Source organism: Lethenteron reissneri, chromosome 3 (assembly GCF_015708825.2).
Source record: "Lethenteron reissneri isolate LAM-NWPU_2019-01 chromosome 3, ASM1570882v1, whole genome shotgun sequence".
NCBI lineage: Eukaryota > Metazoa > Chordata > Hyperoartia > Petromyzontiformes > Petromyzontidae > Lethenteron > Lethenteron reissneri.
In genome coordinates, this window is record NC_083781.1 from 11,108,096 (window position 1) to 11,180,184 (window position 72,089).

Here is a 72,089-nt window from a genome sequence, read left to right on the forward strand (position 1 = left end):
TAAGGTTAGTGGTTTGTCATATTATCTGGCTGTATAGCAAATGAAAAAATACAATTACTTTTCTATGCAAGTAACTTTTTTTATGTGTTTTAATATGTATTTTAGGGCCCTTTTATAACATATGCTACAGGCCCCGTACTAGCTTAATCCGGCACTGTATACAGTATATTAAAAATAAGGCAACATGGATGAAGCGTGCCACAATAATTCGTTCTGGATTGTTCTGGCTGAAATTAAGTACTGTACTGAGTGTACAACAGTGTTACAGTATTGACTAAAGTGTTTTTTTTTTGGGGGGTGTGATTTGTGCTTCAAACCGACCCAGTATCACCAAATAATGGGGGGTTGGTTGGCGTTTTAACACTGCCCTCTGGCGTCCGAAACGACACCGTCCCACCAGAAGAGGAAGCCACTTGCCAAACCACAGCCGATCTAATCTCTCAATGCCCCCTAGTGAAGGCGATGGGGGAATGAGTAAAGGGCCGTCCATAAATGACGTCACGTGATTTTGGACGATTTTTGACCTCCCCCTCCCCCCTTCGTCACACGGCGTCACAAAAAGTCAGACTCCCCCCCTCAAATATGACGTCACAAAGCTTTGCCCCCCCCCCAAAAAAAACATGCTTCAAATCGCTTTAAACTATTGTCATTGTAGTGCGTATTTAATGTGGCGCTGCACTCTGATGTTGTAGGAGAAACATTTATTAAAAAGTCTATTTAGTTAAGTAGAACGTGTTGTCTATATTTATTTAAAGTTGCGCATTTTGATGTGACGTCACATTTCTCAAACCCCCCCCCCCCCCTCGTCACACATCGTCACAAATGTCTGACCCCCCCTCCACCCTAGGTGCGTGACGTCATTTATGGACGGACCCTAAGGCTATAAGGCGGATCTTTGTCGTTTGGGTGAGTGAGTGGGTCGGTCAATGAGTGGATGAGAGTAGGTGAGTGGGTGGGTGAGAGTGGATGGGTGAGTGAGTGGGTGTGGAGTACAATTCACCAATTCTCAGACAAAAAAAGCTAACGAACGGCTAAATCACTTCCAACTGAATCTCTAATAGTTATATTCTTCGTTCTTTCGGTAAAGTTACGTAGAAGGGAAATAAAAATAAAACAATAAAATTATCATGACGTTTCTATTGCAACACAAGCAATCATAATCAGGTGTGAAAACCACAGCAAGAACATTAAAAAAAAAACGTCGTGAGAATTTTATTGTTTGATTTTATTATTGTATTATTTCCCTTCTACGTGACTTTATCGAAAGAACCAAGAATATGAATCCCTGCAGTCACGAAAGCTTTAAATCGAAATCTCTAATTGTTGCCCATCATTGGCCGTATGAAATCATCATAAGCAGCGTTGCCAACTCCTTAAAGCAGATAGTCGCCAAACGAACCTCAACACGTCACTAATCAAAATAGCACATGTCGTCAAGCACTACACACAGCAAACTGATACAGGGCACTTAATACACAACCCAGCATTATGTCACTGGGCAATTTCCCAAGTACCGTTCAATATTACGCAGAAATATCGGATACAGCATGGTCAATGTCCACCACTTTAATGATCGACACTTGAATCCGCTTCTTACACCTTCTTTTCGCAGTGCACAATATCTCGTCGCTTTTCGCACATTTATCCAGAAATCCAACTAAAGATATCTACGTAACGATGTGCAGTATTAATAATAATAATAGTTCAATTTGTAACGCGCGCAAATTTGCAGACGTAGTGGCCGCAACTCAGAGGCGCGGAGCCAAGCTCAAAGTCGCTCGAAAGCACGTGGTTGTAGAGGTGAGTTTTTAAGTGTCTCTTGAAGGAGGCGATTGAGGTGATGCTGCGAATGTGCAGAGGGATATCGAAATCACCAGTTGGGCATGGAAAGGTGGCATCATAAAATGACGATATTTCCAGGTTAACGGGTGTCGGTGTGCATCTCACGCGAGCAAGTTTCGACGGGCGACATCGGCTGGGGTTTGGGAGGCTGGTTGAATGAAATATAAAATATAATCTGCTTAAAGAACGTAGGTGCTGCTGGTATTAGGGAGCGGTGGTGCAGCGGTTAGCGCGCTTGCGCTACGAACCCGGCAACCCGAGTTCGATTCCCGCTCACGGCCACCAACGTGACGAGTATCTGAAGCGGTTATGGGCCTCCGCTAGGTCGACTCAGCCTAAAATGAGTACCTTGTGCAGTGTGTAGACATCACCACTGGGGAGACAAAGGCGGCCGGGCGTGGTATTGGCCACATGCAACATGAATTATTTTCAGGCTTAAACCTGCTTAGCTTGTAGTGACAACATGCATTCATTTCTGTGCACAGTCAGTGTATATAGCTGGTACAGGCAAATTGACAAGGTGTTATTACTTACAATTGTTTGATTGTATACACACACGTGCAGATTGAGATTGGCACATGTACAATGCTGGACATATTTAGTATTCATGACCACAATTTACCTTACCACTCACTCCAGCCCCACGAAGCCCCATGTAACCCGCCTCCCCCGACAGACTGATGAGTGTGCTGAATAATATATATTGTTGTTCACATGCAAATGTAATTTGTGTAATGGGTCCCAGTAAAGAGAAAATGTGAATGATTCGTGTATGAAATAGTGCGAGTTAAAAAAAAAGCACGAAGAGACTGCATTTATGTTCATTACTGTCGCGTGTTTATGGGTAACATTAATGTTGCATATATGTACGAGACCGTGTGCATTATTACTTAGGCGAATTAAACGCATGGCTGGCGTTTATGTCTGATATACTCCATACGTGTGCGGTTATACTTTTTGCATTGCAGTTAAACGTAAGTCATACGACTATTAAAATATTCGATGCCCCCAATATCCTGTCTGCTGGATGGGCTGCTCTCCACCCCAATAAAAATTACGATTTAATTCGTGGCTGCCGCGGTGCAGAACGACACGAAAACTAGCTGGGTAACTGGCTACAAAGGGATTTTTCCGTGAAACAAACAAACAAACATCGTGACGGAAAAAAAGGCCGAAAAATAAGTTCGGAAGACATTTAATAAAAAAATTAAATAATCTACAGCGACGCCGAATAGGTTGGAGTAACGAACACAAATAAAGACTCACATGGTTAATTTAAAATTGCTCAAACTATTCAACGTACGCTGCTATTAATATACTTATTTTACCAGAATATTCTTTAAATGCTTGAGAATATATGTATTAAAAACAACAACCTCAAAATACGTATTGGGTATCTTATTTCTCGTTTGAGAGTAACGTGGTATCTACTAATAATATCACGAATAATGGACAGCCCTTGATCGATCCACTATGGAATGAGGGTCTCGCCATGCCTACCCAACGTTGGTCTAACGTCAACAGCCAACGTTGGTTCAACGTTGCATCACTGGCTAGTGGCTCATAGGGGTTGTTTGACCATACTTCGCCAAGCTGGTCAATGGGAGTTGGTGAAGTCAGGGGATCGATACGGTATTGGGGTATGATGCTAACCACCCTACACCACTTGTGTAACACCTTACTGCTTCTTCTTGGTTCTTTCGGTAAAGTCACGTAGAAGGGAAGTAATCAAATAATAAAAATAAAACATAATAAAATAATTCTCACGACGTTTCGGCCACAACGCAAGCAGCCGTCCTCAGGTGAAGACCAGGTCTGTCGGGGAGACAGCGTCTGAATGAACACCATCACGCTTGGAGCGTATATTTAAGCTGGGTTGGAAGGGGGGAAGGGCGCCTTGACAAAATAATTTGCATATCAAGATGAATTTAGCATATTTATGGGAAATGCAGGTATGTGATTAGTACTACTTGTGAAATGCGTAGGAGGTGGGCGGGGGGTTTTCAAAGTCATATTATGCCCGTGCAGGATTTGCAGCATCAAAGGGAGGGATAGGGGTAGTGTGGGGGGGGGGAGTGTGGGGTGGGGGAGGTGTGGGGGGGGGGGGGTGTGGGGGGGGAGTGTGGGGGGGAGTGTGGGGGGTGTGGGGGGAGTGTGGGGGGTGTGGGGGGGGGGAGTGTGGGGGGGGAGTGTGGAGGGGGGGATGTGGGGGAGTGTGGGGGGGAGTGTGGGGGGGGGAGTGTGGGGGAGTGGGGGGGAGTGTGGGGGGGGGGGAGAGTGGGAGGGAGAGTAGGGGGGAGTGTTGGGGCGGGAGTGTGGGGGGGGGAGTGTTGGGGGGGAGTGTGGGGGGGGGAGTGTGGGGGGTGTGGAGGGGGAGTGTGGGGGGGAGTGGGGGGGGAGTGTGGGGAGGGGGAGTGTGGGGGGGGGAGTGTGGGGGGGGGAGTGTGGGGGGGGAGTGTAGAAGGGGGAGTGTGGGGGGAGTGGGGGGAGTGGGGGGGAGTGTGGGGGGGAGTGGGGGGGGAGTGTGGGGGGGGAGTGTGGGGGGGAGAGTGGGGGGGAGTGTAGGGGGGGGAGTGGGGGTGGGGGGGGAGTGTGGGGGTGTGTGTAGGAGGGGGGAGTGGGGGGAGTGTGGGGGGGGGGGAGTGTGGGGGGGGGGAGAGTGGGGGGAGTGTGGAGGGGGAGTGTGGGGGGGAGTGTGGGGGTGGTGTGGGGGGGGGAGAGTGGGGGGGAGTGTGGAGGGGAGTGTGGGGGGAGTGTGGGGGTGAGTGTGGGGGGGGGGAGAGTGGGGGGGAGTATGGGGGGGAGTGTGGGGGGGGGAGTGTGGGGGTGAGTGTAGGGGGGGGGAGTGTGGGGGGTGTGGGGGGGGGAGTGTGGGGGGGGGGAGAGATGGGGGGGAGTGTAGGGGGGGGAGTGGGGGGGGGGAGAGTGGGAGGGGAGAGTAGGGGGGAGTGTTGGGGCGGGAGTGTGGGGGGGGGGAGTGTTGGGGGGGGAGTGTGGGGGGGAGTGTGGGGGGTGTGGGAGGGGGAGGGTGGGGGGGGGAGTGTGGGGGGGAGGGTGGGGGGGGGAGTGTGGGGAGGGGGAGTGTGGGGGGGGGAGTGTAGAAGGGGGAGTGTGGGGGGGAGTGGGGGGGAGTGTGGGGGGGAGTGTTGGGGGGAGTGTGGGGGGGGAGTGGGGGGGTGTGGGGGGGGAGTGTGGGGGGGAGTGTGGGGGGGGGGAGTGTAGAAGGGGGAGGTGGGGGGGAGTGGGGGGGAGTGTGGGGGGGGAGTGGGAGGGAGAGTGGGGGGGAGTGTAGGGGGGGGTGGGGGGAGTGGGGGGGGAGTGTGGGGGGGGAGAGTGGGGGGGAGTGTGGAGGGGCAGTGTGGGGGGAGTGTGGGGGTGAGTGTGGGGGGGGAGAGTGGGGGGGGAGTATGGGGGGAGTGTGGGGGGGGGAGTGTTGGGGGTGAGTGTAGGGGGGGGAGTGTGGGGGGTGTGGGGGGGGGGTGGGGGGGGGGGGGGGGAGAGATGGGGGGGAGGGTGGGGTGGGGGGATGTGGGGGAGGTTGGGGGGAGTGTGGGGGGGGTGGGATGTGTGGGAGTGTGGGGGGGGAGAGTGGGGGGAGTGGGGGGGAGGGGGGAGGTGGGGGGGGGGGGAGTTGGTCAGTGGGGGGGGGAGTGTGGGGGAGGGAATGGGGGGTGTGGGGGGAGCTTAGCCCGTGTGGATTTGCAGCATGGGAAGGGAAGGGATAGGGGAGTGTGGGGGGGGGAGTGTGGGGTGGGTGGAGGGTCGGGAGTGTGGGGAGGGGGGGAGGTGACGTGGAGGGGGGATGGTGGGGGGGTGTGGGTAGTGTGGGGGGGAGTGTGGGGGGAGTGGGGGGGGATGGTGGTGAGTGTGGGGGGGGGGGGTGGTGGGGGGGGAGTGTGGGGGGGGAGTGTGGAGGGGGGGATGTGGGGGAGTGTGGGGGGGAGTGTGGGGGGGGAGTGTGGGGGAGTGGGGGGGAGTGTGGGGGGGGGGGAGAGTGGGAGGGAGAGTAGGGGGGAGTGTTGGGGCGGGAGTGTGGGGGGGGGAGTGTTGGGGGGGAGTGTGGGGGGGGGAGTGTGGGGGGTGTGGAGGGGGAGTGTGGGGGGGAGTGTGGGGGGGAGTGTGGGGAGGGGGAGTGTGGGGGGGGAGTGTGGGGGGGGGGAGTGTGGGGGGGGGAGTGTAGAAGGGGGAGTGTGGGGGGAGTGGGGGGAGTGGGGGGGAGTGTGGGGGGGAGTGGGGGGGGGAGTGTGGGGGGGAGAGTGGGGGGGAGTGTAGGGGGGGGAGTGTGGGGTGGGGGGGGGAGTGTGGGGGTGTGTGTAGGAGGGGGGAGTGTGGGGGAGTGTGGGGGGGGGGGAGTGTGGGGGGGGGAGAGTGGGGGGGAGTGTGGAGGGGAGTGTGGGGGGAGTGTGGGGGTGAGTGTGGGGGGGGGAGAGTGGGGGGGAGTGTGGAGGGGGAGTGTGGGGGGAGTGTGGGGGTGAGTGTGGGGGGGGGGAGAGTGGGGGGGAGTATGGGGGGGAGTGTGGTGGGGGGAGTGTTGGGGGTGAGTGTAGGGGGGGGGAGTGTGGGGGGTGTGGGGGTGGGAGTGTGGGGGGGGGGGAGAGATGGGGGGAGTGTAGGGGGGGGAGTGTGGGGGGGGAGAGTGGGAGGGAGAGTAGGGGGGAGTGTTGGGGCGGGAGTGTGGGGGGGGGGAGTGTTGGGGGGGGAGTGTGGGGGGGGAGTGTGGGGGGTGTGGAGGGGGAGTGTGGGGGGGGAGTGTGGGGGGGAGTGTGGGGGGGGAGTGTGGGGAGGGGGAGTGTGGGGGGGGGGAGTGTAGAAGGGGGAGTGTGGGGGGGAGTGGGGGGGAGTGTGGGGGGGAGTGGGGGGGGGGAGTGTGGGGGGGGGAGTGTGGGGGGGAGAGTGGGGGGGAGTGTAGGGGGGGGAGTGTGGGGTGGGGGGGGGAGTGTGGGGGTGTGTGTAGGAGGGGGGAGTGTGGGGGAGTGTGGGGGGGGGAGTGTGGGGGGGGAGAGTGGGGGGGAGTGTGGAGGGGGAGTGTGGGGGGAGTGTGGGGGTGAGTGTGGGGGGGGGAGTGTTGGGAGTGAGTGTAGGGGGGGGAGTGTGGGGGGTGTGGGGGGGGGAGTGTGGGGGGGGAGAGATGGGGGGGAGTGTAGGGGGGGGAGTGTGGGGGGGGGGAGAGTGGGAGGGAGAGTAGGGGGGAGTGTTGGGGCGGGAGTGTGGGGGGGGGGGAGTGTTGGGGGGGGAGTGTGGGGGGGAGTGTGGGGGGTGTGGAGGGGGAGTGTGGGGGGGGAGTGTGGGGGGGAGTGTGGGGAGGGGGAGTGTGGGGGGGGGAGTGTGGGGGGGGGGAGTGTGGGGGGGGAGTGTAGAAGGGGGAGTGTGGGGGGGAGTGGGGGGGAGTGTGGGGGGGAGAGTGGGGGGGAGTGTAGGGGGGGAGTGTGGGGTGGGGGGGGGAGTGTGGGGGTGTGTGTAGGAGGGGGGAGTGTGGGGGAGTGTGGGGGGGGAGTGTGGGGGGGGAGTGTGGGGGGAGAGATGGGGGGGAGTGTAGGGGGGGGAGTGTGGGGGGGGGGGGAGAGTGGGAGGGAGAGTAGGGGGGAGTGTTGGGGCGGGAGTGTGGGGGGGGGAGTGTTGGGGGGGGAGTGTGGGGGGGGAGTGTGGGGGGTGTGGAGGGGGAGTGTGGGGGGGGAGTGTGGGGGGGAGTGTGGGGAGGGGGAGTGTGGGGGGGGGAGTGTGGGGGGGGGAGTGTAGAAGGGGGAGTGTGGGGGGGAGTGGGGGGGAGTGTGGGGGGGAGAGTGGGGGGGAGTGTAGGGGGGGGAGTGTGGGGGAGTGTGGGGGGGGGAGTGTGGGGGGGGAGAGTGGGGGGGAGTGTGGAGGGGGAGTGTGGGGGGAGTGTGGGGGTGAGTGTGGGGGGGGGGAGAGTGGGGGGGAGTATGGGGGGGAGTGTGGGGGGGGGGAGTGTTGGGGGTGAGTGTAGGGGGGGGGAGTGTGGGGGGTGTGGGGGGGAGTGTAGGGGGGAATGTGGGGGGGGGGAGTGTAGAAGGGGGAGTGTGGGGGGGAGTGGGGGGGAGTGTGGGGGGGAGAGTGGGGGGGAGTGTAGGGGGGGAGTGTGGGGGAGTGTGGGGGGGGGAGTGTGGGGGGGGAGAGTGGGGGGGAGTGTGGAGGGGCAGTGTGGGGGGAGTGTGGGGGTGAGTGTGGGGGGGGGAGAGTGGGGGGGAGTATGGGGGGGAGTGTGGGGGGGGGAGTGTTGGGGGTGAGTGTAGGGGGGGGAGTGTGGGGGGTGTGGGGGGGGGAGTGTGGGGGGGGGAGAGATGGGGGGGAGGGTGGGGTGGGGGGATGTGGGGGAGTGTTGGGGGGAGTGTGGGGTGGGGTGGGATGTGTGGGAGTGTGGGGGGGAGAGTGGGGGGGAGTGTAGGGGGGGGAGTGTGGGGGAGTGTGGGGGGGGGGGGGAGTGTGGGGGGAGTGTGGGGGGGAGTGTGGGGGGGAGTGTGGGGGGGGAATGTGGGGGGTGTGGGGGGGAGTGTAGGGGGGGAGTATAGGGGGGGAGTGTAGGGGGGGAGTGTGGGGGGTGTGGGGGGGAGTGTGGGGGTGGGAGAGATGGGGGGGAGTGTGGGGGGGGAGTGTTGGGGGGGAGTGTGGAGTGGGGGGAGAGTGTAGGGGGGGGAGTGTGGGGGGTGGGGGGCAGTGTGGGGGGGGGGGGGTGTGGAGGAAGGGGCGGGGTGGAGGAGGGAGGGGTAGGGAGGGGCGTGCTGGGGGGGTGGGGGGCGTGTCACGTGACCTAACCGCCATATTGTTTCGTCGTCAAGCGCCATTTTGTGGCAGTAAGCGGCGCAGTTCGGAGGCTCCACAGATGCGCTCCGCACAGAGACGGGGACATTGAAATCACAAGTTCGCCTTTAAAGTAAAAAACTTAACTCGTTTATCCTCGGCAAGAGTCATCAGTCAAGAGCCGACCATGAGCTACGGACGCCCACCGCCGGATGTGGACGGCATGCACACGCTTAAGGTGCGGCGCAATAGCGGCCTACTAATCAGGCCTAAGCCTATCCTCGTGTTGAAGTTAAGGATTGTGTAACGTTACCGCGTTTGCTTTAAATGTTATCCGCCGAAATGTTATATTGTGAGGGCGCAGTGGTCGTTCGTAAGTTCTTACGCCGTCGTGTGTTTTAATTGTGATGTTCAGGAGTCGAAGAACGCGTCCGAATCGGTTCATTATTTTAACGGCGTCGCATGGACAAAGATGACCGAGGAGGTTAAATGTATTTAAATTTTTCTAATTATTCAAGTTTAATTTGTATTAGCTTCATCGCCGGTTCGTAAGATGTTGGTGGCGATTTAGAGAGGCCTAGAACCAGCATTGTATTTATAATATTTGATGATGAGTTTGCGATTATAAATGTCGAATTGCTTCTTCTTGGCTGGAATCTTCCACGGGTAAGTGTCGCGTAACAACTGGAGCACGTGGTGTGTGCAGTCGTGATATTTATACTTGTAGATTTGAAGCTTTCGTGACTGCAATTATTCATACTCTTTGATTTTTTCGGTAAAGTCACGTAGGTAAAAATAAATAATAAGAATAAGTAATAGGATTAATTTTGCTGTTATTTACTTATTTTTACCGACGTAATATATACCTTAATGTGAATTAAAATCTGATTTGTTTGAAGTTTTTTTTTTTTATAATTTGCTTTAAATGTGTTATTGTTACGGAATCAAGTTGTGTAATATTCTAGATTTGAAGCTTTCGTGACTGCAAGGATTCATACTCGTTTTTTCCGGTAAAGTCACGTAGGTAAAACAAGAAAATAAATGAGAACTAAATTAAATCACATACTCTTTGGTTTTTTTCGGTAAAGTCACGTAGGTAAAAATAAATAATAAAAATAAGTAATAGGATAAATGTTATTTATTTTTACCTACCTAATATATACCTTAATGTGAATTTAAATCTGATTTGTTTTAAGTATTTTAAAAATAATTTGCTTTAAATGTGTAATTGTTACGGAATCAAGTTGTGTAATATTCTAGATTTGAAGCTTTCGTGACTGCAAGGATTCATACTCTTTTTTTGGGTAAAGTCACGTAGGTAAAACAAAATAAATGAAAACAACTAAATAAAATCACATACTCTTTGGATTTTTCGGTAAAGTCATGTAGGTAAAACAATCAATAAAATAAATGTAAACAACTAAATGAAATCACAATACTTTGTTTTTATCGGTAAAGTCACCTAGGTAAAACAATCGAAAAAAACAGTATTGTGTAATATTGGCCCGTGTTCTGCAGTGTTGGACCGTCGCTTAATATTTGTCATGCTGGACTTGCGTGTATACACTGTCGAACATTTCCTTTGAATGTATACCGTGGCAGTCTCTTGCCTTGTATTTCATTGTTTGGGAAGTCGTTGTTGGGCTCTTCTAATCACGTGTTGCGTTTCTGTTGCCATGAGGTACGTTCACGATCGATGGTGTCCCTTAAATAACACACTTGAGTTATTCCTCCGCACCTCCGATTGGCACGGTCGGCGACTTATGGTGCAAAAGTAGTTGAACATAGTACACACTTTTAGAAATGCTTATTTGTGTTGTCTCCTTGTAAGTGGATTCGCAGTAAATGCGTTGATATAGAAAGTGGCCAAATCGTAGGACGCTCTATACATAGGTGAATATGGCTACTTTTTGTAGTTTATATTTAAAAGGTGAGGTAGTATCAGGCTATGCGATCAGGGAAAAAGATTCAGCGGGTGATTGAGGCGCAAAGTTTCAAGCATGGAGTCTTGGAAGTGAGCACAAGCAGGATGGGGTGCTGCGGTTGCCAGGAGATGTTAACTACCTCGCCTGGTATACAGGGGGAGGTCGGGGGTTCAATCCCGACCCTTGACGCCTGCTGTATATTTGTAGTTTTCGTGTTCTCCCCGTGGTGGTGTGGAGTTTTCTATGGATTCTCAGGGTTTCCCCACCATTTATAAACATGCGTTTAGACTACGTATTTAGCTGCTATAAATTTCCACAAGCCACTTAGTTGAGCTATTGTTTGTGGCCAAATCGCTTCTGAAAAGTTACATCTCCGCAGGCCTTACCTGCTAAGATAAAACACAGTTTTTAGATAAAGCCGCCACCTATTGAGGATGTATTTGCTGGAGCAGAAGCGTGTGCAGGGAGGTAGAGCGAGATGAGATCTAAAAGTTGCTGAGCGCGTAATTCAGGTTTCTTGTAGTTTATATTTTACGAAAGGCGAAAATAGAATTGGCGTGCTTCGTACGATCCCCACGTGGCCACGTCTACCCCCCCACACCCCCCTTGTCTCAAAATGTATCTTTGGTTTAGCTCTTTTACCTCATTTAATATTTAACACGTTTTGTTAGTGCTGTAAAAGCAAAACGGACCCTCGATACATTCGTCAATAACACTGCCTTAGGAAAGATATCATTGGCGAATTCATATCACCTTAATTATTTTATTGACGGTGTTCATTTTTTTTTTCTTTTTTATCGCCTACATCCCTTTAATCTTGGAACGGCTCTCGGCAAGCCACAACATGAACATTTGCACGTCACGTTTGGCCCGCAGCCTGCGAGTTGATGAACCCTCTCTCGTCGTTGATCCTTGAATGATGAGAGGTTTTGAGTTTTCTCATTTATGGGTGGAGGATGTGGAAGGCAGGCAAGTCACATTGTGAATCGGTTTGTAGGTGCGGACGGGAATATAATAAGTGGTGAGCCTTACGAACTCTAATCCGAATCGCGGCAGTTGATGAAACCCGATTTAAAAGCTTCTTAGCTCACAAGGCAATTCTAAATAAACTTCTTGGTTCTTTCGGTAAAGTCACGTAGAAGGGAAGTAATAAAATAATAAAAATAAAACATAATAAAATAATTATGTGAGAATTATTTTATGTTTTATTTTGTGAGAATTATTTTATTATGTTTTATTTTGTGAGAATTATTTTATTACTTCCCTTCTACGTGACTTTACCGAAAGAACCAAGAAGATGAATCCCTGCAGTCATGAAAGCTTTAAATCGAGATCTAAATAAACTGTGAAAAAAACCTGTCTTTTGCTTTATGGTGACGTTCGAGCCACATTAACATCTGCGCGCGCGGTGCCATTCTCACGTCCCTCCCGCGCATTGCAGGTGGACAACCTGACGTACCGCACGTCACCCGAGATGCTGCGGCGCTCCTTTGAGAAGTACGGCGACGTTGGCGACGTGTACATCCCTCGCGACCGCTTCACGCGCGAGAGCCGCGGCTTCGCCTTTGTGCGCTTCTACGATAAGCGCGACGCCGAGGACGCCATGGACGCCATGGATGGGAAAATGCTTGACGGGCGCGAGCTGCGCGTGCAGGTGGCGCGGTACAGCCGGCCCGCTGACCCCTACTTCCAGCGCCGTGCCGCACCGCGGCGGACGCACGGCAGGTTAGTTTGTGTCGTGCTGGCTGGGTATCGTGGCAGTGTGGAATGGGGGAGAGGCAAAGCTTTTAGGTAGAGCAGTGGATCTCAACTTTTTGGTTATTGTGGGCCCCAATCAAAACCTTGGTCCTCCTGTCCCAAAAACACAGCCGGGGGGGGGACACACCCTTCGCTGTAGCGTGTGGCACCGATATCCCTGCCGCAGTCTGCGCCCCGAGGGGGTTGATTGGCTGCTGGTCAGTGCGAGTTGATAAAAGCAGGGAGTGTAGATGTGTTAGCATAGTGACAAGGATGCATTTTTTTACAGCGCTGTATTTTGGCAATTCGTCATTAGCAGCAAATTGTTCAACGCCTTTGGTGTGCACGCCCATTTTCGTCTGTGCCATGGTGGAGCAGCAGCAGCAGCGGACGACGTCGTAAAAGCTATTCGCGCAGCTCGAGTCGATCTCGCTCGCACTCCCGCTCGCGCTCTCGCGACCGTAAGGACCGCAGGCGGCGACGCTCCAAGAGCCGCTCCAGGTGGGGACGCGCACGCACGTTGAGACTAAAACTAAACTTGACTTGAAGCTTTCGTGACTGCTGGAGTTCATGTTGTTTGGGTCTTTCGGTAAAGTCGCGTGGATAGGTTCAAATTAATAAAAAAATAAAACTACGACGTTTCGATCGCAACACAAGCGGTCGTCATCAGGCGGAGATAAAAGGGGGGTAAGCCTCGAATGCAGCTGTTTATAAAGGTTTAAAAGTGGGTGTAACCCAAGTGTTAGGGCAGGGCACACGAGTCTAGGTCAGCAGTGGATAGAGCTTCCTGTAGAGATGGAGCCTAGGCTATGATGTAGCAAAAACTATAGATGGAGCCTAGGCCAGCAGTGGATAGCGCATGCAATAGGCATGGTCTACTAGAGGTATTCTTGGCCAGCAGTGGATAGAGCAAACTATAGCCAGTAGTCTAGGCCTGCAGTGGATAGAGCCGGGCTCCTCACCTCGGCTCTCCCCAGCGGTTGCAGGTGGAATGAGTGGAGAAGTTTGAGGGGTTAAACAAACTGATGAGCATCGGAGATTGTTATAAATGGAGAGATGATGTACTCGAGAAATTGTAGCCGCTTGTGTTGCGTACTCCTAGGTTGTTTTGGTAAAATCCTTGCAGTCACGAAAGCTTAAAATCTAGCTTGTGTTGCGATCGAAACGTCGTAGTTTTTTGTTTCTCTCATTTTTATTAATTTGAACCTATTTATGTGACTTTACCAAAAGACCCAAGGAATATAAAACTAAACTCTTTTTTTTTTATTTTACCGCCTGAGAAGGCGCACTGAGTTGGATGCAATAGCTCTTTTTCAGAAGTGACCTGGCCAAGAGTGATAGCTCAACGAAGTGGCTCATGTGGAAATGTATAGCAGCCAAACACTCTAAAACGCATGTCGATTCTAAATGTTGAGGGAAAAGCTGGAGGACCCGGAGAAAATCCACGTGACCATTGGGAAAACATGCAAACTGCAAATATTACAAGTGTCAGGTTTGGGATCGAATCGACGACCTCACAGGCGAGCAGTGTGCGATATGTATTCCCTGTGGCTTGTCTTCGTTTGGGCCACGACTACAATGAGGCCCACCATTTCAAAATGTCCCTCTAATTGTAGTTATTTCGTACTTAAAGCATTTTTGCCATGCTTATAACTTGGCACGCTCTGTTTAGAGTATTTGGCTCCCAAAATTTTCACTTCGTTGATCTATTACTTGTTGCCAGGTCACTTCTTAAAAAAATCTATAGCTCGGTGGGCCTTTCCTGTTCAAATCGTTTTTTAGTTCACTTTGGTACAGCTTTGCCCTCTGTTTTTAACGGCGCTGCCCCTACAGGTCGCGGTCCAAGTCGGACTCGAAGAGCCGCTCCCGGAGCCCCGCCAAGCAGCACCGCAAGCGTACATCCAAATCACCCTCCAAGTCTCGCTCCAAGTCTAAGTCCAAGACCCGCTCGCGCTCCAAGTCTAAGCAGCGTTCGCGATCGGGATCCAAATCCCCACGCAGGTCTGCATCACCACGCAATCACGGGGAGAACGGCAACAAGTGAGTGGGGGGTGGCGGGGGTGAGCACGTTCGTGGTTAGCTGGGTCCGTCGCAAGACATTGTATATTATTCAAAGTGCGGGTTAATTTATATAACGGGTTGCTTAATGCGCGTTAACGGAAGACGCAATCTAAAAGGAAAATTGGCACCGGAATCTGTAACTCCGATTCGTAGCCATTGGGGGGGCATGTTTACTCTGCTGCAGTAATATGCTGGCGATATTTGTAGTCTAGTCCGAGTATAGCCATCACGAGTTTGAAAGTGCTGGTTGCACACTGGCATCTGTTGACTTGACAGGAATGTCGTCGTTCACCGAGGTCCCTGGATGGATGAATTGTTACTTATAAAAATGTAAATTATTATTGTCAACTGCACAATGACAGCCCTTACCGCCATTGCTATCTTCTCTCACGTCTCGTGATATTACAGTCTTCATTCATTCCTGCACATCAGCTAATCTCATCACTCCATGTCCATGGTGGACGTACTTTGTGGCATTGTTCCCTACTTTGGCTTCCATTCCTCACAGATCTTTATAATCGCTTCCCGCCATGTGTCCTGCACAAACCTTCACCAAAAGCCAGTATGAAGTGTTTACTTTTTCGTGGTCCTCAATTTCATCTTTATTGATTTCCCAGCGTGCATCTCTCCATGTGGCTTTGTGTAATTGGTCAGCTTTTCTATTTTCTTCATCAATGTCTGTTCAGATTCGAGTATCGGAACAGGTAATATGCACTCGTTGGAAACCTAATTTCTTAATTGTGTTTAGAGACGTTGCATGGATATGTATGGCTGTCATGATGTAGTGACATCACAGGAATACCTTAAAAGGTTTCCTGAAAACTACTCTCATTTAGTTTCCTCACCGATGAGGATTCAATCTCGTGTTGGACAGCCCAGTTGACACACAACTCAAGTGCTTTTTAGGTTTGCGTCTTTTAAGAATTTACAAAAGTATTGCCTTGTGTTACTGTTAATGTTGATTGTTTTGCATTGATCATTTGCCCTGAAATGCATGACTTAATGCTGATGACCTGTTTTATTCTTAGATGTAGCTCTTTATGACATACCGTGCTATAAAGTACATATAAATGTCCATTATTTTAAACAAATTGGCCAACTAAATTATTCTTCATTTCGTTTTAACTTTATTTGCAACATTTTTATCGCTCCTAAATTTAAATGTTCTCTTAAAATGTGTGCTTTGTTGAAATCCCATTTTGACTACATTTATGCCAACAAACATGCAAACGACAAATTTGGCCCCCCTTTTTTCTGCGGGTATATTCGTATGCGTCATTTAAACGGGCCCACCCTTGAAATGTTTGCGTCATTTTGGTAATCCCATTGACTGGCTCAAACCGCAAAAAAAAAACCAAATTAAATCCAGAGAAGAGATATGTCATCGACCCATTCGAACGCAGACTCTGGTGTGTAACGCGACGTAGTAGTTGATGACAGGCGTGCCTTTTGACGGTACACGAATGCGATGTTGGTGTGTGCCAATCTCTATAGCGGAGGCGGTTGTGGCGCAGGGGGTGGGGGAGAGCGGGGTTGGTGTTTGGCGCGCCCGACGCTGACCTGTGCTGCTGCATTTTGAAGCGTGCGGCTAGACGCCGGAGAGCGGCCCTGCTGATGAGAGCCGGCGTTACTGTTGGGGGTCGGAGTAGCTGGGTGGTGTGGCGCTGTAGCTGCCGGCTGGCGGTTGAGGTGGTGTGGCGTTGTTGTGGCTGTTGGTGGTGCTGGAGCGCATTAGGGAGGAAAAAAAGGCAAAGTGATTATCGGTGGTAAAGTGGTAAGGGCCAAAGGATAAATCTGTTGCCGCTGCCCCCGCGGTAAGTTGCTACGGAGTCGGCGGGTGACAAGGACGGTGCGAAATGCACGTCTGCAAAATGAGGCTCCTCCCCATGGCCATCCTTTAACACAAGCAGAGACTGCTGAAACGCTGTGGCCGTTCTTATGAGCCACCTATTCTATACATTCGTGTGCAACAAATGTACACGTAGTACGTGCAAAGCAACGTTAACTGCCAGTGATAGAATAATTTGCATGCAATCATTGAGGTAACTTGCTCGCATGACAGGTTGTCAGAACACATCACTCGGAGCTTTAACTGAATCCCACCACAGTTAACGTTTAGAAAAACCCCAAGTTCTTCACTTGCAGCTTGTACAGAAGTGACTGATAATTGTTTAATTATCGTAACATTGCAAATGCAAAAACAGACCTGTCAGTTTGGGATGGAATTCAGTTTTATCCGGTGACACTACGCATTAAGCACACACTCTACACTAGCAGATTATTTAATACAGTCGCGTTTGTGAATGCCGGCTCTTCGTGTGTGTAATTGTTGTGTGTGCTGTTTGTTTTCACCCTGCAGATCCGACATGGGGAAAGAAGACGAAAGCTAAAAAAAATTTGTTGGAAATCTACGACTCCATTGGAAATCATCGCCAGTCTGGCTGTTTCTTACGACTGCTGAAATGGCATAGGTGGTCTGCGAGGGTGAAATTCACGAAGTATAGTTGTGGATTTTAAGAAAGTTGTTTTTCTAATTAGTTTTTTTGTTTTTGCATTTAATCGTCAGTGAGAATTTTGACGCAAACAATAGCAGTGTCCGGGGCCCCCTTTTGAACAACTTCCATGCTATACATACAAATTTGAGACGATGCCAATGAGCAGCCAAACACTGCTATAGTTTTGGCGTGGTGCTTGTGTACACGTGTTGTATATATATGAAAGAAAACAGATTTTTTGCTTTGTAGACTTGCGCAGAAATATTTAGGTTGTGTTTTTTTTATTTGCAACGTTTGTGTCGACTGTGTGCAGTTTTGTGTTTTTGCAAATGAAGACTAACCACATTGTGTTGTATTTTCTGTGCATCAGGCGGTGAGTACACTAGCGGTTGTGTAGTGGTGGTGGTTGGTGGTTAGGGTTACATGATGCGGGCGGAGAGCAGAGCTGTGTTGCTGTGCAGGAGTGTTCAGCTGCGGGAGTTCCTCAGCTCTCCAGCCCCCAGCCAATGCCAGATGCAAATGTAATGACACAACTCATTTTAGAAGGTGCATTCAAAATTAAACTATCATTTCACTTTTATTTTCTTTATTTTTTTTGTTTGACGTCGTCCAAGCGGCCAATGCAGTGGTGGGAAATTTCCGAGTTCAGAAAATACCATTTCAAGACTTTTATTTGGAATGACTTGTTACTACATTTTTTGTTTGGCCGAGTGGGGGCACAATGTTTTAAGTTGTAAGCTCATGGTCGAGGCGTGGCTTGACCCCAACATCCTTTTTTACGGTTGATAAAATCTAAACTTGAACCAGATGAGCCAATTGACATCTCTTTTGGAAGGTGAGAACTGGAAAATAAAAAAATGCCACTGCAAATTTATGTCGGTGCAAAAAAAAAGAAACGTTTAATCCATAGTTATGTGGAGATTAACTTCCCTATGCTCATTTGAGCAGGGGGAACATTTGTACCACTGCTATAATTAGTCTCTAGGATAAAAAAAATTCGTACTTACACACCTGCCTACACAACATTTTTGTAATAAAGACGTGTACATTTGTTATTGTTAATTCTACAACTGGAAATGCCTCCTATTAATTTAATCTGGCAATGACTGCAGTTGGCCTTTTACATTCATTGCATCTACTGAAACCCCGCGGAGGCATTTCTTCCAGTTGTAGACCATATGACTCGCGTAGTATTGGATATTATGCTTACAATTTGAAATTGCTGTGCGTTTCTATTAATAAAAAACCCCAAAAGTTAATTGTGTTGCTTCATGCTGTCGCTTGCAGTGGAGTAGTCGGCACACTAGATGGCAGTGTTTGGACCATAGACCGCCCTTGAAATTAAATGTTTTTTTCTCCTGTATAGCCTAAACAGACTCGGCAAGTCCATACGAGGGTTATTTTATTGCGTGACTATAAACGTCGTTAAACCCGCCACCTGCCCATTAATAAGGTTTGTCAAAGTAAACATGCTTATTTAGTTACTAGTCCGGCACGCCGGTGTTTTGAGGAAACCCGCAACCTTTACAGTTCCAATACATCTGTGTGCTGAACTCGTAACCATTTGCCAAATTTTGTTTATGTGACAAACCTAATTGGTTGTTTTGGGTGGTGGCAGGTTTAACGGCATTTACACAATCTAACCCAAAAAAAAAACCCTTATGGATAATATTGATCATGAACTCTCATGTGTTAAGCAGACTTGGCAAGTGCTGTTAGTGAGCACTTAACGAACGCTGACACGGCACAAGGTGGAGGGTGACCAGCACCATGCCCTGCCATCTTTGTCGCAACTCGTGGTGATGTTTGCACATTTCACGAAGGACGTAATTAAGGCGGAGTCGACACAGGACCGGTTCAGATAATTGTCACTTGCTACTGGCCGTGAATGGGAAGCTAACTCGGGTAGACGGCCTAATAGTGCAGCTTGCTAACTGCTGCACTGCCACTCCCCACTAGTTTAATCCCTTTGTGATATCCTTTAGTGTAAGCTGGGTTACTGATGGATGCTTGAACCCAGAGTTTACATATCCCATTCCCATCGTTGCTATCAACTGCATAGAAAAGGAGTTCACTGATCAAAAGGATTGGGGTTGTGCTAGGTCACCCGTCGCCAACGTCAATTGTTCCAATTGGACTTTCAGCCAATACCATTCTATTTTCTACCTACGTGACTTTACCGAAAAAAACAGAGTATGGATTCCTGCAGTCACGAAAGCTTCTAATCAAGATTCAATACCAGATGTTTCACTTCGGCAGTAAGACCTAATGTGGCTTAACTTTAGCGGGTGCCATTTTCTTGCTTTGGTTGATAAGAGTGAATTAAGTGCTTATCGTTATGAAATGAGTGCGGTTATCGTAATTTAGACTTTATTAAGCCTTATAAATACAGTGACGAAAATGTGCTTGGCTTATGCGGTGTCAATTTCCGCTCTGGCTTGTCTATTTCGATGCTATCTCCAGTTTCGAAATTTTAATTCTCAATGGAGTCCACACACAACAGTCCAAATCAAAGCGGTGGACAGAGTACTGTACTTACCCAGGAATTTTGCCTGTCGTGGATTATGAAGTCAGTTGCGAGTGATTTTATGGAAGAGTTTCAGGCCTCCTCTGTCGTTGAGGGTAGACTGTGACTTGCACTGCACTTTAGGGTGTAGCGGTGGTGCGATGTTAACCGTCTAGCCTCGTATGCAGGAGTTTGTGGGTTCGATCCCAACCCTGACGCCTGTATATTTGGAGTTTTGCATGTTCTCCCTGTGGGCCGCGTGGATTTTTCTCCTTGTCCGGTTTAATCCTCCACATTCAAAAACACCCGTTTTCGTTCGACTATTTGGCTGCTGTACGTTTTTCCACACGATAACACCGTTTCATCGTAGCTATCCATTTGTGAGAGCCAGGTCACTTGAGGAAGATCGATATTACTCTGTGCCTTTCCTGGTTAAATAAAAAGTTTGGTCTATGCTGTTGTGATGATACTCTTAGGTTTTTCGGTAAAGTCACGTAGGTAAAAAAATTAATAAGAAATAATATATCTTAAAGATAAAATAATATTATTTTATCTTTATACGTGACTTTACCGAAAGAACCAAAGAGAAATATAATTGAAAAAATAGAAATAAAATAATAAATCACGGCGTTTTGGAGGCAACACAAGTCTCCATCATCAGGTGGGACCGTCACAGCTCGATTTACTGTCTCTGTTGTGATGATGTCATGGTTGGCACACTGGAACTTGCAATTCAGATGTCTGCTTTAATCTCGTCTCTCCACCGCAGGGGAAGGGGGGGGGATCTCAGCCTCTGCCCTTTTGTAAGTGATTCTGCGCGGGAGGGGAGGGGGGTATTGACTCAGGCTGTCATCCCTCCGGTATCGATACAATAAGCACCACTCTGTGAGCAAGTCAACGACACAAGTGGGTTCTCACGGATAGGCTCGCTCGCCTTCGACAGGAATTGACACCACTGGCATCTCCAATTAGCCACGGTTGGCCATGTACGATGCGAAAGAAATTCCAACATCCCTCCAGGAGGTAACTACCAAATTCCTTGATGATCTTGACTATGTGCAGCGCCTCTTAACCTGAAGATTGAGTAAAGGACGTTGATCGATACCGATACGGGATCTTGCTGGCAGTGTGTGGCACACAGTTTTTCGGCGGGCTTTGTGTAAAAAAATAATAAGGGAGTACCAATACACATGCGTCCAAAAGATATAAATACTTTATTCAATATTCCTGCATGTTTAAATAACTTAAGTGTGTATATGCGTGGTGGTGATGAATCCGAGAGCCGTTTCGCAACTAACAAAAACATCACCGCGGCAGTTTTACATTTGTGAACGCCGTCGAACGCGTGCATGCGTGTCGCGCGTGTCGAGTTTATACCGCAGATAATAACGTAAAGCATTGCCGCCTCCTATGGCACCCACGTTCACGCTCAATCGGAACGAACACACGAACGGTGAACTCGTGCCATGCATGAACCAGGGCCGCCCAGAGTTTCCCTTAGACCACCCAGGGGGGCACAATGGCCATGTTGGAAGGGCCCCCCACTATTCCCTCCGGACACTACCCTTATACCTCGCATCCCGATTACTTCAGACGAAATTCGATGCCATTTATTGATCAGAATTCGCCGTGGCTCGGCGAGGTCGTGAGTTCAAATCCTGGCCAGGGACGGATGGACGGTGGTCTCGGCCGATCATCCCTGCAGTGGGAGGGGGTCGATAAAATAGATACCACTTTTTAAATCCTTTATATTAAGTTCGCTTGCTTGCTTGCGTGCTTGCTTGCGCGCTTACGACCGTGTAAATCTTTCGGTCGTTTTTTAACCCACTTCCCATGATCCAATCGAGTTGACATTTTCCACACAGACTCGTTGTGCGAGACAATTAATGTTCGTGAAAAATTTTTTCCAAAATTTTACACTTTATAGGACAAAAATATTATATTTAATTACCAATTGTTTAATACTGCAGACAATCATCTGACCCATAGGTGGCAGCCATCTCAAGCTAGAGGACGAGAGGACTCAAGCCGCCACGCATATAAAGGATTTAGAGTGAAAAACTTTGTTTTTACGGGTTTACTTATTTGTGGTGAAGTTGACAGCGGAGTGTTGTCCTCCGGATAGACTCGCCACCCCCCCACCCCCCGCCATGGCAATGTGGAATTTCCACCAAGTGGACCTGCAGGGCTGGACAAAAACTGGGAGTTGAGCACCAATGCCTCGCGTTGTCGATGAGCTGGAAAGTCACTGAAGGTTTGTTGAGCGACGTTTTTTTACTTTACGATCACCACTGGTTTGTGGGGTCACCGTTCTTGTGCGAGGTCACACAGATGGAGGGCATCGGGGGAATTTTGGGCTTCATTTCCCCTTTACTCTGGGCGGCCTTTGCATGGACTCGCGCGTGTGCGTGTGTGTGTGTCATTTATGAGGCTATATTAATTTAAATGTGGCATCTTGAAGCAGAATACCTTGGCGTGTTTGTGTTTAAAAGCAAGAAAGAAAGAAAACAGACGGATGAAACAAACGAGAGTAAAATAACACATTTGCGCGCTTAATTTAAGCTTTTTTCTCGTTACCTGAGTTATGTACATTGCGTCAAAAATATTTCTTTGGTAAAAAAAAAAGAATGCACCTCCAAATATCTTCGCCGATCTTAAATAGAAACCGGTTGCTCATGCTCATCGGGGGTTTGCCGCGATGCGGTATAATTTTTGTCTCGATAACTTTTGGTTATTTGTAGCCTTTAAAATAATATCTCCATTGTGCTGTTTGCTGCGTTTGGCAAAATCGCATAACAAAGTTCTGCAAGTGCAGTTTGCTCGGCACGAGCCCTCCCTCCCCTACGCACGCACGGTCCAACGTCCGTGACCTTACGACGCAATAGCGTTCGTAACGCGCTCCGACAGCTGTCGGATAAGACGGCGCGTGACCGTGTAATCGATCGCTCCGGAAAAATATAGATCTCGTGCAAGAGGCACTAATTTACAATGGGCAACGCTCTCCTTCGTTAAATTTGCATCGTTGAAGCGTCGCCTTTGCGCACTGAAAAATAAGTTTTTTTTTCCCTTTCTGGCATTAAAACATGAGGTGTTCAGATGTTCAACACCACACAGATACATTTCGCAAGGATTCAAGTCGGCAAAAACCACGCGTGCTTGTAGCGAACATGCACACAAGCACGCTCTTGACAATAAATGGGCATTGTCTTTGAAACTGATTGGTCTACACCAGAGACAGCCTTCTTTAGGGCCCGGCCTCACCAGTGTCAGAGCAAAGAACGACGCCACAAGGCGAACAGAACAAGGGCAATGCCACTACCAGGGCATTCATAGCTCGGGGTGAGCAGCTACATCACGGGGTACATTTTTACCAGTATTGTGATACTGGCCAGCATTGTGATACTGTCAAAAAACAATGTGCCCCACGACTTTGTCACTCAGCTCGTATTTTGCTTGGGAGGTTCTAACGAACGTTGATGATCAGGAACGCACGACGCTTCGTATTTTGTGTCAAAATGATTGAATCGTAGAGTAGCGGCAACTCGCCGACGGATCATTTTGCAGACACGTGTCAAAGGTGGGGGAGGCTTTTAGTTGTTTTTTTTGGGGGGGGGGTAGGATATCCTCGTTATATAGTCGTTTATATTTTTCATCATGTACATTTTAAACTTATCAGGCTCTAACGCCGATGATCTGTGGTGGCAAGTACTTGCCCACAAAATCAAGTTGTGCTTTTAAACCGAAAGGCAAACAAGGGCGCAGCCCTGCAATAGCCCGCTCACGGCACTGCTGGTGCAACGGGCCTCCACTAGAGGGGGGGGAAGAGACAGAGAGAGAGGAAAGAGCTCTCGAGAGCACATCTGCAGGCGTATTTGGCCTACTCTTCCACACTGGCCAGACGTCTTCGAAGAGGTGTGAGCTACCCACAATTTACACCCACGTCACGCACGACCTGGTGCGGAGTGGTGGGTAGGGTGGGTGGCTTCGTCATCCATGTGTGTGTCAGCGTGTGTGGGGAGCGGTGGTGCAGCGGTCTAAACCTGGCCTAGCGGGACACCAATGTCTGTGACGCAACGACAAGAACAAACCAAGGAAAAGATGACGTTCACTTAATTTGTGCGGTTTCGCGCTGTATATGCGGCTAATTTATTCCCACCTGAAATGGTTACTTTTGGGCTTAGATCGCGTAAATGTTCGTCGTTCAACCCGCCACCACCCGACACAGCCACTTGGTAAGGTTTGTCACGTAAATAAAATTGTAAATGCTGTGGGTTTACTCTCCAACACACCGGTGCGCTGTACTAGCAACGAATTGGCACGTTCTGTTGACCTGACTAACCTTACTAATCGGCCGTTTCGGGTGGGGGCGCGTTTAACGCCAAATTATATTAACACGGAGGCTTTATTTGTCCTTCGTAAACGTGACACATTTTTTACTTTTTGGCCGTGTCGGGCAGTGGAGGGTTACGACACATTGATAAATAACGCGATCTAACCCAAAAAACTTTATTATGCCAAATTATATATTCACGCGAACTAACCGAAAAACCTCCATTACACACGCGCGTGTTTTCCTTACACGCAAAAAGTGCTCGCCACAAATGAACCACAATTACCTCGCTCATCTGGTCAAGGAGCGTAAAGCCGTCGTCACGTGATCTCCGGTCAACCTCGCAGTAGCGGCGGCGGCTTTTTGGCTCAGCCATCGAACAAAGACGGTGGCACCCACATCGCACGGCGCTTTCAGATGCGGCGCTTTTGAGGCCGTCTGGAACGCTCTTCATTCCGATATTAGGAAGGCACTAGGAGCTATGCACTTGTAAAGCTACATTGAAAACTCAATTCTTTAGAACTGCTTTGTTGTGTTGAAATTGTTGTCCTTCCCCCCGCGCCTCCGATTATCACCGTCGCCTAAAGAAGTTCAACATAATACAGACATGTACGTGCGGCGCGCAGCCTGGAGTGTGACGGACGCTTCCTCCTCCTCATCATCCTCCGTGTGTAATCGCAGGCGACCACAAAAAATAATTGGCATTGCTCTATTTTCCTTAACCTCATCCATCCTTCACCCACTGCCCCCCCCCCCCCCCCCCACTTTCCCAAGTCGCTCCCTCACCCCGTACCTCAATCAGTGAGCCTCGTACAAAGAATGTAAACGCGTAGGCCACCCTTGAGCTTATTTCCCGCTGATTGGATCCTCATGTCTTTAACGTCTCTCGCCGCAGGGGGCTAATGCAGATCGTCTGATAATCGTCCGGGCCTTCGCAGCAAAAAAAAAAAAACGGCGATGCCTGCAGCGCATCAAGGACGCCGCTGCCCGGTAAAGGTGGGGCCAACGTCAGGGCCAACGTCAGGGCCAACGTCAGGGCCAACGTCAGGGCCAACGTCAGGGCCAACGTCAGGGCCAACGTCGTGCCAATGGTTCCAACTACATGCCAACGTTGAGCCAACGTTGAGCCAACGTTGAGTCAACGTCGAGTCAATGTCGAGCCAACGTTGAGTCAACGTTGAGTCAACGTTGAGCCAACGTTGAGTCAATGTCGAGTCAACGTTGAGCCAACGTTGAGTCAACGTTGAGTCAACGTTGAGTCAATGTCGGGCCAACGTCGAGCAGAACGTTGGGCCAACGTTGAGTCAATGTCGGGCCAACGTCGAGCAAAACGTTGAGCCAACGTTGGCCCGACGTTGGCTCAACGTCCGATGTCAATTGGAGGTGCCACGAGCAAAGTTGCGGCGGCGGCGGTGTGCATTTACAGACGGCTTCCTAAAAATAAAACGTAACGGCCATCTCCGTGAGCTATTCAAAGATGACAATCTAAATAATAATTTAGTATTTGTAACACGCACAGTTTTCGTTCACGAGAAAGAGAGAGACAGACACACACACAGACGGAACGATTCAGAGCGCGCACGGGGAAACCCACAGACAATTCGGGAAAGGCAGCCAGAACTCCACGTCAACAAGTTGCCCGAGCTCTGGAGTCCTACATTGGCACGTTTGTCCCAACTCCATCAGTGGGTGGTTTTACACCACGCGAGAGAAAACGGGGAGAAAAATCCCACCGGAGAAAATGCACGCGTGCGGAGGGGGGGAGAGGGAGTAACCCTCGATCCCCACATTACAAGCCAACATCCGAGAGCTGCCCTCTAAAAATAAAAGGCAGAGCTGAGAAATTCCGTGGGATGTCGGGTTGTTTAGTCCTTCAAAGGCTGGCAAGGGTTGCATTTATTTCTTTGCTCGATGTAAACTAAACACGCACACACGTGTGTTTATCCGAGTGCACGTGTGTGAAGACAATTGAGTAAAATCAGGCACCAGCGGTAATATATAAATCGTGTGTGTGTGTGTGTATATATACACACGAGAGATACGCGTCGTCCCTACGCGTTCAGAGTTTCCGATATTAACTCTCGTCGGACTGGGTTTTTTTAAGATACTTAAATAATGCACGGTAATAATAATAATTATACGAGTGATATAAAAAAACGCACACACACACACAACTAATAACGTTAACAACAATTATTAATTTACCCAGCAATAGGCTTCGTCGAGTCTCAAAGCCAGACACGGCGCTCACGACAAACCCGGGGACAGATGGCGTCGGCAACCCACTTGCTGTACTGCCTAAACACTTTGCGCTGGCACTAGCACCAGCAGCAGCACCACCGTGTCACGGCAGGGGTTGCCACCTGTCCCGGTTATTTTGGTCCCCTGAACCGTCCTCTTGTTGAGCGGTCCAGGGATAATCTGCGAGCCGTTAATGCAAGTCCCGGCTTGTTGTCAGCTGCGTGGCGACGCTCCAGTCTGAATATTCTTCGTCTTCATCTTCCTCCTCTTCTTATTCTTTCCTCCCCCCCCCCCCCCCCGCCATGAAATGCCCCGGATTAATATTTTTCGTTAGCTCAGAGATGGTAACCCCCAGTTCCCGTCCTATCATGAACGCCACCACCACCACCACCACCTCTGCCAACGCATCAACCTCCTACCCCACCACCGCCACCACCTTCTCCACCACTGTCTTCACCACATCAATCCCAGCCAAAGTCGTGCCCCACCATCCGGTAGAACTCTTGATTGTGGGGCCTGTAAAAGTCCCGCAGCCTCCGGATGGCCTCGGCCTCTATGCGAGGATGCGGCCTGCCCTTGGTCTTGCCCAGGCAGTGCGGCCTCTTCCCGCCGCTCCTCTGGAGGCACGGGAAGCCCTTGGCGGCGTCGAACGCAAAGTGTTGCTCCCCGATGACGGGGCGCAGCCCCAGGAAGCGCTGGACGCGCGCCAGCTCGCCGGCCGGCGCCGTCACCAGCCGCTCGCCGCTCACGAAGAGCATGCGCCCCAGCGGGAAGTGGAGCAGCCAGCGCGCCAGGTGCTGCGCGTACAGGCCGATGCGCACGGCGCTCCAGCTCGGGTCCACCGAGCCGTTAGCGCGGAAGGCCAGCGCCTCGAAGGACGGGACGCGCGTGGCGTTGCCGGCGGTGGCGGCAGGTGGGCGGCTGCTGCTGCTGCTGCTTGGAGAGAGTCTGAGCGTAGTCGGAGATGGCGCGGGTCACGGGGTCGCGCACCACCACCACCAGGCGCATGTCTCCACCTCCTACGTCGCCACCTCCGCCGCCGCCGCCGCTGCCGTTGTGGTCTCCGCGGAAGCTGTCGCGTTCGTCCCGCGCCAGCGCGCTGATGCGAGCCGGAGCCGCCTCCGTCACGAAGTAGCTCGGGGTTTTCTCCATCGTCAGCTGGCCCTCAAGCGTGGGCGGCATGAGGCTCCTGCCGGAAGCAAACAACAACAACAACAACGTCAACAACTTGAGTTCACGCGGTAAACATTTCCACGTGATCAGCCGCTTCATTTGTGGCCAAGTCGCTTGTGAAAAAGAAGCTAATAGCTCAGTGGGTTTTAACTGGTGGAATAAAAAAAAATTGATAGTTTTATTTGCTTATTTTTTAAAGTGATTTTTTTTCTGTTTACCTTTCCTATACTTTACACTGCTGTTGTGTTTTTGTACCGTTTGTCCGTTGTAACGTTACGACCCCGTGCCCCCAACAACTGGACATCTGTGGTAAAAGAACCTTTGAAGCTCATCGGATTCCTCTTCCAGTATCAATACAGATTCTGAATTGAGGTGGCACGTGACTGGCAGCCGCAGCCATGGCGAGAGGTATCATGGACGTGGTGTGCCGGGCGTGCGGAGAAATACAGTTGATCATCGATTATTCGCTGTCGCGCGATTATCCGGCTGCTTCCAACATTATCCCCCCCAAAAAAAACCTCTATTACGGATGATACTGTTCGCGTGTTAAACTGTTGTGGAGTTTCGATTTAAAGCTTTCGTGACTGCAGAGAGTCATCTTCTTGGTTATTTCAGTAAAGTCACGTAGAAGGGAAGTAAAAAAAATAATAATAAAACATAATCAAATAATTCTCACGACGTTTCGGCTACAACGCAAGCAGCCGTCCTCAGGTGAAGAATGACGGCTGCTTGCGTTGTAGCTGAAACGTCGTGAGAATTATTTGATTATGTTTTATTATTATTATTATTATTTTTTTACTTCCCTTCTACGTGACTTTACCGAAAGAACCAAGAAGATCGTCTTGGTTCTTGCGGTAAAGTCACGTAGAATTTGACAATTATTTCATTACGTTTTATTTTATTATTTTATTATTTCCATTCTACGTGACTTTACCGAAAGAACCAAAAAGATGAATCCCTGCAGTCACGAAAGCTTTAAATCGAAATTTTATTATATTTATTTTTATTATTTTATTACTTCCCTTCTACGTGACTTTACCGAAAGAACCAAGAAGATGAATCTCTGCACTCACGAAAGCTTTAAATCGAAACCAAGATGTTGTGGAATTGACTCAACGCAGCCACCACATGGGGGAGCCACAACCTCTCCCAGCCCGAGGCAGGCAATGGGGCCTCCGAGTTGCATCTCACCCACGAACGCATCTTGTACAGCCACGTAGCCGGGCGGGGTAGAACACCCGATGGGTTCAGTGATGAGGTCGTCTTGATCTATTGAAGACCGAGAAGCAGGCTTCACTATTCTGCCAAATCGCCGGATGACGTTGGATGTAATTACCAGCGAAACGTCGCACTGCTCAAATTGTCAACGTTGTGGATTTACTCTCCAACACACCGGTGGGCTGAAGTAGTTTGCTAATTGGCGCGCTGTTCACGTGACAAACCTTACTGGCTGTGTCGGGTGGTGGAGGGTTACGACACATTTATACTTACTCTTTGGTTCTTTCGGTAAAGTCACGTAGTTAGAAATACAATAAATCGATTGCAACACAAGCAATCTTCTTCATCAGGTGCTAAAACCACCGCAAGAAAAAGTTTGCTGAAGCGGGAGAGAGAGCTGCCGTGGCAAGAGGTTGTATAGGTAAGAAGAGGGGAGAAACAAGGGGGGGAGAGGGGGGTGGATTCCTGCAGTCACGAAAGCATCAAATCAACATTTATACTTACGCGATCTTTAGGAATAATATTGGTCGCGAAAGCCTGCCAGGTGTTAAACTGACTTGGAAGCAGTTGTCAAGAAATTAGTTTTTCAATCTGGGTGATTTTAAAGTGTCCGGCTGCAGTGGCTTCCGAATATTCTAAGGAAGGAGCGATCCGGATGATTAATTATAAAGAGAGGTTGTTTTTTTGTGCCGTTAGATTGCGTCAATATCAATGTGTCGTTCACCCACCACCACCCGACACAGCCCATTCGTCAGTTTTGTCACGTGAACAAAACGTGGCATATTCTTAGGTTTTTTCGGTAAAGTCACGTAGGTAAAAAAACATTAAAAAGTAAAATAAAATAAAAATCACGACGTTTCGGAGGCAACACAAGCTTCCGTCTTCAGGTGGAACCGTCACAGCCACGACAGCTGTATCAAGTAAATGAGAGATTGCAGGAGCTACCACTCCGTTTATATAATGGTTGGAGAAGGGGGGGGGGGGCAAATACAGCACACTATTTATTAATATGGTAAGGTGAGGCTTAAGAGGGTGAGCCTTTGTTATGGAGAGGTACGGTTTGTGACTCAACCTGAAACGTGGCAATGAGTTGTTACGGTATTACATCGAGCAAAGGTGATGCCGTCACTGCGAAGATCGGGAGGGGGGGGGGGAGGGTTAATGTAGTCATATAAATCACAATAAATTATGTTAATCTGAGAATATGATCGTGGATTATAATATTGGTCGCGAAAGCTCGCGTGTTACATTGCAGATGACGTAGGTGCTGTGATCCCCAGCATTGCACGCGCACACACACACACGCTAGCAAAGAGTCACAACAACAACCACAGCGCTTGTGCCAGGCTAGGTTCAGGTGGTCACGGGACACAACCCATGTGCTATGGAGTTGACTTGTACCAGGCTAGGTTCAGGCGGTCAAGGGACAGAGTCCCATGTGCCATGGGATTGACTTGTACCAGGCTAGGTTCAGGCGGTCACGGGACAGAAACCCATGTGCCATGGAGTTGACTTGTACCAGGCTAGGTTCAGGCGGTCACGGGACAGAGTCCCATGTGCCATGGGATTGACTTGTATCAGGCTAGGTTCAGGCGGTCACGGGACAGAAACCCATGTGCCATGGGATTGATTTGTACCAGGCTAGGTTCAGGCAGTCACGGGACGGGGACCCATGTGCCATGGGATTAACTTGTGCCAGGCTAGGTTCAGGCGGTCACGGGACGGGGACCCATGTGCCATGGAGTTGACTTGTACCAGGCTAGGTTCAGGCGGTCACGGGACAGAGTCCCATGTGCCATGGGATTGACTTGTGCCAGGCTAGGTCCAGGTGGTCACGGGACACAACCCATGTGCCATGGGATTGACTTGTGCCAGGCTAGGTTCAGGAGGTCACGGGACAGAGACCCATGTGCCATGGGATTGACTTGTACCAGGCTAGGTTCAGGCGGTCAGGGGACAGAGACCCATGTGCCATGGGATTGACTTGTACCAGACTAGGTTCAGGTGGTCAGGGGACAGAAACCCATGTGCCATGGGATTGACTTGTACCAGGCTAGGTCCAGGTGGTCAGGGGACAGAGACCCATGTGCCATGGGATTGACTTGTGCCAGGCTAGGTTCAGGTGGTCACGGGACAGAGACCCATGTGCCATGGGATTGACTTGTGCCAGGCTAGGTCCAGGCGGTCACGGGACAGAGACCCATGTGCCATGGGATTGACTTGTGCCAGGCTAGGTCCAGGTGGTCACGGGACAGAGACCCATGTGCCATGGGATTGACTTGTGCCAGGCTAGGTCCAGGCGGTCACGGGACAGAGACCCATGTGCCATGGAGTTGACTTGTGCCAGGCTAGGTTCAGGCGGTCACGGGACAGAGACCCATGTGCCATGGAGTTGACTTGTGCCAGGCTAGGTTCAGGTGGTCAGGGGACAGAGACCCATGTGCCATGGAGTTGACTTGTACCAGGCTAGGTTCAGGTGGTCAGGGGACAGAGACCCATGTGCCATGGAATTGACTTGTGCCAGGCTAGGTTCAGGTGGTCAGGGGACAGAGACCCATGTGCCATGGAGTTAAATTGTGCCAGGCTAGGTTCAGGTGGTCACGGGACACAACCCATGTGCTATGGAGTTGACTTGTGCCAGGCTAGGTTCAGGTGGTCACGGGACACAGACCCATGTGCCATGGAGTTGACTTGTGCCAGGCTAGGTTTAGGCGGTCACGGGACAGAGACCCATGTGCCATGGGATTGACTTGTGCCAGGCTAGGTTCAGGCGGTCACGGGACAGAGACCCATGTGCCATGGGATTGACTTGTGGCAGGCTAGGTTCAGGTGGTCACGGGACACAACCCATGTGCTATGGAGTTGACTTGTACCAGGCTAGGTCCAGGCGGTTACGGGACAGAGTCCCATGTGCCATAGGATTGACTTGTGCCAGGCTAGGTTCAGGCGGTTCCCGTGGGCACAAGGCGACTCAGAACCTGGCTTGCCAAGACACATGAGCCTGCCAGTAAGGGCGAGGTGTGGGGGGGATGATTATTGCTGTTGTGTAGCCCCAACGGAGTAACACACCAAACTAGCAGTGCATGTCTCATGGAAATAACTACCCCGCTCCCCAGTCCAACCAGATGGTGCTAATTTTAGCGACCACGGATAGACGATTGATGATGATAATGATGATGATGGTAGGGCTGAGTTGACCCTGGACAGGAACTGAACTGGTGACCTCGCGATTAGGAGCTTGTGGTGCCCAAGCAAGTCAGCTGACCTTGTTGGTGCCCAGAGCAATCAGTGGTGAACCCCACTGGTCTGTGTTTGTGTGTCTTTGTGTGTATTTATGTGTGTGTCTTTGTGTGTGTGTGTTTCTGTGTGTGTTTCTGTGGGGAGCGGTGGTGTAGCGGTTAGCGCGCTGCGCTACGAACCTGGCGACCCGGGTTCGATTCCCGCTCACGGCCAACACCCAGTGACGATTATCTAAACCGGTCCTGGGCCTCCCCTAGGTCGACTCAGTCTCAAATGAGTACCTGGTGCGGTGTGTAAACATCGCCACTGGGGAGACAAAGGCGATAGGGCGTGGTGCTGGCCACCCACCCCCTCGTGGACCGTTCCGGCCTTCATAGGTGCTCGCTAACAGCACTTGCCCCAACAGTCTGTTAAGGCTACACGGGGGATCTTCGTCTTTTTTCTGTCTGTGCGTGTGTAGTGTGGCAGTGGCGCAGTTGTTAGCGCACCCCACTACGAACTCAGCGAACCAAGTACGACTCTCGCTCACATCCAACAACAGTGATGAGCATACCCTTAACTTATTATCTGGTGTGGTGTGTGTATAATCATCCGCGGTGGAGAGAGAGACACACAGAAGGGAGAACGACAAAGGCGGCCGGGCATGACGCCCATTTCTGGCCTTCATAGGTGCTCGCTAACGGCACTTTACCCTCAGCAGCCTGCTGAGGCGGTCACACGGGATATCTTTGCCTTCGGTAGGCGAGCGGGACAATGGTTGCATGGGAGCACAGAGGGCATTGTTTAAGGTCGATGGGGTGGATGTCAAAGGGCAGCGGTTGTCGTGGATTTTGGCCGCAGTTCTCTGGCTCGGTGGGCCCCTTCTGCACGGACGAGCGCGTGCGACATCTAAACTAAACTATTCAACTATTTTGTTTTATTTTACCAGGTAAGGCCCCACCGAGCTATGCAGTTGCTCTTTTTAAATCCTTTATATTAAGTTCACTTACTTGCGCGCTTGCTTACGACCGTGAAAATCTTTCGGTCGTTTTTTAACCCACTTCCCGTGATCCAATCGAGCTGACATTTTGCACACAGACTCGTTGTGCCAGACAATTAATGTTCGTGAAAAAAAATTCCCAAAATTTTACACTTTTTAAGCAAAAAAAATTATTTTACATATATTCAAATAGAACGCATTCATGGCTTTGGCTGAACGTCAGAGTGTAAGAGCCCAGAGCGTAACCCCTCTACAGGCCGTGGCGGAGTAGCGCAGTTGGTAGCGCCCTCGCTTCCCATGCCAAAGGTCGCGGGATCGATCCCCGCGTCCTCCACAGGCGAATATATTTTTAAATCCTTTATATTAAGTTCGCTGCCACGCATATAAAGGATTTATAGTGAAAAACTTAGTTTTTACGGGTTAATTGTTTCAGAAGCGACCCTGGCCCTCACACGCAATGGTAGCTCGGTCGAAGTGACTTATCGTCACGTGGACATTTGTAGCAGCCAAATACTAGAAACCCACTACGCTTTTAAATGCGGAGGGAAAAACCGGAGGTCCCGGAGAAAAATTCCATGCGATTATGGAGAAAGAGAGAGAGAGAGACAGGCAAACCGCAAATATACAGCAGCAGGCATCAGGGTCGGGATCGAACCCACGAACCTCCTGTATACCAGGCGAGGTAGTTAACATCTCATCCCGACCCTGACGCCTGCTGCTGTATATTTGGAGTTTGCGTGTCTCTCTCCCATCATCATCATCACGGTGGCTAGGATATATTCATTACCTTGCCTGGTATACAGGAGGTCGTGGGTTCCATCCCGAGCCTGACGCCTGCTGCTGTATATTTAGAGTTTGCGTGTCTCTCTCTCTCTCTCATAATCATCATGGTTGCTTGAAGATGTTAACTACCTCGCCTGGTACGGGGAGGCTGTAGTTTCTCTCTCTCTCTTGGGTGCAGCCCTAAATAGTTTCAAGGACAATGCACATCGTTATTATAATTACCAAAGAATATTTGTTGGCGTGTTTTTTTTTAACCACAAGCATGATGCGTGCTAAATGCAGACTCGATGCCTGGCAAACAGTCGGTGTCTATTTGGTGTCCAGAACATCTTTATAACGCCTCCTCCTGTATTATTGCCAGATAGGGAAAAGCATTTTCTAATGTGTGCTGTTATTGTTGTTGCTGTAACTTTCAAGCAAGGCCGTAGCCATGGAGTCAACATTGGGGGGACCAAATCTTCTAGGGGGTGTGGGGTCCCCCCCCCCCCCAGAAAAAAATCTAAAATTGAAAACGAATTTCCTGCCTAAAATATAACAAAAAATCCACTAACACATGGGATGGACTTTTTATTAATTGTTTACAATAAATTCTAATACTATCTTGTATTACATTTCTCTGTTTTTTCTTTTTTTTTTACCTTTTCTTGTTTCATTGTATGTAATGGCAGAGATTAGGGATTAATAAAGTACAACCATAACCACAATAATTTTAACATAAATATATTTTATAGCAATATGTTGGGGGGGGGGGGCAATTTAAGCATATTTGAATATTGGATGGGGGGGGGGGTGTTCCCCCCTCCCCCCCCAATATATTATATTTACGGCCTTGCTTTCACGTGACTTTCTTCAGCGATGCTTGCAACATTTCATCATTATTTCTTTGGACTGCGGGAGGAATCCGATGAGCTATGAAGTTTTTTAAATTCTTTATATTAAGTTCACTTGCTTGCTTGCACGCTTACGACCGTGCAAATCTTTCGGTCGTTTTTTAACCCACTTCCCGTGATCCAATCGAGCTGACATTTTGCACACAGACTCGTTGTGCATGACAATTTATTTTCGTGAAAAAAATTCCAAAATTTTCCACTTTTTAGGAAAAAATAAAATTAATATTTAATTTAAAATACCAATGTGATAAAAATGAAACTCTTACTCAAGAAAAACAGAAATGAATAATAAAATAAAACCGATGCCACGCATATAAAGGATTTATAGTGAAAAACTTTGTTTTTACGGGTTCATTTTTTTGTTTTTTTCTCACACACGTCCCGTATGGGGCAAGGGGTAGGCAAGTCACAACGACAAAACAAAACAACAAACTAACACGATAGGAGTACAGGCCACCTGACTTACAATCATAAGTCAATGCAGCCAGTAGCGTCACTGGAGCGCTCGTGAAAGTAACTTTCAAAAGTATTTCACGCAGTGCCCTCCCCACCCCCATCATGGACGAGGATTCAAATGTCAGCGTCCGTCAGTCGGGAGCGCTGTGTGTGTCACGCAGGCTATCACTGTGAGTCAGGCTGTACCACTGTGTGTGTCACGCAGGCTGTCACTGTGAGTCAGGCTGTACCACTGTGTGTGTCACGCAGACTGTCACTGTGAGTCAGGCTGTACCACTGTGTGTGTCACGCAGGCTGTCACTGTGAGTCAGGCTGTACCACTGTGTGTGTCACGCGGACTATCACTGTGAGTCAGGTTGTACCACTGTGTATGTCACGCAGGCTGTCACTGTGAGTCAGGCTGTACCACTGTGTGTGTCACAGGGTGTCACTGTGAGTCAGGCTGTACCACTGTGTGTGTCACAGGGTGTCACTGTGGGTCAGGCTGTACCACTGTGTGTGTCACAGGGTGTCACTGTGGGTCAGGCTGTACCACTGTGTGTGTCACCGAGGCCGTCACTATTTCTTGAGACCTGCTTTTTGTGTGTTTAGTGTCTTGTCCTTGCCCGCAGAGCCAAAGTTTGCCCCGTACACCACCACCACTACCACCACTAACTCTAACCACCACCACCACCACTAACTTTTACCATCACCACCACTAACTCTAACCATCACCACCACCACTAACTCTAACCACCACCACTGTCTCTATCGCCCGCACCACCACCACCATCATCATCAAAGACAAATATCCCACTTCTCAGGCTATTAGGGCAGGTGCTGTTAGCGATCAGCAGCATCACCTGTGAAGCCCGGCACGGCACGGGGGGGGGGGGGGGCAGAATCACGCCCGGGTGCCTCGATTACGATCATCATGACCATCACCACCACCACCAACATCACTATAGGCTGCCACCACCACACATACGACAGTACCATCATGATGATCATCATCATCATCACTTTGGCTTGTTGTGTTTAGTTTGTTGTCCTTCTCCCGCACCTCCGATAAGCACGGTTGGCTACGCACGGTGCGAAAGAAGTTCGACATACGTACATGCATGTGCCACTTTGTGTCACGCACTTTGTCAGGCTGTGTCACTGTGTGTGTGTGTGTCACCGTGTGTCACTGTGTGTCTCTGTGTGTCACTGTGTGTCACGCACTTTGTCAGGCTGTGTCACTGTGTGTGTGTGTCACTGTGTGTCACTGTGTGTCTCTGTGTGTCACTGTGTGTCACTGCCTGTCAGGCTGTGTGTCACTTTGTGTCACGTAGTTTGTCAGGCTGTGTCACTGTGTGTGTGTCTCTGTGTGTCACTGTGTGTCTCTGTGTGTCACTGTGTGTCACGCACTTTGTCAGGCTGTGTCACTGTGTGTCACCGTGTGTCTCTGTGTGTTACTGTGTGTCACGCACTTTGTCAGGCTGTGTCACTGTGTGTGTGTGTGTCTCTGTGTGTCACTCTGTGTCACTCTGTGTCACTGCGTGTCACCGTGTGTCACTGTGTGTCACTATGTGTGTGTGGGTTACAGTGTGTATCACTGTGTCTGTGTGTCACTGCGTGTCTCTGTGTGTCACTGTGTGTCACGCACTTTGTCAGGCTGCGTCACTGTGTGTGTGTGTGTGTCTCTGTGTGTCACTGTGTGTCACCGTGTGTCACTGCGTGTCACCGTGTGTCACCGCGTGTCACCGTGTGTCACTGTGTGTCACTGTGTGTGTCACTGTGTATCTGTGTGCGTCACCGTGTGTGTGTGTCACCGTGTGTCTCTGCGTGTCACCGCGTGTCACCGTGTGTCACCGCGTGTCACCGTGTCTCACTGTGTGTCACTGTGTGTGTCACTGTGTATCTGTGTGCGTCACCGTGTGTGTGTGTCACCGTGTGTCACTGTGTGTCACTGCGTGTCACCGTGAGTGACCCACGTGGCTGCACTTGGGGCGATGTTTGTTTCACGCTGGCCGTGAAGCGGTGAGCGAGCGGACGCAGGTCCAGATATCTCGGGGGGCAATGCAGACAAAGTTCACGGCCTCGGCTCGAGTCGATCAAATACCGTGGTGGGACCGTTCAACCTCGGGGTATCTGCTGTGGATCATTAAACCGGGGCCCTCGTGCAAGCCCCTTCCGTCGTGACGGCAGCCGTGAGACCCCAGGGAACCAAGGAATTCTCGACTCGTTGGGAGCAGTGGCTATATGTGACCGGGAGGAGGGGAGGGGGTCGGCAAAAACCTGCGGCTCTGGAAGGAACTGCTTCGTGACAGCAGTCGTCCACGTTGCATTGCGGCTCTTGAAATATTGAGCGGTTTTTTGTTTTTTGAATTTCGAATAAAAAAATGTCTCATTGATTTTTGGTTGCCGTTCTCTGAGGCTATGACCGCTTTGTGTTGATATTATTTTTTAAGGCGCTCCTCAACGAGGCCGTTTCGCTGATGGGATGTGTGAAATTTATGTATTTATTATATCAAATTGTCATTCGAAATTGACTTATTCACGTGTTATGTTGGCTTTGCTGTACGTGGAGCAACGATAGTTGATTTATTTTTAAATTTCTATTTATTTCGCGACCTAATCTTAAATCGCACTCGCATCTCTCAAACACTCGTGGCGACACGCGCGGAGCTGAACCAACGCATCGTTGCATCTCACGGCACAAGTGGAATCGTCGCGTTAATGTTCTTTTAAGAATGAAGCGAACACAGTTTGTCGTGCGGATGCGTCGGCAGTTGGGTGCACGAACACCACCACCAACAACAACAACACACCACCAACTTGATACAGCAATTGTGCTGTGATGGTTCTACCTGAAGACGGAAGCTTGTGTTGCCTCCGAAACGTCGTGATTTATTATTTTATTTCTATTATTACTTTTATTAATTTTATGTTAATTTTTTACCTACGTGACTTTACCGAAAAAGCCTAAGAGTATGAATCCTTGCAGTCACGAAAGCTTCAAATCTAGAACAGCAACAACTTCAACTCATATTCTTAGGTTTTTTCGGTAAAGTCACGTAGGTAAAAACATTAAAAAGTAAAATAAAATAAAAACTTCAACTCACACATCCCGTGTTAATGGCAAAACCGTGTCGCCTTCAAAGAGAGAGAGAGAGAAAAATCACGTAGCATGCGAAGTTTCGGTCGATGACCCTTCTTCCGATATACATACAAAGATAAAGATTCCCCATATAGGCCGAACATAATTTTGGGGTTAAGTGCTGTTAGCGAGTCGCATGGCCTGTGAAGACACACACACACACACGCACGTAAACACAGTACACACTTACACATGGACATAGCTGCACCTATACACACACATGAACACGCTTATGCAAACGTACATATATACACACAATACACACACGATACACACACGATACATACAAAGACAAAAGATCCCTCTTACCGACGGTTGGGGGCCAAGTGCTGTTCGCGAGCGCCTATTAAGGCCAGAAGAATAGGCCAGGACGGCCACGCACAAACCGAGATGGCCCATTTCAGGCCGAGTCTACCTAGGTGGAGGGCCGAGCAACCGGTTCACGTATTCGTCACTGATGCATAGCCGTGGCTTCCCACACACAAAGATCACCCGCATAGCCTCAACAGACTGTTGGGGCAAGTGCCGTTCGCGAGCAACTATGAAGGCCGGCACGGCACACGAGGGGGTGGGTGAGTAGCCGGCACCACGCCCGGCCGCCTTTGTCTCCCCCCCCCCGTGGCGATGTTTACTACACACCGCACCAAGTTACTCATTTGAGGCCGAGTCGACCTAGGGGAGGCCCAGGACCAGTTCAGATAACCGTGAGCGGGAATCTAACTCGGGTCGCCGGGTTCGTAGCGCAGCGCGCTAACCGCTACACTACCGCTCCCCAGCATAAACACACGTAGACATACACAGACATAGACATACACACACACATAGACATACACACACATAGACATACACAGACATAGACATACACACACACATAGACATACACACACATAGACATACACACACACATAGACATACACACACACATAGACATACACACACACATAGACACACACACATAGACATACACACACACATACGACGCGTACACATACTGGATAAAACAGCGTACGTACGCCACTCATATAGACACACACTCGCGTTTCAAACACATAGTTTCAAACACATAGTAACCCACACAAATATCTCCCTCTAGCCGTACAGACTGATGGGGCAAGTGCTGTTCATAGGTGCTCGCTAACAGCACTTGCCCCAACAACAACAACAGCAACCATGCAAATATACCCCGTATAGCCTTTAACAGACTGTTGGGGTAAGTGCTGTTAGCGAGCACCTATGAAGGCCGGCACGGCACACGAGGGGGTGGGTGGCCAACACCACGCCCGGCTGCCTTTGTCTCCCCAGTGGCGATGTTTACTACACACCGCACAAGGTACTCATTTGAGGCTGAGTCGACCTAGGGGAGGCCCAGGGTATATATATACACACACGTATACACACATATAGGTAGATACATATAAACTCAGACTCACACCGAGATTCACTTTGTCACTCGATATTCTCCGCAACGCTAGGAGTAGGGATTTTTGGCGTAAGGCACTACCACTAGAGTCTTGTCAAGGGAACGCTTATACAGTATATAATAACAATCCTATAATATTAAACCATGGGACAAATATAAGGCGAGATTGGATGTGACATAACCAAAATATTTACCAGAACACCGTTCCCCACTCGATTAAACTAAACACATCCATACCGTTCACACATATACTCACCAATATACACGTACACACACACACTCATACACACATCATTGACACACACTCACTCATACACACATCATTGACACACACTCACTCACTCACATCACTGACACACACACTCACTCATACACACATCATTGACACACACACTCACTCATACATCATTTACACACACACTCACTCATACACACATCATTGACACACACTCACTCACTCATACTCACATCATTTACACACACACTCACTCATACACACATCATTGACACACACTCACTCACTCACACATCATTTACACACACTGACTCACTCATACTCACATCATTTACACACATACTTACTCATATACACATCATTCACAAAAGACAAAGATCCCCCGTATAGCCTTAACAGACTGTTGGGGCAAGAGCTGTTAGCGATCACTACACACACACACTCATACACATCGTTCACACACACACTCATACACATTATTCACACATATATACACACGCTCATATACACATACATCATTCACACACACTCCCTTATATACGCAGCGATCTATATACTCATAACAAACACTCAACACATTCGTTAATGACACTGTCAAACTGGGGGCAATATAGTCAACCCATAGAGGCACATACAGATACAGAGACCCATAGAGACCCATAGAGACCCAGATAGACACATTAAACACAAGCCACAGTAGTGAATTTGTGGCCATGCTACCCACACTATGGCCCATCGAGTAAGCACAGAGATACATAGAGATGCATTAGAGACCCATAGAGACCCAGAGAGACGCTTTAAAGACAAACCACAGTAGTGAATTAGTGGCCATGCCACCCACACTATGGCCCATCGAGTACACACAGAGACACATAGAGATACATTAGAGACCCATAGAGACCCAGAGAGACACTTTAAAGACATGCCGCAGTAGTGAATTTGTGGCCATGCTACTCACACTATGGCCCATCGAGTACACACAGAGACACATAGAGATGCATTAGAGACCCATAGAGACCCAGAGAGACACTTTAAAGACAAGCCGCAGCAGTGATTTTGTGGCCATGCTACTCACACTATGGCCCATCGAGTAAGCACAGAGACACATAGAGATGCATTAGAGACCCATAGAGACCCAGAGCGACACTTTAAAGACAAGCCGCAGTAGTGAATTTGTGGCCATGCTAGCCACACTATGGCCCATATAGTAAACACAGAGACACACAGAGATACAGACTCACAGAGACTCACAGAGAGACTCATGCACCGCAGAGTCAACCCACTGCGGTCTGCCCTCCTTCAACGCAGGAGGAGGAAGAGCGGCGACACGACACGATCTCTCTCCCTCTGTCTCTCTGCTGAAGCCCTCTCGTCGTGACCAACAGCAGCAGCAGCAGCAGTAAAACCTCGACATCGGTGACATCGAGCTCGTTACACCACGTCGTCATACGCAAGGAAATTGAAGGAAACAAGCCTGACAATCATCCCCCTCCTCCTTCACAAGTCTATCTATCCAAGCAAAAAGCAAGAATATCTATATTCTTGGTTCTTTCGGTAAAGTCACGTAGAATGGAAATAATAAAATAATAAAAATAAAACATAATAAAATACAATTCTCACGACGTTTCGGCCACAACGCAAGCAGCCGTCCTCAGGTGAAGAACAGGTCTGTCGGGGAGACAGCGTCTGACAGACCTGTTCTTCACCTGAGGACGGCTGCTTGCGTTGTGACCGAAACGTCGTGAAAATTATTCTATAATGTTTTATTTTTATTATTTTATTATTTCCATTCTACGTTACTTTACCGAAAGAACCAAGAAGATGGATCCCTGCAGTCACGAAAGCTTTAAATCTAAAGAATATCGATATTTTAAAGTGTTTCTCTATACATCCCATCAGCCGCCCCGTGTTGGCCTTCTGGGAGTGCACACAACTCGGACCCAAGTGTTGCGTGTGGGCTGCCACTGAGAAAACCGAACGCTGCTAAAGTTCTGCATTCCTCGAAGGCCCCTGTGGGCTGATGGCGTGTTTAACACACAGAGAGAGCGAGAGACGTCATTTGTTTTCTTCAATGCGCGCGGACAGGTGTACCGAAAGGAAGTTTCATCATCTGCAGACAGGCATTGTAAACATCCCCTATAAGAGACGAGCATCAGTGGGGGGGGTGGCACGTGATGTTATCGAGTACCGGCTCACGGCGCACGAGCGGCTTGCCCGCGTGTGGCCAGAAGCAGCAACGCAAGTCCCGGCCGCCTTTGTCTCTCCACGACACGGGCTCTCTCACCTGTACCACTCGAGGCCTCGCTGGTAATTCCTGTCGAAGAAGTGCGGCTCAGCTCCTGCCGCCCTCACGTCCGGATGGAGCCGCAGTGCCTCGAGTAGAGCGCGGGTTCCACCCTTCTTCACGCCGATGATGATGGCTTGCGGTAGCCTCCTCCTCGGCACCTCCTCCACCTCCTCCTCCACCTCGACCTCTTCCCTGCCCACACCACGGTTCAACTCCTCGTGCCGGATCCACAATGTCGCCTCCGCCGCCGCGACTGCTGCTGCTTGGGAGCGGACGGCGTTCGCGTGGCCGCTGAAATCGCGGGGTCCCGGCAAGGGAGGGCTCCTCCTGTCCGGAGCGCATTGAGACGGGGTCGATAAAGCGAGGAGTAAGAGTACTCCGCCGGTGACGATGGGCGTCATGGTCGTTATAGGTGAAACTCCGAAGGGTCGTGGAAGAGACGGCGGTGGATGAGACGAACGATGGGTTCCCAGGTCTTCTGTATCGATCAGATCTTCTTGTTATCCGCACTATCGAAGAACGACTACTACTTGTAAATAATACTTTAGGAGATTGTCACGTGGTTTTTTGATTGTTTGTTAAAATGTAAAAGATGACGATCACGCCGAATTGAGCGAGGAATCGTCCTGTCGATAAAATATAAAAAGGTAAATCCTCCTGGATTATCATTGACACTCCATTGTCGGAATAAAAAAAAGACACTCAGTCCTTCAAATCGAGTCACTCCATCGGGGGAAGGAGACGATGACAAAGATCCCCCGTGTAGCCTTCACAGACTGTTGGGGCAAGTGCTGTTAGCGAGTAGCACCTACTCAAGGCCAGGAACGGCAACACACGAGGGGGCGGGTTGGCCAACAACCAATGCCCGACCGCCTTTGTCTCCCCCCCCAATGGCGATGTTTACACACCGCACCAGGTACTCATTTGAGGCTGAGTCGACCTAGGGGAGGCCCAGGACCGGTCCAGATAATCGTCACCGCCACCACCGCTGGTGTTGTCCGTAAGTCGGTAATCGAACTCAGGGATTGCCGGGATCGTAGCGCTCCACCTATGAACTACCCCCCCACAACACACACAGACACACACAGACAGACAGACACACAGACACACAGACACTGGCACATGAGCGAGACGGACTCCGCTAGTGTCGCGCCGTGAGAGGGAAGAGACGTCGCTTGCCTTGCCCCCAGCCCACAGCCGAGTGCCGTGGCTGAGCGAACGTGTCCGAATTCAGACGGAGAGACACCCCCAGCCGCCTCCTCCTCCTCGCCCTTATAAGAGCGAAGTGCGCGTCATGGTGGTGGGGCGGAGCGGGCTGGGTGGAGGGGGTGGAGGAGGAGGTGGTGGTGGTGAACGGGGAGGGCTGGCGGGGTAGGCGGGATTACGCGGAGGAAAGACAAAGGCGGGTCGGGGCGGTGACGCTCGTCAAAGGCGGTCGGGCGTGGTGCTGGCCACCCACCCCCTCGTGTGCCACAGTGCCGGCCTTCATAGGTGCTGCTCGCTAACAGCACTTGCCCCAACAGTCTGCGAAGGCTATACGGGGGATCTTTGTTATTTGTTTTGGCTGGCCATAGAGTCGCTTTCAAAGAACAACAACTCACGCACACCCCCGTGTAGCCTTTAACAAACTGCTGGGGCGAGTGCTGTTAGCGAGTAGCAACCTATGAAGGCCGGAACGGCACACGAAGGGATGGGTGGTCAGCACCACGCCCGGCCGCCTTTGTCTCCCCAGCGCTGATGTTTTATACACACCGCACCAGGTACTCATTCGAGGCTGAGTCGACCTAGGGGAGGCCTAGGACCGGGTCAAATAATCGTCACCGGTGTTGGACGTGGGCGGGAATCGAACTCGGTTCGCCGGGTTCGTAGCGCAGTGCGCTAACCGCTACACCACCGCTCCCCACACATAGACACACACACACACACAACAACGCACATACACCACTCATATCGACAGACACGCGTATCAAACACATCGTACCCACTGTGGTGGTTCTGAGCAGGTAGATCGAGGTCGGCTCGGCTCGCTTGATAGACGATTCGATCTCCAGGCGCGTCACCTGAAATTAGGGCAATAAAAAAGTTTCCCTAAATCCAACCCCCCCCCCCCCAATCTCGGCCATGCCTGATGATGTCCGCTCGGCAGAGAAAAACTGTGAATGTGTAGAGTCAGTCGTCCCACCTCCGCCAAGACACACGCGGACGGCGTGGAAGAGTAGGCCGAATACCAGAAGTGGTGTAAAAGAAATTGCCCCCCCCCCCCGCCCCCCGTGTAAGCATGCGTTTGGGTTTATCGTGTGTGGGAGCGGTGGCGCAGTGGTTAGCGCACCGCGCGACGAACCCGACCCACCCGTGCCGAGCGTCTCTCTCTCCGCTCTCTCTCTCTGCGTGTCTAAGTGTCCACGTGGGGTGGGAGCGGTGGCGCAGTGGTTAGCGCACCGCGTGACGAACCCGCCAGGCTGAGTTCGATTCCCCGGCGATGTTACTCGTCCGTGGTCCTTACGCGGTCCTGACCAACCGGAACCGACCAGCGAGGGGAAGTTTGGCCAAACGACCCCCACGACCTACACTGCGTGGAGGGACGATCTTTATCCAGCAGTGGACTGACAAATTGCTTCAACTTAACAATGTTACAATTTATTATTGATGTCATCTACTGTATATATATATATGTGTGTGTACGTATTTGCGTGTGCGTTGTATTTATGTGTAAGTTCTCGCGAACAGCACTTGCCCCAAAAAGTACGTTGAGGCTATGCGGGGGATCTTTGTCTTTGTGTGAATATGTGGGGAGCGGTAGTGCAGCGGTTAGGCGCGCTGCGCTGCGAACCTGGCGACCCGAGTTGGATTCCCGCTCACGGCCAACATCAGTGACGATTATCCGAACCGGTCCTGGGCCTCCCCTATAGGTCCACTCAGCCTGACGTTAGTATCTGGTGCAGTGTATAAACATCGCCACTGGGGAGACAAAGGCGGCCGGGCGTGGTTCTGACCACGCTACAATCATCCACGCGTGTGCCACGGTGCCGGCCTTCATAGGTGCTACTCGTTAACAGCACTTGCCCCAACAGTCTGTTACAGGCTACACGGGTGATCTTTGTTGGATGTATTGATTGGTATGGATGTATAATATTTGTACGTTGGTACGCTGTAAAATATTGACTTAAAGCTTTCGTGACTGCAGGAATTCATATTCTTTGGGTCTTATGTAAGGATAGGTTAAAAAAAAGGTTCGAAACGTCGTAGTTTTTTGTAATTTATCTTAACCTATCTACGTGACTTTACCGAAAGACCCAAATAATGCGTACGCTGTGTCTGTGTATTTGTGTGAGTGTATATATGAGCGTATTTATGTTCGTGTATTTTTGCGTATGCAATATATGCGTTTGCCTATACGAGTGTATTTCTCGTGTGTTATGTATATTGTATGTGTGTGTGTAGTGGAGAGCGGTGGTGTAGCGGTTAGCGCACTGCGCTACGAACCCGGCGACCCGGGTTCGATTCCCGCTCACGGCCAACACCGGTGACGATTATCTGAACCGGTCCTGGGCCTCCCCTAGGTCGACTCAGTCTTCAAATGAGTATCTGGTGCGGTGTGTAGTAAACATCGCCACCGGGAAGACAAAGACGGCCGGGCGTGGTGCTGGCCACCCAACCCCTCGTGCGCCGTGCCGGCCTTCCTAGCTGCTACTCGCTAACAGCACTTGACCCACAGTCTATAACAGGCTATACGGGGGATCTTTGTCTTTGTGTGTATTAATATTGTGTGTGAGCGGCAGTGGTTCGCCCACTTGGGCTACGAAACCCAGCGGACCCGGGTTCGATTCCCGCTCACGGCCAACACCGGTGACGAATATCCGAACCGGTCGTGGGGCATCACCCTGGTTCGACTCAACCATGAAAAGAAAAACACGAATATAAAAACAATAGTCCCCGATGCAGCGCGTAAATCATCGCCACTGGGCATACAAATGCGGCCGTGCGTGGTTCTGGCGAACCCCCCAACGCATGAGAGAGTGCTCGCTTCGAGCACTTGCTCACTCCAACAGTTTATTAAAGACTGCAACGAGTAGCAGGGAGAGAGGTGGCGTGGGGTGTGTGTGTGTGGTGGGGGGAGTTGTGTGGTGGAATGAGCTATTTGTGTTTGACTCGACAGAGGAGTGAGTGCTCGTGTTTGTCCACAAACTTGCTCAAGAAAACACCGCCGTCACAATGGTTTCGACAGCAACAATTAGCGCAAATCTGCTCGGCATACGGACGGGTCCTATTGTGCAGCCTATCGGAGTGCACCCCCCCCCCCCCCTTGATCTATGCGACACGGCCGTAGTGAGTGCGGTGGTGGTTTGTGTGGTGTGCTGTGTGTGCCCAAAACATTAACGGCGGTACACAAATACGCGCGGCGCCACTTAACAGACTGCTGGGGCAAGGTGGTGCTGTGAGCGGCTTAGCAGCACTCGTGAAGAGACTTGGGACTTGTGACACAACGAGGAAGAGCGGGGGGGGGGGGGTTGGCGATGTTTACACACAAACACGCAGCACACGGGTTACTAATTTGAGGCTGAGTCGACCTAGGGGAGGCCCATGGAGAAAAAAGTAAAACACAGACACAATGACAAAGGTCCCCCCGTGTCGGCTTCCCGCTCACGGCCAACATCAATGACGCTTATCCGAACCGGTCCTGGGCCTCCCTTAGGTCCACTCAGCCTTGCGTCAGTGTCTGTTGCAGTGTGTAAACATTGTCACTGGGGAGACAAAGGCGGCCGGGCGTGGTTCTGACCCCCCCTATAACCATCCACGCAGCACAGACGTTACTAATTTGAGGCTGAGTCGACCTAGGGGAGGCCCAGGAAAAAAAACACAGACAATGATAAAGATCCCCCGTGTAGCCTTAACAGTATGTAGGGGCAAGTGCTGTCACTAAGCACCTATGAAGGCCGGAACAGCACGCCACGGGGTTGGGTGGCCAGCACCACGCCCCGGTCGTTTACGCACAGCACCGGGTACTCATTTGAGGCTGAGCCGACCTAGGGGAGGTCCAAGTAAAAAGAAAACAGCCACACACACACCCACAAGCACGCACGGAAGGTCTTAGCCAAGTAAACATGTCAAACCCCACTTCCCAAACATTGATCAAACAAATACAGCCAACTCCATTCAGACTCCCAGCTCGTCTGTATAGATGTTTACTACTTCGCCTGGTATACAGGAGGTCGTGGGTTCCATCCCGACCCTGACGCCTGCTGCTGTATATTTGGAGTTTGCGTGTCTGTCTCCGTGGTCGCGTGGATTTTTCTCCGGGTCCTCCAGTTTTTCCCTCCACATTTAGAATCAACATCACGCGTTTTGAGTATTTGGCTGCTATAAATGTGCAGACGATAAGCCACTTCGTTGAGCTATCATTTGCGGCCAGGTCGCTTCTGGTAAAATACTAAATTATAAAAAAAAATAGTTTTTATATCTCCGGAGTGAAAAGCGGACTGAGTGACAACACAAATACGAGGACACGAGTTGCACCTCATCCTCATATCTGCCCCGAAACGTGGATAAACAACACACACATATAACATTTCATATCTTCTTTTTACACTTACCATCAGCCACAAACGCATTCTCGGAGTCCATAATTTCAGTCATTGGTTTAGTTTACTAGTTAGGCTAAAGGGTAGTGCCTGTTTGACTTGGTATATCTTCTGCAGATTCCTTCGATTTTTCTCCATACGTTTTGTTGGTGGGATTTTTCCCCCGATTTTTCTCAGGTTTTATGGGAATTTTCTCCGATGTTATTTTTTTTTCTCCCCCAAGATATTAATATTGAATTTACTTCGGGTTTCTTCGTATTTATATTCCAGACCTTTTCCAAGAACTCCTTGGTTCTCATTTCCAATTTTGTTTTCTCTGAACCCTTCCACCAGATTCCGCAATCTCCCTGTCACCTCTCTCATTTTTCAGCGAACACACAGATACACAACAAAATAAAATGTCCCCCGTGTAGCCTTAACAGACCGGTGGGGCAAGTGCTGTTAGCGAGTACCTATGAAGGCCAGCACGGCACACGAAATTGATTCGAGGCCAGCGCCACGTCCGCCCGGCCGCCTTTGTCTCCCCAGTGGCGATGTTTACACACCGCACCAGGTACTCATTTGAGGCTGAGTCGACCTAGGGGAGGCCCAGGACAGGTTCAGATAATCGTCACTGGTGTTTGCCGTGAGCGGGAATCGAACCCGGGTCGCCAGGTTCGTAGTGCAGCGCGCTAACCACTACACCACCACACACACCCCCACACACACACCACACACACCCCCACACACACCACCACACACACCCCCACACGCACCACACACACACACACCCCCACACACACCACCACACACCACCCCCACACGCGCCACACACACACACCCCCACACGCACCACCACACACACCCCCACACGCACCCCCACACGCACCCCCCACTACACGCACCCCCACACGCACCCCCCACTACACGCACCACCACACACACCACCACACACACCACCACACACACCCCCACACACATCACCACACACACCACCACACACACCCCCACACACACACCACACACACCCCCACACACACCACCACAGACACCCCCACACACGCCACCACACACACCCCCACACACACATCACACATACCACCACACACACCCCCACACACACCACCACACACACCCCCACATACACCCTCACACAAACCCCCACACACATCACTACACACACCACCACACACACCCCCATACACACCACCACACACACCCCCACACACCACACACACCACCACACACACCCCACACACACACACCACACACACACCCCACACACACACCACACGCACCACCACACGCACCACCACAAACACCCCCACACACATCACCACACACACCACCGCACACCCCCCACACACACCACACACACACCACACACACACCCCCACACACCACACACACACCCCCACACACACCACCACACACACCCCCACACACACCATCACACACACCCCCACACACACATCACACATACCACCACACACACCCCCACACACACCACCACACACACTACACACACCCCCCCACACACCACACACACACCCCCACACACACCACCACACACACCCCCACACACACCATCACACACCACCACCACACACACCCACACACACACACCACCACACACACCACACACACCACGCACACACACCACCACACACACACCCCCACACACACCCACACACACACACACCACCACGCACGCTGCAGGGAAACACGCGATTCGTGACACATGCAAAACAATCACGAGCGGTGCCAACAAACAAGAAAAGTAAGACGGTCATTTATAATTTTTCGGGGGGGGGGGTGGGGGGCGTTTCTTTCTTTCTCAAATAGAAAGGAAACAACACAACAGAGAGAGAGAGGGGAGAGAGAGACGTGTGGGCCAACGCCGTCAAACACTCGAACGTAATTCGCGGAGCCGCACGCGCAGATTTCTGGCGATTTGGTTTTCTTCTGTCCCATCGCTCTCCGCGTAAGTTACGTCCGTGGAAAATCGCTTCATGCAAGAAGCTCCCCGCTCGGCCCCTCCTGCGGAGGGAATTCTCAACTCAAAAGGGGGGCAGGGGTGGACAGGGTGGACAGGGAGGGGGGGGGGGGTTACTCGCCTTGCCTCCGTGTCGAACTCCCAACAATAAGAACAATCGTCTTCAAGATATCTTCTTGGTTCTTTCGGTAAAGTCACGTAGAATGGAAACAATAAAATAATAGTTTATTACTTTATTTTATTATATTATTATATTATATCACTATATTTTATTATTTTATTACGTTTTATTTTTTATTATTTTATTGTTTCCATTCTACGGGACTTTACCGAAAGAACCAAGAAGATGAATCCCTGCAGTCACGAAAGCTTTAAATCGAAATTTAAGTCTTCAAGATATTCACGCAGCGAAGAGACGCAACGGCGGGGCATTCCGTACATTTCAAGATTTCAACGAAGCACGAGGATTTTTCCACAAATCTCTGGCTGTTGTCCTGATGAAGCTGGTTGTAGTTACTGGCGAAACGTCGTGCTCAGATTGTGCTGCACGAGCGACGAATTGGCCACGTTTTGTTTAACGCGACAAACTCCCTTACTAATTTTTAGAAGGGTAAAAAAACAATTATCATATTTTTTACTGGCAAATGAGGTTCCAATGGTGTAATTTTTTTTCTTTGTGATTCTTTCGGTAAAGTCGAGTAGAAAGAAAAGATATATTAAATGAACGCATACGACGCTTCGATTAATTTATTTTCTCTTTCTACGTGACTTTACCAAAAGAACCAAAGATTAATTCGTGCAGTGACGAAAGCTCCAAATCATTTTTTTCACCTTACTAATTGGCTGTGTCGAGTGGTGGCGGGTTTATCGACGCAACATTTAAATATATTTACGCGATCTAACCCTCCGCAAAAAAACCCTGTATTGTGGATGATATTGATCGCGAAAGCCTGCCACGTGTTGATGGTTATTACTGCCTTAACCGTTCATAACCTGTGCACTGCGGTCGTGTTTTTGTTGTTGTTGTTGTTGTTATTTTGTGTTCGTTGTTCTCGTAACATTCTGAAGCCCGTGCCACGATTGGAAATCCGTGAAAATGAGCTTTTTAGCTCATCGGATTCTTCCAGTGAAAAAAACTAATATTCTTATTCTGACCGTTGTTGTTGTCGTAACATGGGGCATTTTTGTTACCAGTATCAAAGTATGAAACTAAAAATTATCATAGGTTTTACCCTTTCTGGCAATCAAAGAGCGGGTGGTAAAATGTTCAAACACCGAACAGAAACCCTTTTAAATGAATCAAGTTACTACATTAAGCACACACTGTGTTGAACATGCAAACACAAACATGCTCTGGTAATAAACGCAGTGTGACTGGTGAGATTAGGCCCTCAAGAAAGCTGTCTCTGTTGTACACCAAATAGTTTCAAAGACAATGCCCCTATATTGTTTTTCGAGCAAGTACTGTGTTAATGCAGTACTTGATTCCATTCAAAAGGTTTCTATTTGCTGTTTGAACATCTTAACACCGATTTTATTGCCAGGAAGGGTAAAACTTATTAAAATTGTTTCATTCGCTGTTGTTGTTCGGCTTACTTTCTCGCTCGCTCGCTCGCTCTGTCACTCTTTCTCTCTCACATTCTTTTTTATTGCTGCGATCCTTTTATCTCTGTCCGTTCGTGCGAGCTCTCTCTCTCTCTCTCCCCACACTGTGTCCATCTGTTTTTTGCTCCGGCCCCACTAGGCGGACATTAGCATGACAAAACAAAAACCCCGCACGGGACAGAGAGAGCGAGAGAGAGAGCGAGAGAGCGAGAAAGAGAGAGAGAGACTTTAGTTTTGCCTTTAAGACCACACGCACGCAATTCGCGCAGTCAGACAGCTTGTTCAATCTTAACACCGCATGCCCCCCCGCCCGCCTCTCGCTGCCCCCTCTGTCAACCCCGGGGGTGGTGGTAGTGGTGGTGATGGTGGTGGATTCCGTATTTTGTACGGAGTTGCCCGTGCCCAATAACACCGGCAGGTAAACCACAGCAAGGTGTATTGCTTGAGCGAACGAGTGACCTTTCACACGCGGTTTCGTTTTTTTCCGAGGCTCATCAGTGGACACGTGCTACATGAACGATGTCCTCGCCGGGGTCAAACGACGTTATCGGGATTTACCCATTCACATTCAGAAACGTGCATTGAGATTATTCGGATATTTTTTAGCTGCGTGATGAAATGTCCACGTGATGAAACCCCACTTGGTTGAGCGATCATTTGTGGTCTGGTCGCTTCTGAAAATTTAAGCTAATAGCTCATTGGGTTTTACCTGCTAAGAGAAATTTTTGTTTGTTAATTACATTGTTATAGTAATAGGTTTTTACCCTTTCAACTGGTACAAAAACTGACACCTTTATGCAAGGCATCATGTTTGCAATAACCACAACACAAGCAGTCAAAATACAAACAAAAAAAGTGTTTTATTTTTGTTAAAGGATAAAAACCTATTACTATATTTTGCCACTGGTAAAGGAGGTCTCATAGTGTACATTGTTATATTTGTAACTGATTTATGTACCTTTTTCTATACTTTTCACTCCCATCGTATTTCTGCTTTGTTCATTGTTGTCACGTTCTGATCGCGTGCGTCAGTGAAAACAAGGTTTACAACTCATCGGATTTTCCAGTATAAATAAATATTCTGATTCTGATAGGACCCCCCCCCGCACCTCCAAACGACGCGGCCCTACAACAGCGCGAAACCCGAATAACAAAAGCTGCTGTCAATGATGACGATCATGACCTCGCCATGAGCACACAGTGACTTGGAGTGGTGCTTTGTGAGTAATTGAAAAGATAAATGTCACAGACAATGTTTACCCCGTACACCACCACCACCACTAACTCTAACCATCACCACCACTAACTCTAACTATCACCACCACCACTAACTCTAACCATCACCACCACCACCACCACCACTAACTCTAAGCATCACCACCACCATTAACTCTAACCATCACCACCACCACCACCAACTCTAACCATCACCACCACCACCACCACTAACTCTAACCATCACCACCACCACCACCACCATTAACTCTAACCATCACCACCACCACTAACTCTAACCATCACCACCACCAGTAACTCTAACTCTAACCATCACCACCACCACTAACTCTAACTCTAACCATCACCACCACCACCAACAACAACTCTAACTCTAACCATCACCATCACCACCACCACCAACTCTAACCATCACCACCACCACTAACTCTAACCACCACCAACTCTAACCACCACCACCAACTCTAACCACCACCACCACCACCACCAACTCTAACCATCACCACCACCACTGTCTCTATCGCCCGCACCATCACTCGCACCACCACCCGCACCACCCCCACCACCACCCCCACCACCACCACCACCACCCCCACCACCACCCCCACCACCACCACCACCACCCCCACCACCACCATCATCATCAAAGACAAATATCCCACTTAACAGGCTGTTGGGGCAGGTGCTGTTAGCGATCAGCAGCATCACCTGTGAAGCCCGGCACGGCACACGGGGGGCGGGGGGGCAGAATCACGCCCGGGTGCCTCGATTACGATCATCATGACCATCACCACCACCAACAACATCACTATAGGCTGCCACCACCACACATACAACAGTACCATCATCATGATCCCCATCATCAACACTTTGTCCTTCCACGCACCTCCGATAAGCACGGTTGACGACGTACGGTGCGAAAGAAGTTCAACATACATGCAACACCTCCATCACCACCACTGTATGCGGTCACCACCAAATAAATAAAAAACAGCACCATACCTGGCCGCCTTTGTCTCCCCAGTGGCGACGTTTACACACCGTACCAGGTATTAATTTGAGGCCGAGTCGACCTAGGGGAGGCCCAGAACCGGTTCTAACAATCGTCACTGGTGTTGGCCGTGAGCGGGAATCGAACTCGAGTCGCCGGGTTCGTAGCGAAGTGCCCTAACCACTGCACTGCCGCTCCCCCCATTACACAAAGACAAAGATCCCCCGTATAGCCTGCAACAGTCTGTTGGGCCAAGTGCTGTTAGCGAGCACCTATGAAGGCCGGTGGGTGACCGCCTTTATCTCCCTAGTAGCGAAGTTTTTATATGCATGTTGAGCTTCTTTCACACCATACCACGTACTCATTTGAGTTCTTTCGGTAAAGTCACGTAGAAGGGAAATAATAAAATAATAAAAATTAAACAATAAAATAAAATTCCCACGACGTTTCGGCCACAACGCAAGCAGCCGAAACGTCGTGAGAATTGTATTTTATAATGTTTTATTTTAATTATTTTATCATCTCCCTTCTACGTGATGACTTTACCGAAAGAACCAAGAGGATGAATCCCTGCAGTCACGAAAGCTTTAAATCGAAATTTAACATTACCATCGTTTTGACCATCACCACCTCCACCACCATCACCCTGCAGTTGAGATTGGGGGGGTGGGTGGGTTGGGGGGGGGGGTCGGCTTCGAGCTTCGGGGTCGTAGCTCCTGCGGGCGGCGACATCCATCACTGTCACATGCGACTCGGCGACGAGTTTATTAAAGGCCTTCAAACGCACAAAGGCAAGACCCCCCCCCCAGATTGTCGGAGCAAGTTCTGTTGTTGGCGAGCATCTAAAACTAAAATTATATTTTAGCTTCAGTATTTAACTTTATTTTTGTTATCTTCAATTTGATTTTGATTCTATGTTTTATTTTATTATTTTAATGTTATTTTTTATTTGATTTTCATGCTTCTTTTATCTTTTTTTTATTTTACCAGGCAAGTCCCACTCAGCTTTTTAGGTATTTTTTTTCAGAAGCGGCCCGGCTTCCACAAATGACGGATCAACGATAGTGGCTCATCACGTGTAAAACCTCAAGCAGCAACCAAACGACTCCAAAGATGTGTTGAGTCGAAAGGTGCAGGGAAAAACTGGAGGAGCCGGAGAAAAATCCACGGGAGAACGTGCAAAACTTCAAATATACAGCAGCAGCAGGCGTCAGGGTTGGGATCGAACTCAAGACCTCCTGTATACCAGGCGAGGGAGTTAACATCTCCGAGCCACCTGTGTTGATGATGATGAGAGAGAGAGACACGCAAACTCCAAATATACAGCAGCAGGCGTCAGGGTTGGGATCGAACTCACGACCTCCTGTATACCACGCGAGGTAGTTAACATCTTCGAGCCACCTGTGTTGATGATGATGAGAGAGAGAGACACGCAAACTCCAAATATACAGCAGCAGGCGTCAGGGTCGAACCCACGACCTCCTGTATACCAGGCGAGGTAGTTAACATCTCCTAGCCACCGTGTTGATGATGATGAGAGAGAGAGAGACACGCAAAATCTAATTTACAGGAGGCGTCAGGGTCGAACTCACGACCTCCTGTATACCAGGCGAGGTAGTTAACATCTCCTAGCCACCGTGTTGATGATGATGAGAGAGAGAGACACGCAAACTCCAAATATACAGCAGCAGGCGTCAGGGTCGAACCCACGACCTCCTGTATACCAGGCGAGGTAGTTAACATCTCCGAGCCACCGTGTTGATGATGATGAGAGAGAGAGAGACACGCAAAATCTAAATATACAAGAGGCGTCAGGGTCGAACTCACGACCTCCTGTATACCAGGCGAGGTAGTTAACATCTCCTAGCCACCGTGTTGATGATGATGAGAGAGAGAGACACGCAAACTACAAATATACAGCAGCAGGCGTCAGGGTCGAACCCACGACCTCCTGTATACCAGGCGAGGTAGTTAACATCTCCGAGCCACCGCGGTGCCCTCGAGTAAGGCCTGGCACGCCTCACCAAGTCGGCTCTTGTGGCCGACACAGCAGCGACGCACGTCCGGCCGAACTCAGACAGAGATCCCCCGTGTAGCCTTAACAGGCTGTTGGGGCAAGTGCTGTTTGCGAGCTGCAATGAAGGCCAGAACGGCACACGAGGGGGTGGGTGGCCAGAAACCGCGCTCGGCCGCCTTTGTCTCCCCAGTAGCGATGTTTACTACACACCGCACTGAGTACTAATTTGAGGCCGAGTCGAATTAGGGGAGGACCGGGACCGGTTCAGATAATCGTCACCGGTGTTGGCCGTGAGCGGGAATCGAATTCGGGTCACCGGCGTTCGTAACTCAGCGCGCTAACCGCTGCACCACCGCTCCCCACACACACACACACAGACATATCCACACACAGACATACAATAATAGTAGTGATAGTGTTATCATTATTTCCCACACCTCCGATTGCCACGGTTTGGCTACGTACCGTACGCACGAAGGACCTCAGTGTTGTTTAAAAAAAAACACGAAACAACAACAACGAAGACGACGACTCCATGCGTTCACAGTGACATTGACACGGCGCGTGGCGATGTGAACTGCGCGTCTCTTGATGATCTCCGAGGCTCGAGTGGCACCCGAGTGCAGACGGTCCCAACACGGCGGCGGCGTCTTTGTGTTATAAAGGAAAAGATAAACATTACCGAGTGACATTTTTCGAATATCGGCGCACGCTTACATCATTTCGGAATGCCTATGGGTTTAACACATGTCCTCGGCGAATATATCATCTGAGCCCCCACCACCACCACCACTCCCTCATGCCCCCCACCCCTCCCATGCCCTACTCCCACCACCCCCCCTCCCTTGCCAAGAACAATATGAAATCAAAACTCTCATTCGTCACGTCTATCACGCCCGCGTGCCTGTGCCCACGGGGAGCGGTGGCGCAGCGGTGAGCGCGCTGCGTGCGCTGCGAACTCGACCGCCCCAGTTCGATTCTCGCTCACGGCCACCAACACCGGTGACGATTATCTGAACCGGTTCTGGGCCACCCCCTAGGTCGACTCAGCCTCGAATGAGTACCCAGTGCGGTGTGTAAACATCGTCACTGGGGAGACAAAGGCGGCCGGGCGTGGTGCTGGCCACCCATCCCCTCATCGGTGCGCCGTGCCGGCCTTCATAGGCGCTTCTCGCTAACGGCACTTGCCCCAACAGTCTGTTAAGGCTATACGGGGGATCTTTGTCTTTGTCTGTCGGAGTTCGATTCGCGCTCACGGCCAACATCGGTGGCGGATATTTGAAGCGGTACCTGAGCCTCGCCCACGTCGACTCAGCCTTAAACGAGTACCTGGTGCCGTGTCCGACGGTGACGTGTCGCGTGGGAACACGTGCACACACACACGTGTAACACGTGCACACACACACACACGTGGAACGTGTGCACACACACGTGTAACACGTGCACACACACACGTGGAACACTTTCATACACACGTAGAACACGTGCACACACACACACACGTGGAACACGTGCACACACACACACACGTGGAACACGTGCACACACACACACACACATGGAACACGTGCACACACACACACATACGTGGAACACGTGCACACACACACACACACGTGGAACACGTGCACACACACACACACACGTGGAACACGTGCACACACACACACACACGTGGAACACGTGCACACACACACACACGTGGGAACACGTGCACACACACACACACACGTGTAACAAGTGCACACACACACACACACGTGGAACGTGTGCACACACACACACGTGGAACACGTGCACACACACACACGTGGAACACGTGCACACACACACACGTGGAACACGTGCACACACACCCACACGTGGAACGTGTGCACACACACACACGTGGAACAAGTGCACACACACACGTGGTGGAGGTGGTGGTGGAGGTGGTGGAGGTGGTGGTGGAGGTGGTGGTGGTGGAGGTGGTGTTGGAGGTGTTGGAGGTGGTGGTGGAGGTGGTGGTGGAGGTGGTGGTGGTGGAGGTGGTGGTGGTGGTGGAGGAGGTGGTGGTGATGGTGGTGGTGGAGGTGGTGGAGGTGGTGGTGGAGGTGGTGGAGGTGGTGGTGGAGGTGGTGGTGGAGGAGGTGGTGGTGGTGGAGGTGGTGGTGGAGGTGGAGGAGGTGGTGAAGGTGGAGGTGGTGGTGGTGGAGGTGGTGGTGGTGGAGGAGATGGTGGTGGTGGAGGTGGTGGAGGTGGAGGAGGTGGTGGTGGTGGTGGAGGTGGTGGAGGTGGTGGAGGTGGTGGAGGTGGTGGTGGAGGTGGTGGAGGTGGTGGTGGAGGTGGTGGAGGTGGTGGTGGAGGTGGTGGTGGAGGTGGTGGAGGTGGTGGTGGAGGTGGTGGAGGTGGTGGTGGTGGAGGTGCTGGAGGTGGTGGAGGAGGTGGTGGTGGGGGTGGTGGAGGTGGTGGTGGAGGTGGTGGTGTTGGTGGAGGTGGTGGTGGAGGAGGTGGTGGTGGAGGTGGTGGAGGTGGTGGAGGTGGTGGTGGTGGTGGAGGAGGTGGTGGAGGTGGTGGAGGTGGTGGTGGAGGTGGTGGTAGTAGTGGAGGAGGTGGTGGTTTGTCCGCGAGTCCTGGAGTCCGTCCGGGACACCCCCCCGCCCCCCCCCCCCGCAACAATAGGGGGGGGGGGGGTCACGTCACGACTCGTAACATCGGGACCGTGGAATTGCTGCTGCTGCTGCTGCCGCTGCCGATTCCGGCAGCGGCAGCAGCAGCGGCAGCAGCAGCTGTCGCGGCAGTGTGCACGATGACACCCGCAAGACGGATTGGCCCAGGGGTCAAGCAATCTGTGAATGGGATCTGTGAGCGCACGAGTGAGCGAGAGAGAGAGAGGGACGGGAGAGAGAGAGAGACACACACACAACACACACAACACAATACAGACTCCCCGACACTGGCACGGCACGCATTGAAGACGGCTGCAGTGGCGTGGAAGCTTTCAAAGCGGTGACAGGCAAATAATTAAATAACTACACACACACACGATGCAGAAAGACAAAGATCCCCCGTATAGCCTCAACGGGATTTTGGTGGGCGAGTGCTTTTAGCGAGGGGCAGCTATGAAAGGCCGGCACGGTTCACGAGGGGATGGGTGGCCAGTATAGTACCACGTTCGCCCCCGGCCGCCTTTGTCTCCCCTGTGAGTTAACAACAACAACAGCCATTCGCCACTAAGTGGCGGTGACGTCACCACGACGCTTGTGCCAGGCCATGTGCACCTTGAGGCCACGTGAAGTGTCGAACGCCCGCTGGCAGGAGGTCACGGGGCAGACCCAGGTGCCACGGGTCGACTGACTGAGATGACTGGCTGATGCACCACCTGTGCCCCCTACTGTGCCAACTTGCTGCGCTTTAGCCACCCGGCGCTCCGCTCGTTGTTGTGAGCGTCGCTCCTCCGCCCTCCGTTGTTGTTGGAGGGGCGACTACCTCCAACTGCCCAGTAGCGTCCTTCACGAGCCTGCTCCACAGAGGCCGATCTTGACACCGCTGGTACCAGTCATAGGCAAGTCCACTCAGCTCCACGTCCTCCTGTACCACATCACTCCATCTCCTCTCTAGCCCGTGCCGCGCCCGTTTTGCCCCCCCCATACACACACACACACGAATCGACACCAACACAAGTGTGGAAGAACAGAGTAGTGTAGGGGGGGTGGGACATGTTAGACTGTCTGTTGTGGTGGTTATGGTAGTGGGGAGCGGTGGTGCAGCGGTTAGCGCGCTACGCTACGATCCCGGCCAACCCGAGTTCGACTGGGTCTCTCCTCGGTGGACTCAGCCTCAAATGAGTACCTGCTGCGATGTGTGAACATCGCCACTGGGGAGACAAAGGCGGCCGGGCGTGGTGCTGGCCACCCACCCCCTCGTGTGCCGTTCCGGCTTTCACAGGTGCTCGCGAACAGCACTTGCCCCAACAGTGTGTGAAGGCTATACGGGGGACCTTTGTCTTTGTGGTGGTAGTGGTGGCGGTTGTGGGACGGCGTGTGCAGAAATGACACTGGAGTGGTGGCGAGATGTTGGGGGGTGGAGGCAGGGGGGGGAGGTGTTGGGGAGCGGTGGCGCAGTGGTTAGCGCGCTGCACAATGAGTTCGATTCCCAACTTCGGCAACGATTATTTGAGACCGGTTCTGGGCCTCCCCGAAGTCCACTTAGCCTCATGCGAGTACCTGGTCCGGTGTGTAAAGATCAGCACTGGGAAGACAAAGGCGGCCGGGCATGGTATTGTCCACCCACCAATTCACAAATGCTCGCTAACAAACCACTTGCCCCACCACCAGTGGAGGGAATCTTTGTCTCTATACTCTCGCGAGCGCCGTGGGGCCATAGAACAATGGAATTGGCCCAACTCAGTCCCAATGTAGCAGTACCCTCGAGATAAAGCATCTTGATATTCATCTTTTTGGTTCTTTCGGTAAAGTCACGTAGAAGGGAAATAATAAAATAATAAAAATAAACATAATAAAATAATTCTCACGACGTTTCGACAGACCAGGTCTGTCGGGGAGACAGACCTGGTCTTCACCTGAGGACGGCTGCTTGCGTTGTGGCCGAAACGTCGTGAGAATTATTTTATTATGTTTGATTTTTATTATTTTATTATTTCCCTTCTACGTGACTTTACCGAAAGAACCAAGAAAATGAATCCCTGCAGTCACGAAAGCTTTAAATCGAAAAAAAATCTTGATATTCGTCGACTACCCTGCATACGTAGCTAGGAGGTCGTGGGTTCGATCCCGACCTTGACGCCTGCTGTACATTTGGAGTTTGCGCGTCCTTTCTCTCCACGTGGTCGCGTGGATGATTTTTGCAGGTTCCTCCGGGTGTTTTTTTCGTTTGCCCCCCTGCCTCCACGTGTAGAATCAACGTGTTGTCTTAGAACAGGGCTCCCCAACCCCTGGTACCGATCCTTGGCCTGTTAGGAACCGGTCCGCACAACAGCAGGAGGTGAGTGGTGAGTCCGCGCGTGGAACCCGCCGCAATTATTTTTTTGACCACTTCCGTCCGCGCCTCTTTCCCGCACTGCGCACTTGTCAGTGTTGGTAAGCCCACAAGCTGCTAACCCCTCGTAGCCAACATGAGTACAACAAACAAACGTTGCTGGAGAGCTTCTTTCAAAAGGGGAAAAGACCCAATGATGACCCCCCCTGGTCCGTGAAAAAAATTGTCTTCCACGAAACTAGTCCCTTAGTATTCTTAGGTTTTTTTCGGTAAAGTCACGTAGGTAAAAATTTGAAATTAATAAAAGTAAAATAAAATAAAAATCACGACGTTTCGGAGGCAACACAAGCTTCCGTCTTCAGGTGGAACCGTCACAGTTCGGAAGCAACACAAGCTTCCGTCTTCAGGTGGAACCGTCACAGTTCCACCTGAAGACGGAAGCTTGTGTTGCCTCCGAAACGTCGTGATTTTTATTTTATTTTACTTTTATTAATTAAAAATTTTTACCTACGTGACTTTACCGAAAAAACCTTAAGAATATGAATCCTTGCAGTCACGAAAGCTTCAAATCTAGAATTAGTCCCTTAGTGCCAAAAAGGGTTGGGGGCCGTTGCCTTCGAGTATTTGGCAGCTATGAAATGTTCCAGGCCGCAAGCCACTTACGTTGAGCTATCATTTGTGGCCAGGTCGCTTCTGGGAAAAAAATAGGTACATAGAGCTCAGTGGAGTCTTACCTGTTAACATAAAAAAAAGAGTTTAGTTCAGTTTGGAATATTAGTATCGTTGTTATTACGGCCACACGTGGTGTGAGAATTATTAGGCAAATAGGATCGATTATCCCCTTCCATCTGTCGCAGCTTAACCCAAGAGATTAATTGGGTGATTTTGGTGGGGGTGGGGGTCGGTGGTGGTGGGGGGGGGTGGTGGGGGGGGGGGGTTGGGGGGAGGTGGGGGTGGGGGGGATGGTGGGGGGGTGGTGGGGGGGGATGGTGGAGGGATGGTGGGGGGATGGTGGGAGGATGGTGGGGGGTGGTGGAGGGGGATGTTGGGGGGATGGTGGGGGGATGGTGGGGGGGATGGTGGGGGGATGGTGGGGGGGATTGTGGAGTGGGCTGTGTGCGGGGGAGGGGGGGGATTGTGAGCTAAGCGCGTTTTAATCCTTTTCAGAGAAAGAAAAAAACATCTTCAAAACAACACAGATACGTCAGGATAATTCGTCCCCTTAATACAGAAGCTAGAACCGAAGCGAATTTTATTTTATTTTACTAGGTAAGTCTACTGAGCTATGTGACTATTTTTCAGAAGCGACCTGTCCATCTTCATCGCGTGGAAATGTTACAGCAGCCCACTAACCCTCAATGCGTGGATGTCGATCCTAAATGTGTAGACAACAAAACAAAAAACAACGGAGGACCGCGGAAAAAATCCACGTGGCCTCCAAATATACAAACATCAGGGTCCGGGATCGAACCCAAGTGACTTATCGTTATGTGGTCATTTAAAGCAGCAGCCAACTACTCGAAAACGCGTGGTGATGTTGGTTCTTAACGTGGAGGGGAAAAACCGGAGGACCCGGAGAAAAATCCACGCGACCACGGGGAGAGAGAGAGAGAGACGCAAACTCCAAATATACAGCAGCAGCAGGCGTCAGGGTCGGGTTCGAACCCACGACCTCCTGCGTACCAGGCGAGGTAGTTAACATCTCACCACCGTGATGATGATGAGAGAGAGAGACGCAAACTCCAAATATACAGCAGCAGCAGGCGTCAGGGTCGGGTTCGAACCCACGACCTCCTGCGTAACAGGCGAGGTAGTTAACATCTCACCACCGTGATGATGATGAGAGAGAGACGCAAACTCCAAATATACAGCAGCAGCAGGCGTCAGGGTCGGGTTTGAACCCACGACCTCCTGCGTACCAGGCGAGGTAGTTAACATCTCACCACCGTGATGATGATGAGAGAGACGCAAACTACAAATATACAGCAGCAGCAGGCGTCAGGGTCGGGTTTGAACCCACGACCTCCTGCGTACCAGGCGAGGTAGTTAACATCTCACCACCGTGATGATGATGATGAGAGAGAGAGACGCAAACTTCAAATATACAGCAGCAGGCGTCAGGGTCGCGTTCGAACCCACAACCTCCTGCATACCAGGCGAGGTAGTTAACATCTCACCACCGTGATGATGATGAGAGAGAGAGACGCAAACTACAAATATACAGCAGCAGCAGGCGTCAGGGTCGCGTTTGAACCCACGACCTCCTGCGTACCAGGCGAGGTAGTTAACATCTCACCACCGTGATGATGATGAGAGAGAGAGACGCAAACTCCAAATATACAGCAGCAGCAGGCGTCAGGGTCGGGTTTGAACCCACGACCTCCTGTGTAACAGGCGAGGGAGTTAACATCTCACCACCTTTAAGGACACGCAGTTTTGTAGTTGTTGACTGTTTAGAGTTGTTGTTGCCTCTGCTTGTGCGACACTGCCAACACAGCAGCAGCAGCAGCGTCACCGACTATTCAATCGGTGGCTTAAACAAGTATAACCCGTAAAAACAACGTTTTTCACTATAAATCCTTTATATGCATGGCGGCTCGAGTCTTCTCGTCCTCTGGCTTGAGATGGCTGCCACCTATGGGTCAGATGATTGCATGGCAGCATTAAGCAATTGGTAATTAAATATAATATTTTTGTCCTAAAAAGTGTAAAATTTTTGAAAAAATTTTCGCGAACATTAATTGTCACGCACAACGAGTCTGTGTGGAAAATGTCAGCTCGATTGGATCACGGGAAGTGGGTTAAAAAACGACCGAAAGATTTGCACGGTCGTAAGCAAGCAAGCAAGTGAACTTAATATAAAGGATTTAAAAAGAGGCACGTGCGGAATAAATAAATAAATTGCGGCGTGTCACTAAAATAAATAAATAAGTGCATGGGACGGCTCGCTCATTGTTCACGCTAAACGGCGGAGGAGGAGGAGGAATTCCCGTGGCCCGCGGCTCCGCGGCTCTGCAAGGGAGAGCGAGCGACAAATCCCCAGTCCCTCCAGCTCAGCGCAATTACCTCCTGCCCGTGTGTGTGTGTCGGTGTGTGTGTGTCGGTGTGTGTGTGTGTCAGTGTGTGTGTGTCGGTGTGTGTGTGTCGGTGTGTGTTTGTCGGTGTGTGTTTGTCGGTGTGTGTGTGTGTCAGTGTGTGTGTCAGTGTGTGTGTGTCGGTGTGTGTCGGTGTGTGTGTCAGTGTGTGTGTCGGTGTGTGTGTGTGTGTCAGTGTGTTTGTGTGTCGGTGTGTGTGTGTGTCAGTGTGTGTGTGTATGTCGGTGTGTGTGTGTGTCAGTGTGTGTGTGTCAGTGTGTGTCGGTGTGTGTGTGTCGCAGTGTGTGTGTGTCAGTGTGTGTGTGTGTCAGTGTGTGTGTCAGTGTGTGTGTGTCGGTGTGTGTCGGTGTGTGTGTCAGTGTGTGTGTGCAGTGTGTGTGTGTCGGTGTGTGTGTTTGTCGGTGTGTGTGTGTGTGTCAGTGTGTGTGTCGGTGTGTGTGTCAATGTGTGTGTGTGTCGGTGTGTGTGTGTGCCAGTGTGTGTGTCAGTGTGTGTGTGTCAGTGTGTGTGTCAGTGTGTGTGTGTCGGTGTGTGTGTCAGTGTGTGTGTCAGTGTGTGTGTGTCAGTGTGTGTCAGTGTGTGTGTGTCAGTGTGTTTGTGTCAGTGTGTCAGTGTGTGTGTGTCAGTGTGTGTGTGTCTTCGCCAGTTGGAAACATTTAGGCTGGCCTGTCTACGATCCATCCTGGGTTTAACCAGGTTGGATTGTGTGAGGAGCTCACAAATCCTTGAAAGATCTGGGGAAAGTCCCATCGGTGAGCTCCTCCGGCAGGCAAGGCTGCGTTGGCTGGGTCATGTAGCCCGCATGCCCAGCCACCGCATGCCTAAACAGCTTTTGTTCGGCCGGATCGAGGGGGCTAAACGGGCGCGGCACGGGCTAGAGAAGAGATGGAGTGATGTGGTACAGGAGGACGTGGAGCTGAGTGGACTTGCCGATGACTGGTACCAGCGGTGTCAAAATCGGCCTCTGTGGAGGAGGCTCGTGAAGGACGCTACTGGGCAGTTGGAGGCAGTCGCCCTCCAACAACAACAGAGGGCGGAGGAGCGACGCTCACAACAACGAGCGGAGCGCCGGGTGGCTAAAGCACAGCAAGTTGGTACAGTAGGGGGCACAGGTGGTGCATCAGCCAGTCATCTCGGTCATCTCGGTCAGTCGACCCGTGGCACCTGGGTCTGCCCCGTGACCTCCTACCAGCGGGCGTTCGACACTTCACGTGGCCTCAAGGTGCACATGGCCTGGCACAAGCGTCGTGGTGACGTCACCGCCACTTAGTGGCGAATGGCGGTTGTTGTTGTTGTGTCAGTGTGTGAGCGGTAGTGTAGTGGTTAGTGCGCTGCGCTATGAACCTGGCGACCCGGGTTCGATTCCCGCTCACGGCCAACACCAGTGACGATTATCTGAACCGGTCCTGGGCCTCCCCTAGGTCGACTCAGCCTCAAATTAGTACCTGGTGCGGTGTGTAAACATCGCCACTGGGGAGACAAAGGCGGTCGGGCGTGGTACTGGCCGCCCACCCCCTCGTGTACCGTTCCGTCCTTCATAGGTGCTCGCTAACAGCACTTGCCCCTACAGTCAGTTACAGTCTATACGGGGGATGTTTGTCTTTGTGTAATGGGGGGAGCGGTAGTGCAGCGGTTAGCGCGCTGCGCTCCGAACCCGGCGACCATCATCAGTGACGAGTATCTGAATCGGTCCTGGGCTTCCCCTAAGTCGACTCAGCCGTGTGTAAACATCGTCATTGAGGAGACAAAGGCGGCCGGGCGTGGTGCTGGTCAACACAAATACATCAGAAGACTAATCGCCTCCTTCCTTGCATACCTGTCCCTCCACGTAACACAAATTTCACGGTGCGATGTTTAGTTTTGTGTATTTATACTCTGACTAGGACCCACATCTCACTCAGTGGGTGGGTGGGGTGGGGGGGCTTTGCCTAGAAACATCTGCGGCACCGCTACTGGTCCAGGCGAGGCTGACTGTTGCTGCTGATGAGATGCCGAATGTCGAAACCGGTTCGTAGATGATTTTTGTTTGTTGGTGTTGAACAAACGATGAACTTTCCAGGAGGCGAGCCGTGGTGGCTGATGGCATGTCGAGAAGAGGGTTAAAGCCACTTTAGTTTAGGGGCGATTGGTCTGTTTCTTGATGTTATCCATCGAGGTCACGAGGACAATCCAGTAAAACTTGTAAACGTCGGGACGCAACGGGTGGCCGAACGTTCGTCCCACGTTAGCTCAACGTCGGCCAGACGTTCATTCAACGTTAGTCCGACGATTGCATTTTTGCTGGGAAGAGGGTATGCTGGGTTCCTCTTGATGTGCAGGTTCTTTTGTCGAGGCGCCCTTTACCCCCCTCCCGACCCGGCTTGTGTATGTGCTCCAGGCACGTGTGCTGTTTCATTCGGGCGCTGTCTCCCCGACGGACCTGGTTTTCACCTGGGGGCTGCTTGCGTTGTGGCCGAGGCGTCGTGGGAGTTATTTTATTATGTTTTTTTGTTGTTGTTTTGTTGCTTCCCTTCTGCGTGACTTTACCGAAAGAACCAAGAAGATGAATCCCTGCAGTCACGAAAGCTTTAAATCGAAATTTATACTAGATTTGTGTTTCTATTTCATTTATACCTGATGGCGATTGCTTGTGTTGCAATCGAAACGTCGTATGCTAGTATTTAATTTAATTTATTATTTTATCTTTATACGTGGCTTTGCCGAAAGAACCAAAGAATAAGAGGTCAAGAGGCGCACAGTTGTGAGAATTTGAAGCCAGTCACGTGGGACGAGGGAAACACGAATATCCCCAGGAACGAACAAATTACTACCCCGCTAATTATCGATCTTCATCACGCGGATCAAAAACTGAGATCGATAATGAATTACAGCTCAGGGATGTGAGGATGTTTTCTCTAATAGTACACTAGTAGTAGTATTATTATTTTTATTCCTATACGGCGTGAATATGTAGGTCGCTGTGTGAGTCTATGGGTCTCTGTGTGAGTCTGTGGGTCTCAGTGTGAATTTGTTAATTCTGTGTGAGTCCCTGGGTGTCAGTGTGAATCTGTTGGTCTCTGTGTGAGTCTATAGTTATAAATGTCAGTGCCAGTCTGCGGGTATCAGTGTGAATTTGTATGTCTCTGTGTGAGTCTATGGATGTCAGTGTGAATCTGAGGGTCTATGTGTAGGTCTATGGGTGTCGTTGTGAATTTTTCGCTCTCTGTGTGAGTCTATGAGTCTCGGTGTCAGTATAAGTATGTGGGTCACACTGGGAATCTTTCGGTCCCTGTGTAAGTATATGGGTGTCAGTGTGAATCTGACGGTCTATGAGTGAATTTATGGGTGTCAGTGTGAAATTGTCGGTCTATGTGTAAGTCTATGGGTCTCTGTGTGAATCTGACGGTCTATGTGTGAGTCTATGGGTCTCTGTGTGAATCTGACGGTCTATGTGTGAGTCTATTGGTGTCAGTGTGCATCTATCGGTCTATGAGTGAGTTTATGGGTGAGTCTGTAGGTCTCGTTGTGAATCTACAGATCTCCTGACTGTATTCATCACCCTATGGCTGATGTTGTAGTATAGGAGCAGCTGTCCATTTACATTGAAGCAGTTGAGCCAGATGATTGCAACAAAATTACGCAGAGTGCCGTATAACGGTGAAGAACGGTCAAACAAACGTCCACGTGACCGAGATGAGCCTCGGGGGGAGCTCTTCATCCAGCAGTGGATTGACAACGGAGACTTGCGATCGACGAGTTGAAGGGTAAATAAACGGAATTAAAAATAACAGCGGCGGCGGCGGCGGCTTCTATGGGTGACTGGCAAAAGCCGAAATATCAACACGGTGATTATATTGGACGATATATTGTAGTCGGGGTCCTGGGAATTCCGCGCAGAGACCGTGTAAGCGGAAGAATTTCCTCCCCCCCCCGCACCTCCCCTCGGTCGTAACAACGTGGCAATACAAACAATCAAACGAGTGCCTTGCTTTAAAAAAAACAAAGCAACAAGCTAAATAAAGCCAGCCACTGACTCTGCTGACGAGACGCTGAAATGTCGAAACCGGCACGCGGTTTCTTTGCTCGCGTTCGGCCAACGCTGCCGAAATGATGAAATCCCAGACAAGCACGCGCCCCATGTGTGTGTGTGCACACGTGTACACACACGCGTGTGTGTGTGTGTACACGTGTTCCACGTGCGTGTGTGTATACACGTATTCCACGTGTGCGTGTGCACGTGTTCCACTTGTGCGTATACACATGTTCCACGTGTGTACACACGTTCCACGTATGTGTACGCTTCCACGTGCTCCACGTGTGTGTGTGTGTGCACGTGTTCTACGTGTGTGTATATATACACGTGTTCTACGTGTGTGTGTACACGTGCTCCACTTGTGCGTATACACGTGTTCCACGTGTGTGCACGGGTTCCACGTGGTCCACGTGTATGCGAGCGCGTGTCCCACGTGTTCCGCGTGCGCGTGCACAAACACGCACGCGCGCTCCACGTGTCGCGCCCAGCGATGATCGCACGGCACGAGTTTAACAATCATCGGGTGCGTGCAGCGACGTCGGAAACGAGTTGGTTTGTATTCGCGTTGGGGGGGGCGGGGGGGGGAAGAGAACTAAATTGGTAACACGCGGAAAGACGCGGGCAGCGTGGAGGTGGCGGTGGTCCGCGAGGACTGGGAGGGTGGGTGGTTGTTGTGAAAACGTGCAACGCTTTAACGAGGCTGGCTCGGGTTCAGGGTTGTTGTATTTTGGCGGTGCGGGATGTCGGGAGGCGCGTGAAGTGAACGGGGAGGTGAGCGCCGAGCCCGGTGGGGGAAACGGACGATCACGTCTCGCCAGCGCCGGATTATCCTCGTAGCACAAGTAGCTACAACATATGTAGTAGTAGCTACAACATATGTGTAGTAGTTATTACATATGTAGTAGCTACATGTGTAGTAGCTATTACGTATGTAGCAGCTACATGTGTAGTAGCTACATATGTAGTAGCTACATGTGTAGTAGCTATTACGTATGTAGTAGCTACATGTGTAGTAGCTATTACATATGTAGTAGCTACATGTGTAGTAGCTACATGTGTAGTAGCTATTACATATGTAGCAGCTACATGTGTAGTAGCTACATGTGTAGTAGCTATTACGTATGTTGTAGCTACATGTGTAGTAGCTATTACGTATGTTGTAGCTACATGTGTAGTAGCTACAGAGGTGGTTGATGGTCAGTAGTGGCGACGTGTAGTAGCGACTACATATCACGGCACACGAGGGGGTGGGTGCCCAGCACCACGCCCGACCGCCTTTGTCTCCCCAGTGGCGATGTTTACACACCACACCAGGTACTCATTTGAGGCTGAGTCGACCTAGGGGGAGACCCAGGACCCGTTCAGATAATCGTCACCGTTGTTGATCCGTGAGCGGGAATCGAACTGGGGTCGCCGGGTTCGTAGCTCAGCGCACTAACCCCTACCTATCAACCCATAGGGTTTACCCCGTGTTCTTGTACGGGGAAATTGAGTTTTCAGGTCCATACGGCGTACAACCGTTTCGACACGGTCAAAATAAACGTGTCTGTTTATTTGTTTGTGTTTCTCTCCCTTGTGATGTGGACTTTTTAGGATGAACGTTGATATTTCTAAGGGACACGGGTTGACCAATAAGGTGTGAGTTGGTCTGTAACAAGGTAGGGCAGTTATAATGGGGTTAATTCTAGATTTGAAGCTTTCGTGACTGCAAGGATTAATATTCTTAGGTTTTTTCGGTAAGGTCACGTAGGTAAAAAATTTAAATTAATAAAAGTAAAATAAAAAATAAAATAAAAATCACGACGTTTCGGAGGCAACACAAGCTTCCGTCTTCAGGTGGAACCGTCACAGCACGATAGCTGTATCAAGTAAGAGAAATTCCAAGAAACAGTATTTGTATATATACTGGTTGAGGGTGGGAGGAGCCAAGGTAGACCCTGAATATTATTTTGTGAGGTTCGGTGCGGCTGAAGCACGCTGTTAAGAATGAGCCTTTGTTGTGTAAAATATTTTTATTTTACTTTTATTAATTTTAATTGTTTTACCTACGTGACCTTAACGAAAAAACCTAAGAATATAATGGGTAAAACATTAAAATGAATAAAAGTAAAATAATTAAATAAATGAAAAATAAAAATCACGACGTTTCGGAGGCAACACAAGCTTCCGTCTTCAGGTGACTTTACCGAAAAAACCTAAGAACATGAATCCTTGCAGTCACGAAAGCTTCAAATCTAGAAAGAATATAATGGGGTTGACAGGCATTACAAGGGGCTGACAGGTAAGTTAACCGCTGCACCGGTCACGCCAAAAATCCTGGGTGGCCGACGCGGTGTGGTGCTGTGATCGGAGGCGGCCTTCATCCGGCAGTGAATTGGCAGTGTGGGAAGGTGACTGGTGGTGAGGGTTGAGGGTAAACGTGCGCGTGTGTAGCTGATGAATGGCGATCTCTCTGTAAGGGGTAATTAAGTTAAAAAAACACTCTAAAGGCTATTTCCCTAAACATTTAGTCACACAAATAAACACAATTAGGCTAATGTCGTGGCCCCGTGTGTTTTTAAACGGGCGAGGTTTACACAAGATTTTGATGTATACGCATTAGATCGCACGCATCCATACACATAACACACATACACAGATAAAGACAAAGATCCCCCGTGTAGCCTTCGTAGACTGTTGGGGCAAGTGCTGCTAGCGAGCAGCTACAGGTGAAAAGTGTGATGGCGTTCGTACGACTCTGACCGATGATGACTGATGATGATGACTGGTGGTGATGATATAAATATGAAAGTAGGTCAGGAATATGACGCTAATGATTTCACATCCTCCGTAATGGCAAGATATTTATCGTGAGGATGATGCAGATCTCGTGACGATACTAATTAGATGATGATGATGACCATCGAAGAGATGATAATATTCGAGGACGATAACAATGCTGATAAGTAACATCGTTTTCACGAGCCGATGATGATAACGTTCAATATCACAAACTGATTATGATGATGATGATTATATGCTAATGTCACGAGGCCAAGAATATTTGATTATGGGTTGTACGTATGTTGAACTTCTTTCGCACCGTACGTAGCCAACCGTGCTAATCGGAGGCGCAGAGGTCGATGGCAATGCGAATCATTAATTCATGACGATTCACGCGATGACAATACAATAACAATCACGACGACGACGGCGCTGATGGTTAAAATAACGACGACGCGATATCATGATCATCACGTGATGATGACGATGATGATCGTACAAATGATGATTTAACCAATCATCGTGATTTAACCAATCATCATTATGATTGACGATAGCCCAACCGAGAAATCATCGAAGCAATCCAGACCACGTGCTCCCTTTGAAAGAGGCCTCTCTCTCTCTCAACCCAAGTGTCTTCCCACTTCGTTTCATCCTCCGCCCTCTCGTGTCTTATTTCGCGCCCGTGTTTTCTCTAATTGTCTATTACTTTGGCCGCTCCTCCTCCTCCTCCTTTGCCCTTCTTGTTTGTATTGTTTGTATTCCTTGCACTCCTCCCCCCTCCACCACCACCACCACCACTCCACCCCCACCACCCCCTCGTTTCCTTCGTGTCGTGACAGATGGGGCTGAGAAATCCACGGATTCGCTTCCGCGCCTAAGGGCTTCAGTTGAGCGAGCGAGCGAGAGGTCGGGCGGTTTCCACTTTGGGGTCCCTTTCCACCATCAATCTGTACCGCAGACATCTCACATCTCAAAGAGCTGCACAGTTACCGCACACACACACCAAAGACAAAGATCCCCCCACCCCCCCCCCCCGTATAGTCTTTGACAGACCGTTAGGCAAGTGCTGTTTGCGAGCACCTATGAATGCCGGAACGGCAACACGAAGGGGGGTTGGGTGGCCAGCACCACGCCCGGCCGCCTTTGTCTCCCCAGTGGCGATGTTTACACATCGCACCGGGTAATCATTTGAGGCTGAGTCGAACTAGGGGAGGGGGAGGCCAAGGACCGATTCAGAGAATCGTCACTGGTGGTTGATGGAGGAATGTCAGAGCCACGAGGAGGAGGAGGTGGAGGATGTTTGTGTCTCGAATGAGGAGATGGTCATTGTTCTGGAGGTCCGCGTTGTTCCACTCTGTTCGCATAGCAGCGGCGTTCATGTGGGTCTGGGTGGTGAACTTCTGGGGCAGTGACAGTAGCAGCAGCGGCGTTCATGTGGGTCTGGGTGGTGAACTTCTGGGGCAGTGACAGTAGCAGCAGCGGCGTTCATGTGGGTCTGGGTGGTGAACTTCTGGTGTTGTGACAGCAGCAGCAGCGGCGTTCATGTGGGTCTGGGAGGTGAACTTCTGGGGCAGTGACAGTAGCAGCAGCGGCGTTCATGTGGGTCTGGGTGGTGAACTTCTGGTGTTGTGACAGCAGCAGCAGCGGCGTTCATGTGGGTCTGGGAGGTGAACTTCTGGGGCAGTGACAGTAGCAGCAGCGGCGTTCATGTGGGTCTGGGTGGTGAACTTCTGGGGCAGTGACAGTAGCAGCAGCGGCGTTCATGTGGGTCTGGGTGGTGAACTTCTGGTGTTGTGACAGCAGCAGCAGCGGCGTTCATGTGGGTCTGGGAGGTGAACTTCTGGGGCAGTGACAGTAGCAGCAGCGGCGTTCATGTGGGTCTGGGTGGTGAACTTCTGGGGCAGTGACAGTAGCTGCAGCGGCGTTCATGTGGGTCTGGGTGGTGAACTTCTGGGGCAGTGACAGTAGCAGCAGCGGCGTTCATGTGGGTCTGGGTGGTGAACTTCTGGGGCAGTGACAGTAGCAGCAGCGGCGGCGTTCATGTGGGTCTGGGTGGTGAACTTCTGGGGGTCGTGACAGTAGCAGCAGCGGCATTGATGGGGTCGGCATTTGAGTGACAGGTAGCGGAGAAGAGCTCACATTGT

General features: G+C 50.5%; 2 protein-coding genes across 5 annotated transcripts; one reads left to right on the forward strand and one right to left on the reverse strand.

The window, feature by feature from the left end:
* Positions 1-8,622: 8,622 nt before the first annotated feature.
* SRSF2 (serine and arginine rich splicing factor 2) lies at positions 8,623-18,072 on the forward strand. Of its 4 annotated transcripts, none has more exons than XM_061558133.1 (5): positions 8,623-8,833; positions 11,962-12,245; positions 12,636-12,758; positions 14,091-14,297; positions 15,900-18,072. In XM_061558133.1, the coding sequence occupies exons 1-5, from the start codon at positions 8,783-8,785 to the stop codon at positions 15,931-15,933; spliced, it is 699 nt and encodes a 232-aa protein (XP_061414117.1). In that variant the 5' UTR covers positions 8,623-8,782; the 3' UTR covers positions 15,934-18,072. The 4 variants fall into 4 exon arrangements, with proteins under 4 accessions (XP_061414117.1, XP_061414128.1, XP_061414145.1 ...); XM_061558144.1 differs by having other exon boundaries at positions 16,678-18,072; XM_061558161.1 differs by having other exon boundaries at positions 14,091-14,258; positions 16,678-18,072.
* Positions 18,073-20,516: 2,444 nt separating this feature from the next.
* Positions 20,517-42,928, reverse strand: LOC133346442 (heparan sulfate glucosamine 3-O-sulfotransferase 6-like). Its single transcript, XM_061558017.1, is given in 3 exon segments — positions 20,517-26,801; positions 26,803-27,079; positions 41,690-42,928. Coding segments are annotated over 3 exon segments (1,131 nt in total). The 5' UTR covers positions 42,094-42,928; the 3' UTR covers positions 20,517-26,351.
* Positions 42,929-72,089: the final 29,161 nt, after the last annotated feature.

What these genes read in the sequence shown, in the direction of transcription:
- SRSF2 (XM_061558133.1), top strand. Translation starts at nt 8,783, where the DNA reads ATGAGCTACGGACGCCCACCGCCGGATGTGGACGGCATGCACACGCTT. An exon ending in CGCTCCAAGAGCCGCTCCAG is followed by an intron (nt 12,759 to 14,090) that starts GTGGGGACGCGC and finishes CTGCCCCTACAG; the next exon opens with GTCGCGGTCCAAGTCGGACT. An exon ending in CACGGGGAGAACGGCAACAA is followed by an intron (nt 14,298 to 15,899) that starts GTGAGTGGGGGG and finishes TGCATTTTGAAG; the next exon opens with CGTGCGGCTAGACGCCGGAG.